We start from the raw sequence: 60948 nt of genomic DNA, 5'->3' as shown, positions 1-60948 counted from the left end.
TGTCTATGTTAGATTCTAGCTGCTTATCTGCTCTTCTTAGCAGAAATACTCTCCTAGCCTTCTCGACTGATTTATTAACTTTTGTAACTACAGTCGCTATAATGACACCGTTATTGCTAGTCCCCATTTCTATACTGGCACTGTCGATGAAGTCCGGCCTATTAGTTGCTACGAGATCTAAGATATTTCCATTGTGTGTGGGCTGCTCCCCAAGACACTTTTTGGAAAACGTGTTCAAAAGTACTTCGGAAGACTGTCTGTCTGCATCTCCCGCAATGAATCCACTGACGTCCCAGTCTAACTCGGTAGGTTAAAGTTACCTCCAGCAAGTACCGAGCAAGCCTGCGACAACATTCCGTCCGAGGCAATACGAGAGGAGCCTGTGACGACACACTGCCAGAAACAATACAAAAGGTACATCACTCTGTTCTGTTGTCACTGATAAGCATCAGTCATTGTGAGGATATACCACCTCAAGTTTCACCTTAATTTATGTAACACTAAAAAATTATCTTTTATATCAGCTTCAATTAAAGGCGTATTCATTTTCAAAGAGTGTATACACTGTTTTGCGACAGCCTTTGTACTTATTCTGTGGCATTAACCTGGATATGTGATTTTTCTTACATATGAATTCCACGTGGAAACTTTGTTAGAGAATACAGGGGACAATATGTTGACGATTTATTTGGGAGCTAAATTGGAAGCATGTCGAATTTTACTGACAGTTTGTCAGATTTATCTGCTGCTAAACATTTTCACTGTGTTACAATTGTACCAGTATTAGAAAGCAATATTTCACCTTTTTAATTAGCAAAGACTGAGAACAAGTAGATGTCACACTGGGGTGAGAGGTTGGGGGATAGGGGAGGAAAGGAAAATTATTGCTGGATAGAACACACCAACTTCATTCTTTCCCTTTCTGATACCATGGGTTCTGCAAAGACAGGACTTTTGTTAAAGAACTCTCCTCCACTACAGGTAGCATTCAGTGTTAACACTCTGACATTTCCCGAATAATATTTTGATTATTTCTGTTGTGGCTACACTGCAGAGAGAGTGACAAAGGCCTGTGATAACACTACACTGCTGCCTTCCCAGCTGAACGATGCCAGATAAGCATTTACAATTTTACACACCAATGTATTTACACTAGTTTAATGTCAACAAATCCGCACATCCTGATATTGCCGTATCATCTTCCTCAATCTGCAGCACTGGTAACCACAATGGAGTCTGCCGGCCAACACCTGAGAAAGAAAGAAAGAAAGAGAGAGAGAGAGAGAGAGAGAGAGAGAGAGAGAGAGGACGAGGGGGGGGGGGGGCAGCCACACTGTGCACAGCCTCATTCTGCTCCATTGTAATAATCAGAAACAAAAGAAATGTAAAAGCCCTGTAAATGTACTGTGGCATTTGTGTCAGTCATTCAGGTCTCGTCTGACTGTCAAAAGATAATACTGTCTGTAATAACAAACAGTCCATATATGAACACTGAAATCAATGAATTGTGACATTAGAATACCGTAACTGAAACAAATATTGTGAAACTGAGAGCTTTCTTATTCATTATTACAGTTATTATTATTATTATTATTATTATTATATTGATTAATACATACATAAATAAAACATTATGCTGTATTGTTGTTGTCTTCTGTCACGCCTCTCTGCTGAGGTTCGCTCTTCGTGTACACCTCAACATTCCATTATTTAGTCGATGTGGCATTTCCGAGAACGCTACGGTCTCCCACATTTATATCTGTCACGTGGTTTCCCAAAAAAAATTTTCTTTGATCTCTATTGATCTGGCATGGTCAGTAAATAAGCATACCACTTTAATGATTTTCTTCCAGTTCTACCACTGTTTCATCTGCGCTCATTCGAGCTCTAGACTCGTCATTACTTTTTTCCTCGAGTCTCAATATTCTGAAGGTCCTCCTCAAACAATCGGTTTCCACAGTTATTAGTCTTCTGCAAAGGTGAACATTTAAAATTCGTGGTTCCCATCCATAGCACGGGTCAGATTTGACCATTAGCCTACCCACCATTTTCTTATTGTCGTTAGAAATGTTCTTGGTCCACAAAAGAACTGATGCATCCAATTGCTTTTCTGCTTTGTTGTATTCTGTGTTTTACTTCGCTATTACCCAGTCCACTTTTGCTGATGTATGTCCCTAAGTATTTAAATTTCTCTACGTCTGCTGTAACTGCTTTGTCATTGGTGCAAGTGTACAAGAATGTTATTCTGTGAGAAATCTTCTGTTTTCTGCATTGTGACATAAATCTGAACCTGCAAAAAACAAAACAGAAATAAATCAAAGGAAAAACGAAGAAGAAGAAGAAGAAGAAGAAGAAGAAAGTAACACAAACATACTGTACTAAGTATGTAACACACACAGGGTGTTGCAATTATTTATATATTTTTATCCAAATGCATGTGCCCACGTGCCCCCCCCCCCCCCCCCCGCCCCAAATATAGTGTCAGAAGAAATGCCAACAGGTTCCTTAAACATAAAATAAGTAAAAAAGTCGAGTAAACATTGGCTCTAAAATGCATAGGCCTACTTTAAAGAGTTATGAGCCATCATTTATCTCTGCTACTGTGAAACATATCTCTTCTACTGAAGAAGTACTCATACCTCTTACTGTATGCATTTTACTGTGCATGCTTACTGGACTTTTTTCTTGTTTTGGTCCACACTATCTCCTTGCAAAATCTAAAAAGCGAAGAGCTCTTTAGAGTCCTAATTTACTAGACTTTCTCATTTTCGTTTAAGGAACATCTCCCATATATATATATATATATATATATATATATATACATATATATATATATACACACAAAATTCAAGCTTTCGCAACAAACTGTTGCCTCATCAGGAAAGAGGGAAGGAGAGGGGAAGACGAAAGGAAGTGGGTTTTAAGGGAGAGAGTAAGGAGTCATTCCAATCCCGGGAGCGGAAAGACTTACCTTAGGGGGAAAAAAGGACAGGTATACACTCGCACACACGCACATATCCATCCACACATAAAGGTGTCTGTATGTGTGGATGGATATGTGCGTGTGTGCGAGTGTATACCTGTCCTTTTTTCCCCCTAAGGTAAGTCTTTCCGCTCCCGGGATTGGAATGACTCCTTACTCTCTCCCTTAAAACCCACTTCCTTTCGTCTTCCCCTCTCCTTCCCTCTTTCCTGATGAGGCAACAGTTTGTTGCGAAAGCTTGAATTTTGTGTGTATGTTTGTGTTTGTTTGTGTGTGTATCGACCTGCCAACGCTTTTGTTCGGTAAGTCACCTCATCTTTGTTTTTATATATAATTTTTCCCACGTGGAATGTTTCCTTCCATTATATATATATATATATATATATATATATATATATATATATATATATATATATATATATATATATATATATATATATATATAAAAAAAACAAAGATGATGTGACTTACCAAATGAAAGTGGTGGCAGGTCAACAGACACACAAACGAACACAAACATACACACAAAATTCAAGCTTTCGCAACAAACTGTTGCCTCATCAGGAAAGAGGGAAGGAGAGGGAAAGACGAAAGGATGTGGGTTTTAAGGGAGAGGGCAAGGAGTCATTCCAATCCCGGGAGTGGAAAGACTTACCTTAGGGGGAAAAAAGGACAGGTATACACTCGCACACACACACATAGCCATCCACACATATACAGACACAAGCAGACATATTTAAAGACAAAGAGTTTGGGCAGAGATGTCAGTCGAGGCAGAAGTGCAGAGGCAAAGATGTTGTTGAATGACAGGTGAGGTATGAGTGGCGGCAACACCACATACAAAGTTTGCCAAGGTAATCCCATTCCTGATGTCCAGGCGGAGCTTCAAGGAATCCTCAGAACCTTACGCCCCCTACAAAACCTTTCACCTGACTCCATCAACCTCCTGACCCCACCGACACCCCGCACCCCTACCTTCTTCCTAAAATCCACAAACCCAATCATCCCGGCCGCCCCATTGTAGCTGGTTACCAAGCCCCCACAGAACGTATCTCTGCCTACGTAGATCAACACCTTCAACCCATTACGTGCAGTCTCCCATCCTTCATCAAAGACACCAACCACTTTCTCGAACACTTGGAATCCTTACCCAATCCGTTACCCCCAGAAACCATCCTTGTAACCATTGATGCCACTTCCTTATACACAAATATCCCGCACGTCCAGGGCCTCGCTGCGATGGAGCACTTCCTTTCACGCCGATCACCTGCCACCCTACCTAAAACCTCTTTCCTCATTACCTTAGCCAGCTTCATCCTGACCCACAACTTCACTTTTGAAGACCAGACATACCAACAATTAAAGGGAACAGCCACGGGTACCAGGATGGCCCCTTCGTACGCCAACCTATTCATGGGTCACTTAGAGAAAGCCTTCTTGGTTACCCAGGCCTGCCAACCCAAAGTTTGGTACAGATTTATTGATGACATCTTCATGATCTGGACTCACAGTGAAGAAGAACTCCAGAATTTCCTCTCCAACCTCAACTCCTTTGGTTCCATCAGATTCACTGGTCCTACGCCAAATCCCATGCCACTTTCCTTGACGTTGACATCCAGCTGTCCAATGGCCAGCTTCACATGTCCGTCCACATCAAACCCACCAGCAAGCAACAGTACCTCCATTACAACAGCTGCCACCCATTCCACATCAAACGGTCCCTTCCCTACAGCCTAGGTCTTCGTGGCAAACGAATCTGCTCCAGTCCGGAATCCCTGAACCATTACACCAACAACCTGACAACAGCTTCCGCATCACGCAACTACCCTCCCGACCTGGTACAGAAGCAAATAACCAGAGCCACTTCCTCATCTCCTCAAACCCAGAACCTCCCACAGAAGAACCACAAAAGTGCCTCACTTGTGACAGGATACTTTCCGGGACTGGATCAGATTCTGAATGTGGCTCTCCAGCAGGGATACGACTTCCTCAAATCCTGCCCTGAAATGAGATCCATCCTTCAGGAAATCCTCCCCACTCCACCAAGAGTGTCTTTCCGCCGTCCACCTAACCTTCGTAACCTGTTAGTTCATCACTATGAAACCCCCAAACCACCTTCCCTACCCTCTGGCTCCTATCCTTTAACTGCCCCCAGTGTAAAACCTGTCCCGTGCACCCTCCCACCACCACCTACTCCAGTCCTGTAACCCGGAAGGTGTTCACGATCAAAGGCAGAGCCACGTGTGAAAGCACCCACGTGATTTACCAACTGACCTGCCTACACTGTGAAGCTTTCTATGTGGGAATGACCAGCAACAAACTGTCCATTCGCATGAACGGACACAGGCAGACAGTGTTTGTCGGTAATGAGGATCACCCTGTGGCTAAACGTGCCTTGGTGCACGGCCAGCACATCTCGGCACAGTGTTACACCGTCCGGGTTATCTGGATACTTCCCACTAACACCAACCTATCCGAACTCCGGAGATGGGAACTTGCTCTTCAATACATCCTCTCTTCCCGTTATCCACCAGGCCTCAATCTCCGTTAATTTCAAGTTGCCGCCACTCATACCTCACCTGCCATTCAACAACATCCTTGCCTCTGCACTTCTGCCTCGACTGACATCTCTGCCCAAACTCTTTGTCTTTAAATGTGTCTGCTTGTGAGATGTCTGCTTGTGTCTGTATATGTGTGGATGGATATGTGTGTGAGTGTGCGAGTGTATACCCGTCCTTTTTCCCCCTAAGATAAGTCTTTCCGCTCCCGGGATTGGAATGACTCCTTACCCTCTCCCTTAAAACCCACATCCTTTCGTCTTTCCCTCTCCTTCCCTCTTTCCTGATGAGGCAACAGTTTGTTGCAAAAGTTTGAATTTTGTGTGTATGTTTGTGTTCGTTTGTGTGTCTGTCGACCTGCCAGCACTTTCATTTGGTAAGTCGCATCATCTTTGTTTTATATACACACACACACACACACACACACACACACACACACACACACACACACAAAGTGTGATTTTATTCAAAATTCATATTGCAGGTTTCTCAGGGAATTTAGTAAATGAAGTTTTGATATGAACCCGTGTTTGAAAATGTACTGTTTGGCTATGAAAGTTTGAATGCCAGATAATTTTCATATCTCCCACATCACAGTAAACACAAAAATTGAGAAGAGGGCACCACTGTCAGTTCACATCTAATTGCGATGTCACGTAACACCTCTGTCCCACAACTACAGAAATCGGTACATTCGAAACTGGGCCGGCCCAGACTTCGAAGGTTTGAACCCGTGTTTGAAAATGTACTGTTTGGCTATGAAAGTTTGAATGCCAGATAATTTTCATATCTCCCACATCACAGTAAACACAAAAATTGAGAAGAGGGCACCACTGTCAGTTCACATCTAATTGCGATGTCACGTAACACCTCTGTCCCACAACTACAGAAATCGGTACATTCGAAACTGGGCCGGCCCAGACTTCGAAGGGGACGTCCCTCATCATGCAGAAGAGAACCCGACCCGCCCGTGGCGTGCGCTCCTACAGCAAGCGAACCGGGCCCCGCCGGGTGCGCCGCGCACATACGATCGGGCGGGAGATTCTCTAACTGATTTTACATCTAAACGGTGCTTCTGGACACTTTGTTTACCAATTCCACTCTACAGTCCCTCGAAGCCCGTCACAGGAAATTTGAATCACCGATTTTACACACTTGCAGTACGACACATTCCGATACGGTCACTGTCGTTTTCTTTAGATACCGGATTGAAAAACTGACATTAAATTTCCAGATTCCAGTCAAAATATAAAAGGGACGACACACGGTGCTAGTGTAGCCCGTGCAAACCTCTCCATTTCTGCACAACTACTGCTACCCACGTCCACTCCGCCCCACTTACTGTAGTCAAACATTCGTCCGTCCGTTCGCGGCGTTCTGCAGATCCCGGGAAGGAGGAAACCCTCGACATATGTGGAACGAGTTCAGGTATACGTTAATACAGGACAGAGAGATTGTATAAACTTCATCTTTGTACTGTATTTCCAATAAACTATCACTATTCTGCTTAATGCTAGTCACACTCGTGTCATCTACCGCGGGTGAAGGAATAACTCGCAAATTCTGAAGTGCTACAGGCAGTCCGGCCTGCACAGTGACGGCACGTAGATAGTTAAAAAGGACAGGCACGACAGTCGAGCGACTCCTCCCGAACCGCACTCTTTTGTACCGTCGGTACTTTGCGACATCGGAGACGGCGTAAACGGCGACGCCACCAGACGTCGGACACCCGAAAACGAAAGGTGCAGAGTCGCACTCGCACTGCGCTCTCTGGCAATGCTGCAGAAAGTTTCGGGTCTCACAAATAGCCCCGAGAACTGACCGCCACTGTGTCCAGTACTGACATCGAAGTACAAAGGACGCGGTATTTCAGTACGGGGGTGTTTCTCGTAGCAAGAGTGCAATCCTCTTGTTGTGCTTAAGGAAACAGAAAATGGAGGAGGATACAAACACATTACACGACACTGTGTACCGTATACAGTAGACTAACAGTTCAGAGGTGACGACAGAGTCTGTCAGCGTGTCAGTGCACCCCGTCAAACCGGCGCTGTGAAATGACGATCTGCAGACGATAATGTTACGAAAATGGGCTCACTCGCCCAGACTTCCTGACCGAACCCGGAAACAGCTGCGGGACGAGTTACGACGTCAACTACATTCCAGATTCCCGCACCTGGCGTCTCCTCTCACTCTGGCTCTCGAGGAAGAATAAAAATTTAAAATTCCACATTCGGTCCTGACCGATCGCCGCGTCGTCCTCCGCCGGTCAGAACGGCTACCTCTCGGTCGAGAGGCCCCTCGGGTGGACACGTGTGGCCGAGTGCGGGACGTACCTGCCGCACTGCCGAGATTGCGACCGGGACCTCCGCACGACAGTCGGGCGGGCGCGCGGCTACGGAGGCGGACCTCAAGGAACGTGAAGTGTCGTGCCGTTCCTCCGTAAAGGTGGAGGGGTGCCACAGCCCGTATTAATATACACTGATGGGTGTCTAGACACTTTCGATCGAACAGAATACGTGTAGTTTTGTAGGTTCTGTAACCACAGATCAACTCCATACAGGGGTGGCACACACATCTTTGCTTAACACCGATTTTGTTGTGTGTGTGTGTGTGTGTGTGTGTGTGTGTGTTTTTTTTTCAAGCAACAAGTTCTTGGCCGATTTATTTCAAATTTTTGCACGGAACTCTTACAAATATTGGGACAGACATAAGCTGCAGTGCTTTTTGACATATGTGTTATACAAATACTATTTAAAATCTATACTACTACACAATGAGAAGTCGATGTTTAACATTAGTAACAAAAATCTTAAAAAGTTCTTAAGCAATTTACTTCAAATTTTCATACGACACTCTAATAAATGTTGAGACGGACACAGGTTACATATTTTTTAAATACATGCCGTATATAAATATGTGTATAATAATACGTGAAGAGAAAATATTGTTAGCAGAAATCTTGAAAGTTCTAGACCGATTTACTTCTAAATTTTACAAGATACCCGATAAACCTATGAACTGACAATGACTACGATTTTTTTAAAGATATGTGAAGTACATATAAATGGGGGAAATGTTTCCAGAAAAATTCTCAAAAAGACCCGGACTGATTTGCTTCAAATTATTAAACAGTACTCTACTATGCATTCACACAGACATATGTTACATATTAATACTCTAACATACATTCAGATGGATGAGCACTCCATACTTTTTTAAATAGCTACGTACATGTCTTCTGTTAAAATCTACTGTGAGAAACAAAATGCTGTGCTGTGAAAATGTGCAGTACCATTTTCCTTGTCACAGTCAACTACAATACCAGTGCATTTGAACAATTATATACACTCTTTGTCCCACATATATTCATACCGTGGCTTTTCACACTTTCCCATTGGATCTATCGCAAATACGCTTCTCGGGTTTGCCGCAGGCTAGTACCGTGTAATTTGCACAATATTTCATCGATGCAACTGCCTGACATCATCGGGTGGTGGTAACCGGTGCTGTCACTGCCGCAAGGCGCGACCGATGACGATCGTGCGGCAGCGGTGGCAGAATTTACTGTGCCGGGAGCAGGCAATAAGCGTGCACGAGAAGATGCTCGTAGTCGGAGGAAAGTGCGCTCGTGGTACTCCTGCTGGGAGCCGCAGAAAGGCCATCCGCACGTGCACTACGGGCAACGGTTGTGCTGCTGGACACTCCCGGGGTTAAAGTCTGAACGAAATCTCACGTGTGCGTCGCTTCACTCGACGAATCGGCAGTTCTCGTTTTGCCCGTTTTGATTTAATGGCAGCCAGTGCTCAATTCTAGGGAGGGCTCAGTTGAAAACCTGCATCCCTGTCGATAAGATTGTCTGCCATACAGGTGTGTACGACCCACTTAACAACAGTCCCAGAAAGATGACGCCGGGGATAAAATTTCTGTGTTTTCGTAAAGCGTACGATGTCACGTGTCCAGGCAATGCTCCGCTATTGCCGATTTAACAGGTTGCCCCAGGCCCGTATGACGACGGTGTTTGATGCAACGTTTTTGCACGGTTTGGAACGTCTGTCCGATATAAGATTTTCCACATTGGCACGGGATTTTATACACGCCACATTTCCTAAGGCCGAGGTCGTCTTTGACCGAGCACAATGAATTCCTCAATTTTGCTGGTGGCCGAAAAACTATTCATACTACTTATATGTAATTTTAGACACAAATAGTATACACAACTATGTGCTTTTTTGTTTTCTTCAATGCATCGGTTTCAACAGAAAACACGAAAGCTGTACGTACAGCTTATCACCTTACGATTAGAATACTACTACGGAATCTGTACTGTGCAAAACTTTGTAATCCCACCCATTTGCTGATTAAAACTATGCTAAATATTTTCACTGAAGATCGAGTGGCTGGAGAAGTCTCTCGTACCCCATATAGCAATAACAGTAACTGATTTACCCATTATTTTCAGCAACTTCAATTCTCATTAAAGTTTTCGTTGGCAATAACGATAAAACAGACTTGAGGTCAGCGTATGGGGAGAGGAGATGGAAAGGAGAGAGAGAGAGAGAAAGAGAGAGAGAGAGAGAGAGAGAGAGAGAGAGAGAGAATGTATATCCAGTTCTAGTAAATTTTGGCAATTGCAAAACTGCGTTGGGTTCACTAGTCGTTACATACAAGCAATAAATTATATAACAGCTATTTACAAAACAGCTACGTCATTTAATAGCTCGAATATACAAAGCTCTCTTCCAGCATTCAATACTTTGCAGATTGAGGAGAATTCACGTGGTAAAAGTTGGTGGCTTTGCACAGCAGGCCTACCACATTGAGAAAATTCTGGAAAGACAACTGCGCGAGAAAGTAGCTAAGGTAAAAAGTATCACTGATAGCACCAGGGTCACACAACCTGTCTTCTGGGCTCAGTACACCTACGGAGTGGCGGTGTTACCTAGTGGCGCGTGCCGACAAGCGGAGCGTCGGTCACGAATCCCTCGTCGGGTGATAGGTCTCCATTTCGTAGACTTTCTACAGGAGATCAAGAACTCTGAGAAGTTGTCGACAGTCGCGTTTGTGGGCACTACTGGCAGAACGGCATCAAAGACGTGTAAAATTTCTACGAAGGCTTGTGGTCTCGGATCCTGGGTATCAGTGTGATGTTTACGTACTTGTAAAATTTCTGCGTAGGTTCGTGGAATCTGAAAAGTTATCCACAACAGTTTTTTGAGCTCTGACCTCAAACCGCAATTTGGTGTGCCAGATTTAGCTCGTCCCCAACTGAGCTCGTGGATCAATCTGTCATTGCAGGTGACAAGAAATGGTGTCTTTACACTAATATAATAAAAAGAGAGGAACGGTCGAGCCCAAACAAAGCAGCAACTCCCCGAACAAAGACCTGCACGTCTCCACAAAACATAATGTTGTACATCCGGTGCAACAGCAACCGTGTGGTGTATTATAGAACACTAGCTCTTCTGAGGAACAGTCGCTCATTTCACTGACTGTAATCCACCTGCAACTTAGTCGAGTTGTACGAAGTTAACTTCACAGAACTTCTCGTCAATCCTTGCCGGACTAGCACTCCCGGAAGAAAGGATATTGCACAAAAGTGGCTTAGTCACAGTCTAGGAGTCTCTCTCTCTCTCTGGGTTCTCTATAATTCTGAGGCAGTGTCCTCTACTCCAGGGGTCGTTTCAACTTACGACTTTCAGTGCTCTGTCAAATTATTCTCACATTATTATCTATTCCATCACATCTTTGTCCATTCTTCTTCCCTTCCCATCATACGGTCTCCAGCTTCTTTCCTTTACAAAGCCCTTCTACATATTTCTTCCACCTTTCAGACTTCCCACTTAGCACTGGCTCGCCAACCGAGTCCCTGACATTTGTACAACTACTCTCTCTTCCCCAAAGGATTCTTCAAGTTCTCCCATAAGTGGCATCTAACTTTCCCCTATTCAAGTATGTGCTTTGCATTTTTCCTCTAACAGTACCTTCTTCACCATTTTACATTATCTGTCATTTTTATTCTTTAGACAGCCAGATTACTTTTTGCCTGCTACATCTTCTGCATTTTATACTTTTTCTCCTTTCCTCAATTAAATTTAATATATTGTGTATTATCCAAAGATTTCTACCGAGCTTTGTCCATTTGCTTGCTTTGCTATTTCATCTCTCGAAAATGCCCGTCCCCCATTTGTGGTATTTTTTTCATCTGTTTTAGTTACATATTCCGTAATGCTCCGCCTAAAACATCCGGCAACCTCCGGTTGGCATAAAGCCCAGATCCCTGATTTATGGGATTCTGCAATTTGATCAGTTGTAGTCTGCAGTTCGTAGCTAATCACTGTCCATATTCTCTAACTATTAGATTGGTGCATAAGTTCATAGCATTTTTGTTTTGTACATAGGTACTCTAGTTGCTATGGGTTCATTTATAGACTTTCAATTTTTATTTGTAATTCACTGTTGCTTTCTAAATTTACATACTGTCATTTCATCATTTGGAGAAAGTTAATGGAGCTGTCAGAGTTATAACATGGAGTGCCAAGAGGAGAAATCAGAATATTTTCGACATATTTTTCTGTTTGAGATCAATAGACGAATGACAGCAGAAGAGGCAGCCAGAAACTATTCACGTCACGTACGCCATCGGACAGAGCACGGCAAGAAAATGCCTTTCTCATTTCGAGGAGGATCGTTTTGACATTAGTGACTACCTATATCTAGGTTTCGTGATGATTGTTTAAATGCATTAGTTCACAATGATTCACTTAAGTGTACTTGACAACTGTGATCATTTCACCATTATGTGAAATCGGCACACTTTGGGGAAGGTTCAAAAATAAAGTGTACAGGTACCGCACGCTCTAAGCCAAAATCACACAAATTAATGGGTGGCCATATGTGCATCTCTGCTCACTCATTATTAACTGGCTCGTGAACAATACTGACCATTCCAATCTGGTGTCATTACAGGTGACAAGAAATGGTGTCTTTACACTAACATAACAAAAAGAGAGGAAACAAAGCAGCAACTCTCCGAACAAAGACCTGCATCTCTCCACAAGACATAATGTTATGCATCTGGTGCAACAGCAACCGTGTGGTGTACTACGAACTGCTTCACTGAGGTGCAACATTCACCGTCGACATTTACTGACAACAAATGAGCTGCCTTGCAGACGCAGTCTGGGAACAGAGACCGAGAAACTGTGACAGGTGGTTCTACTCCACAATAATGCCCAACCACATTCTGCTAGGCTGACAAAAAACATTACATAGGAGTCGGGCTAGGAAGTCGCTCTGCACCCACCTTGTTCACCTGATCTTGCACTCTCAGATTTCCACCTTTTCCGTTTTCCATCAAATGACCTTCAAGGAACTTTTTTTCTGGTTCAAAATGTGCTCCGAACATCACATTCTTCTCAAAACCACAAGATTTCTAATCGGGAAGTCGAAAAGCATTGGTAATTTGCTAATTTGCAGATAGTGAAAGAGAATATATTATTGATGACTTAACTCTCTGTTATGTGTATCTCTTTTGTTTACTAAACTTATGGAAAAATGCAACGAACTTTTGCACAAACCTAATTTTTCCTTTCTCTTCCCCATCCATTGCATTGGTGTACAAGGAACCCAATGCTAATTTAAAATATAACTTATTTCATGGTACACTTGTAAGAGAATTTGAAAACTGTTTCCCCAAGAAAGTAGTTAAATTTAATTATAAGAAACCATGCAAAAAATCTTGGCTTACTAAAGGAATAAAAATATCTTGTAACCACAAAAGGGAACTGTATCTAACAACAAGAAAGAGTAATGACCCAGAAACAGCCAAATATTATAAAAACTACTGTGCTATATTAAGAAAGGTTATTAAAAAGTCCAGAAGCATGTGCATCATGTCTGAGATTAATACCTCTGATAACAAAATCAAAACAATTTGGGATGTTATTACAAGGGAGACAGCAACCAAGAGTACAGTATGACGGCATCACCATCAAAGCGAATGGAAACTCGACAAACAACAAGCCAGAAGTTGAAAACATTTTGAATAATCATTTTTTAAATGTTGTAGAGAAAACAGGATCTAAATGTTCATTTGAAGAAGGAAGGCAGTTAATGGAAGAGGCCTTACCCACACAATTTGATACATTTGAAATTCCACCCACCTCTCATTCTGAAATTAGGAAGATAATAAACTCTCTCAAGAATAAAAGCTCACATGGAATTGATGGCATTTCCAGCAGGATAATAAAAGCTTGTTTCCAAGAAGTAAGTGGGATTCTTAGCCACATATGTAATAGCTCTCTGAAGCAGGGTATCTTCCCAGATAGACTAAAGTATGCCACTGTTAAACCACTGCATAAAAAAGGGGATACGTCTGATGTCAACAACTACTGCCCAACCTCTCTTCTGCCTGCCTTATCCAAAATTCTTGAAAAAGTAATGTATTGTAGAGTAGCTTCACACCTCTGTAAAAATAAAGTTTTAACAAAATGTCAGTTTGGTTTCCAGAAAGTATTTTCAACGGAAAATGCTATATATACTTTCACTAATGAAATATTAAATGCTCTGAGTAACCGGAAGTCACCTGTTGGGATTTTTTGTGATCTATCAAAGGCTTTTGATTGTGTAAATCATGGAATACTTCTCGATAAGCTCAAGTACTGTGGTATGAATGGTACAGTGCTCAAATGGTTTAAATAATACCCAACTGGAAGAGCGCAGAAAGTTGAAATAAACAGTTCACATAACATGCAAAAAACTGGTGATTTCTCAAACTGCGGAACAATGAAGAATGGGGTGCCGCAAGGTTCAGTCTTGGGTCCTCTGCTGTTCTTAATATATATTAATGACTTGCCACTCTATACTCACGAAGATGCAAAGCTGGTACTTTTTTCTGATGATACAAGTACAGCTATCACACCCGACAGACAAGAATTAACTGGTGAAATTGTAAACGATGTTTTTCAGAAAATCATTAAGTGGTTCTCTGCAAATGGGCTCTCATCAAACTTTGACAAAACACAGTATATTCAGTTCCACACAGTAAATGGAATGACACCATTAGTAAATATAGACGCCGAGTAAATATAGACGCCGATCAGAAATCGGTAGCTAAGGTAGAATATTCAAAATTTCTGGGTGTATGCAATGATGAGGGGTTGAACTGGAAAAAACACACTGAGGATTTGCTGAAACGTTTGAGTTCAGCTACTTATGCTATTAGGGTCATTGCAAATTTTGGCGATATACATCTGAGTAAATTAGCTTACCACGCCTATTTTCATTCTCTGCTATCGTATGGCATCATATTCTGGGGTAACTCATCACTGAGTAAAAGAGTGTTCATTGCACAAAATCGTGTAATCAGAATAATTGCTGGAGATCATCCAAGATCATCCTGCAGACACTTATTTAAAGAGCTAGAAATCTTCACTGTAGCCTCACAATATATATATTCACTTATGAAATTTGTTGTTAACAATCCGAACGAATTCAAAAGTAATAGCAGTGTATATGGCTACAACACTAGGAGAAAGGATGATCTTCACTACTCGAAGTTAAATCTAACTTTGGCTCAGAAGGGGGTAAATTATGCTGCCACAAAAATGTTTGGTCACTTACCTAATAGCATCAAAAGTCTGACAGACAGCCATATAGCATTTAAAAGGAAATTAAAAGAATTTCTTAATGGCAATTCCTTCTACTCATGAGATGAATTTTTGGATATAGTAAGTGGGTAATTCCCCAACCTCCAAAAAAGAAGAAGAAGAGTAGTGTGATGTAATATTTTGTCTAATGTAATATCTTGTATAGACACCTTTTATTAACCTGACACGTTCCACAATCTAATCTAATCTAATCCAACTATAAGTTTATAGGCTTCTGCCTCAATTATACCTTTTTTCACATTAACATTGGCACTACATCTTATTTAATAAAAATAAAGACCAGAGTAATTTTACTCGTGTTGTGAAGAATATTTCTTTGGGTTTTATTTAAAATCAGTGGGGACTATAAATTTAATCATAGGCACTGACTTATGTATTAAAGAACAACAATTTCAGCTCTTTCTGAAATAATTATGCCATCGCAATGAAAAAGAGCTGCTTCTCTTATGTCGAATGCTTTTCTTGTACAGATTGTCTTATGCCTGACAAAATGTTATTTGTCTCAGTTCACAGTCTCGTCAAATTTTTTGAGCGACAACATTTTGCCACAGACTGTACAATTTGTTACAATATGTGCACTTTCATTTTCAGCATTTAAGTAATTTTCAAGTGTCTAAACTGCAAGCAATAATAAATACAAAATTGGTCATTCCACAGGCAATAAGTACGTGTTTCACAGTACTTTCAAGAAATAATCTGGACTGATTGTGGACAAAAACTACCCACGTGTCCAAAATGCAGCAGTTGCAACGTTCGTAAAATCAGTAACTTACAGCCAATCCGAGGACTATATTAAAGGCTCGTGCACGCATCTTGGTATCGTAAGCAGATATACTCTTAGGAGTATCTGTCTTCACGAATAGACAGTGTTGTAATTAATATGCTAATTTATAGATCTCTGTCTCCTTTCCACATTTAATAAAGTGTTGCATTTCTCAGTTTTTTCCCGTTACTTTACGCATCACACTTAGGAGTATATTTGTTAACGCTACAAAAGATGGTTGTATCCAGATGGTTTTGGTTAAGAGTGCTTTATTAATCTGTCAGTTTCTTGAAACATTCTCATAACGAGGCACTGTATTTGATCCTTTATACAGACAGTGTACGTGACAAATGTTGACGAGATGTATAAGCTCACATGCTTTCCTTATTTTAGTTATGTTAACAACCGCTGTGTTTTCACACCAGACGAGTAATTTTTGTCAGTTACCAATTCAGATCGTCAGAGTTCTACGAAACACGTCTGCTTACTGCCTGCGGAATGTCTGACTTTAGTATTTATTATCAGTTGCAGCTCCGCGACTTGGAAATTTCTTAAATGTCAAAATTAAATAACTGAAAAGGTTTAGTCTTAGGTCCGCTACTGTTCTTCATACATCCGCTACTGTTCCTCATATATATAAATGATCACCTGCCTAATATACCACAAGCAGAATCAGTTCTTTTTGCAGATCACACCAGTATTGTAATCGATCCAAGCATTCACACAGTAATGAGAAGAAATTGTAAACAGTGTTCTTAAAAGTATCACAAACTGGCTTTCTGAAAATGGTCTCACACTCAATTTAAAAAAGACACAACATATTTAGTTCTGCAGGTCTGGAGGTAAGTGCAGCACATAGTGAAGAAATAATAAATAGGGTGGAAACTCAAAAATTCTTAGGTATCCATACTGATGAGAATTTGAACTGGAAAAAACACATTTTGGATCATCTAAAACAACTGCAACATCTGCACTTAGAATCACTGCAAGTCTCGGGAAGAAGCAAATCAGTAGGCTGACTTTTTTTCATATTTTCATTTGATAATGTCATATGGAACAGTGTTCTGGGGTAATCCACCTTTAAGAAAGAAAATCTTCATCGCTCAAAAATGTGCCGTAAGGATAATACGTGACGCTCACTCACAACTATCTCGTAGACATCTGTTTAAGAAGTTGCGCTTTCCGACTACTGCGTCACAGTATATTCGTTCCCTTGTGAAGTTTGTTGTAAGTAATCCACTAAAGCTCAAAAGGGACTGTGACATACATAACCATATTACCGAATGGAAAAATGACATTCACTACTCAATGTTAATGTTGTTGTTAGCAGCACAAGAAAGGATGCACAATCTGCAGCTATTATTACCTGCCCCGTGATATAAAATGTCCGAAAAAGTTTCTGCTTGACAACTCCTATTCCATAGAAGAATTTCTATTATTGTAATGTAAAAGGTGGTGAGATGAAATTACTAAATCATATCTGTATATTTGGATGAAGAAGAAGAAGGAAGAAAGAAAGGGGAAAAAAACAATAAAATGTTCAGTACATAGCCACATTTACAAATTAATCTGCAATGTTTGCCGCACCATTACGATTGTGCATATAATTTGTGGAAAATGAAGCTAAATAAGTAACTGTAATAAATAGTGCATCTGACAGCAGACGCGTGCCACATCATTACGACTCATTGTGTATACGATTTGTGTGCCCTGCAACGAGGAATGTCCCGTTCACTATCTTTCCCACCCCTCCTACAGTGGTATCCTGCCGTCCACCAAACCTACATAATGTACTCGTCCGTCCCTAAACGACCCCTGCTCCCAATCCCTTACCTCGTGGCTCGTACCCCTGTAACAGACCCAGATGCGAGGCCTCTCCCATACGTCCTCCCACCACCACCACCACCACCACCCACCACCACCACCACTTACTCCAGTCCGATCACAAACACTGTCTACCCCGTCAGAGGCAGGGCTACCTGTCAAACCAGATCTACGAGCTAAGCTGACACACTCTACGTGGGCACGACAACTGACGAGCTCCTCGTCCACACGAATGGCCGCAGACAGACTACGGCCGAGAAACTGGCGGAGCGCCCTGTTGCCGAGACGACTGTTTCGCAGCCCGTGCCGTACGGATCCTCCCCATCTACACCAGGTTTTCCGAATTGCGTAGGTGGGAACTTTACCTATAATATATGTTGTGTTCCTGTGACTAACCTTTGTTATTCATTGTCCTCACCCATTCTGCCTCCCTGTTCCCATTGCAACACTACACAGCCCTCACTCCAGCCTTCACTTCTCTCCTTTTCCAGTCCCCACTGCACACAGCTGCCCTACCCTCTCCACCTCGTCCCAGCAGCACTGCACTGTCCCCCACCACCCCCTCCTCCTCACCCCCACCGTGCACCGGTGCTGCTGCTCGCAGTGTGCCTACAGTTGTCTCGGGCTGCAGTCGTGTGTGTGTGTGAGAGTTGCACCCGTGTCCGTGTCTGTGTCTGTGTGCTCATGTGTGTGCTCGTGTGTGTGTATTTTTCGTGAAGGCCTTACGGGCCGAAAGCTTTATTTGTGCCTATCTGCGACTCGGCATCTCCACTATACGGTGAGTGGCGACTTTCCTTTTCGTAATATTGTCGCAGGAGAAGTCGAGTAGAACGGTCACTGCAGTGTAGTGGTAACGGTACTAGACTGTCGCGCGGAGGGTCGAGAGAGCGAAACTCGCCCGAACTGTAAAATTTTAATTTCTATATTCGGTTCGAGTACATTCTAGAAGTATCCACAAATGTCGAGAATCGTTGCACCAGAATGATCTGTAACTGTATATTTACCGTACGTGTTCTGGCCACAGGCAGATCGCTTCACACTCTCGCCGAATAGACCTTCGTCGAGTGAAGTCAGTGTTTGCCATTCGTCTAATTACACCTTCTTATATGTGACAATAATGTTACAATCCGTCCCGGATTTTCTATTGTTTGAGCGTTATACACAATTCTCTGAAAGTTAGATATGCAGATGTGACACAGGTGTAAATCCTCGACGAGGTACACGCGGTGCAAATCGTCCCTGATAATGACTGCCCACAGATAACTACTAGATATACTTAAATCTTTATGTACGTAAATGACTATTAATAACAGTTATATTAAATTGCTACAGAAGTGTAAATAATGAATGTGAAACATTTGCTTGAAAGAACATGTGTCTAGAGGCTCAAAGGACAAATTTTCTCGAGGCTGGCCGTACGTATTTTGAAATTTTAACATAACTATTTCGTATTGTAAAACTGAACATCAGCACATTTCTCAGTTTCGCAATAAACTGTCAATTTTTTGAACAGTGGGTCACAAAATGAAGGCAAGGATTGTAGATTATTCTAACATTGTTTGTACACACGTAAATAGTGTTACATTGAAACAGTGCTCACTGTTTCGATACATAATACGGATTCTGCAATGTGCGACATCGTGGAAAGTATTTGAGAACGAACGGCAGTCTCTTGCCCGCACCTCACTTCTGTCGGAGACTTCAGTCCGTCGCGAGTAGGTTCGGCGGCCGACGAGGTCGTCCGGATGGCGAAGCGGGTGCACCGGTTACGTACTTCGGCTCCTTTCGGGTGCCGAGCGTCGGACTCCGAATAATTTCGGCGAACGGAGGCTCGTACTTTAATGGCCCTCTCAGTACGTCGGCAGTTTTGCTGCAGTTAATATCGAGACCCGACTGTCGAGGACTCGTCTGCTCGTTTTCACACCGACTGTTAGTGGCAACAAGTGCTGCCGGCTTCCAGTGTTTCCTTAAGAATTTTGTGATTAATGCACTGCTAAACGAACTTTGCACACACGTGTTCAGCTTGTGTTGCTACTGTGCACTGTGTAAATTATAATTTACCTCCATTTCTATTCCAATCCTCAACCGCGTAACGCCACAATTCACATACGTGGCAATCGTCGCATAAACATTTATCAGATTTAAAAGATAATTGACCTGTTTTGACAATGCCACGGGATTTACATATGCAGTTTCTTTATACATAAATTACTTCACTAACCTGCCAACTGAGTTACTACAGTCTGAGGGTGAGTTCTTTAGTTAACGTACAGCCGACCTCTCCGACACTCGAGTGAGCCGGGCTGATCGCCTGGGACTTGTGTCACCCGTATTGGGAGTGGACTGTAAATCTACGGGTGCAGTTGTAAGTTTTGTTAATTAGTTTACTTCCGTCTGGTAATAAAATGGAAATTAAATTTATATTGATTTGTATTTTTACTGAGATGGCATTTACCACAAACTTTTATCCTTAGGGCTCATTTTCAACAAAAGAAAATGTCATTGCATTGTTACGAAGAGGCACCATTTGGAACTCTGTCAGTTCTTCCCACACACGTCAGAGTGTTCGGCAGTCGGACCGGTTGGGCCATTCTCTGGTGTATAATCACAGCCTTACACTTGATCGGGTCTAACTCGTATCCTGAAATAAACATAAATGGGCATGTGACTGTTGCAGGAAATAATTAAACATATGTTATGTCCAGTACTACTAAATAACTGTGCAGTTCAATTCTGAGAATGACATGCATTAAACAATACCTCTTTAGGAAGGGAAAGGGATATCTAAATGGAAACACGGTTTTAGCTTAGCACGTGCATTTTGTACCACACGTATTACCTGTTACACTTCTGCCCAAGAATTGTAAATAGATGCAAGAAGAGCAGCTCCCGACTGCATGCTGAAAATATTACTAATTACTGCAAACAGACATATGTACAGGAACACATGCACACACACACGCACACGTGCACCACCCCCCCCCCCCCCCCCACACACACACACTACTAAGCCGGTGCGATATAATTGTACGGATACGGGTGTGTAGGACGGGAGGCAGGGCTGGACGGGTGGCAACGGCTCTGTGATATGCGACATACTTGAGAATTCAATTTGCCTTCTCCATATGTTTCTACACCTGGAAACCACAAAACAAAAATACATTACATTCGCATATCGCAGTTTTGTAATTTAGTTGCATTCTGGGAAAAAGTGAGGAGACAGTAACACAATAATTTCCTTACCAGCTGTCTCATCTGGCACTACAGTCAAACTCGTCAGCAGAGGCGGCCGGCAAAGGTAGAGGCACGGGTAGGAGTCGGCGTACTGCCAGTTCCGGAGAACGAGTGTGTTACACGCGTACAGGTGTAACTGCCGGACCGTTCCTAGGCTCGCGTTTCGGGAGTCGGGAGCGGCAGAGAAAGTCGAGCCACTACCGGCAAGGTGACACTGTCGGTGGCAGGAGGGAAATCGGACAGGCGACATCAGACGGCACCGCGTCCGCGTTCCGGACTTCGCTTCCGGTGTCTACTCGAGGGGAAAGTTGGAAGTTCTTCCGACCCGTCTGCCGTGTACGCAGCGAGTCGAAGTACGATCTCATACCGCTCTGGTGGCCTCGTACCCGTGCCACTTACCGTAACCCGTTCACTGCAGTGTTCGTAGCAGCTTATCCGCATTCCTGTTCTCTTATTCGTTACCGGGGCTACTCCTAGATTAGCACTATCGGATTTCTCGTCGATAACCCCGTACTCACCCGACCACAAATCACGTCCTTCCCACCCCAGCACTTCACCGATTCCCACTATATCTAAATTCGACATAGCCGCATCCCGTTTCAAATTCTTTAACCTAAGTACCTGACTGAGGCGTCTAACGTACCACATTCTGACCTGTAGAATGCCAGTTTTGCTTATCCCGACAACACCTGGTGGTGGGAGGGTGCACGGGACAGGTTTTACACCACGGGTGGTTACAAGGGTAGGAGCCAGAACCCTTGTAACCGCCCCCGGCGTAAAACCTGTCCCGTGCCCCCTCCCACCAGCACCACCTACTCCAGTCCTGTAACCCTGAAGGTGTTCACGATCAAAGGCAGAGCCACGTGTGAAAGCACCCACGTGATTTACCAACTGACCTGCCTACACTGTGAAGCTTTCTATGTGGGAATGACCAGCAACAAACTGTCCATTCGCACGAACGGACACAGGCAGGCAGTGTTTGTCGGTAATGAGGATCACCCTGTGCCTAAACGTGCCTCAGTGCATGGCCAACACATCTTGGCACAGTGTTACACCGTCCGGGTTATCTGGATTATTCCCACTAACGCCAACCTGTCAGAACTCCGGAGATGGGAACTTGCCCTTCAGCATATCCTCTCTTCTCGTTACCCGCCAGGCCTCAACCTCCGCTAATTTCAAGCTGCCACCGCTCATACCTCACCTGTCATTCGACAACATCTTTGCCTCTGTACTTCCACCTCGACTTACATCTCTGCCCAAACTCTTTGTCTTTAAATATGTCTGCTTGTGTCTGTATATGTGTGGATGGCTATGTGTGTGTGTGTGCGCGAGTGTATACCTGTCCTTTTTCCCCCCTAAGGTAAGTCATTCCGCTCCTGGGATTGGAATGACTCCTTACCCTCTCCCTTAAAACCCACATCCTTTTGTCTTTCCCTCTCCTTCCCTCTTTCCTGATGAAGCAACCGTTGGTTGCGAAAGCTTGAATTTTGTGTGTCTATCGACATGCCAGCGCTTTCATTTGGTAAGTCACATAATCTTTGTTTTTAGATATATTTTTCCCACATGGAATGTTTCCCTCAATTATATTCATATAATTACATTATATTTTCAAAATCTTAACTAAGCCATTCCCCATTTCAATTCATTATTTGAGGCATTCTTTACAAAGTGCCAGTCACAATTAGGTGTCTATTTTTCCTGGAAACCTCAGTAATTGAGAGATACTAATAACTTAACTTTTACTACAGCACGACTGAGCTAATATGCATTTATGGATGTAATGACACCAGTACGTATGTCTAAGTTTTCTGTAACACATTAAAATTTCATTTACCCTAATTACCCGACGAAATTTTCCCTTGCAAATTTTGCTTCTGTGCATATTATATTCCGACCTTTGCCATTATATTTTTGCTGACCTGGGTTTTAAGCAAAAGAAGGCATACTTCACTAATCAATTAAGCCATCGATAGAGATTTTTGCACAATTTTCCACAGTTTTCAATACGGCCCTCGTAACAGTAAGGGTGGTATTCCAAATGCAGACACATAAAATGGTTTTCCAAACCGCCACATATTTCATAAGCCAAGTTACTGTTAATACCCTTAGTCCATCCTCAGGGGAAAAATCTGACCTAGTCATTTTTCAAATGACTCCGCAGTTTCTGAGATCACAATACGTTCGTATGCCAGTCTTTATTCAGCCGCACGTCACGCAAAATTTTCATTACACGACCAGCTAGCACTCGTACGACACGTGTGCAGGATCCCGAGTTGCTGCGGCTAGTCCAGGTCACACCAGAGTCAAGTCTCGAGTTTACGGCACATCTCTACGTGTTGGTTCTGTGTACAAAAGATGCAGCTCACCGTTACCTTGTCGACACCTGTACAAAGTGTCCGCGGAGTTCACTTCAACGTTTCTACGAAAATCTTTCGACCGTATACATCTAACCGGCTCGTAGGTGCAGTTTACACAGTGTACTTTTCTCGCACAGTGACTACCGATTCTTTCAAATTTACGAACGTACCACGTTACGCACTATACTTTTAATTGTCTCGGTGACTGTCTCAAAAACTCGAGTCTGTGGACCATTTACGTACTTTGCGGCCACCGTGTTCTGCAAATACAGAGTCTACAAAGGACTCTCAACTTCACAGTGATTACGTTGTTAATGCCATGTCTGTGTATAGTGAAATGGAGAGGTGGACGTATGTACTTGCATAAAAATGTCTGACGTGAAACTGAACACGATCATTGTAGTTTTTACAGTGGAAAAGTGCCACGTCATTTAGGTCGGTCGGTTTAAAAGAGGGGAGAAGGGACCAAACTGTGAGGTCATCGGTCCCCCTGTAGTGTTTCCTTTACTCGGGGTTCTGCCGTGAAAATATAAAATAGAAAATCTGATTGGGTTTTGAATTTTGGTGGTTTCAGTTATGGATAAGGCGGACTTCGTATTATTGATTGAGATCGTGCTGTAATTTGACCGTGCATGGCAGACCGGGTCGGCAACGCTACAAAAAGCGGCTGTATGGAAATAGCATCAGAAACTAATTGAAATTTACCTCATAATTCTGTTAGAAACGCAGTACTAATTACAATATAGTCTTCATGGCTGTCCTCCTAATTCCCTTGTAGGACGACCCGTCATTCACTTTTCTCCGTCTGTTGAAAACTTCTTCAAGTTGTCACTGTCATGATCAATTCACAAATTTGGCGATAACCACCTCGAATCACTATTGAAACAACCTCGCTTTGTAATATAATTTTAATTTCCACCCAAAAGCACATTCAACACAGCGCGGAAAAATACACGTCTTTCGTATCAAGACAAGAGAGAGAGAGTAATCCATTAGCTGTTAAAAACAAAACCCAAGAAAAATCAAAGTTATTTATAAAAATCGGTCGCTGGCGCAGTGCTCTTCCACAGGCGCGATCGTAAATTATATCTTTGTATTGGCGGAGGCGCGGTAGTCAAAGTACCATTACACCCCACGTCATTTAGAGATCTGTGTAGTGAATATCATTTGCACACTTCCTAGAACCCGCAGTTATTCTGCAAGACTTTTACCTCCAAGACAATGCAGGCTGGCTCTGTCACAGATCGACTGCAGTAAGCACGTTCGAGTGGACGCTGCGTGCACGACCTACGCAGTGATGGGGCAGTTTGGAGTGTGGCGAGCTGCATCAAACAACAACAACAACAACAACAACAACAACAACTATGATGATTTAGTTATGATGTGGAACTCAAACACTGTAGTTGGAAAAGGACGAGAAGAAAAATAGTAGGTGCGTACACAACTGTTAACTTGCACAGCTCCGGTCCCGTGTCGCTCGTGTTACGAGGAGTATTGCGAGAGAATTCACTGCCCTCCCCTTATTTCTACTACGAGATAATCAATCTACCGTGTCAGGCTGCGAGACAAGTGTCCGCACGCTGCGGCGTCCCAAGTTTATACGCCTCCCCGAACTGAGGGCGGGGTACACCCGACACGACTCGGGCAAGGAGCAGCTCGTACTGGACCGCAGCACTAGGCGCCAGCATGACTGCCAGAATCGGGCGACAATGTGGCAGTTGGAGGATACGGACCGTGATCAAGAAATGGGAGGAACGGCAACTTTATGCGAGGGAGAGACCGGGAGACCCGAGAAATTCTCAGGTTGGTTATACGGTGCTAAGACAGGTATTGAAACTGCATTTTAAAATGCAAAACATGGACGTGAAATTTGACTAATCCATTTGTAATAAACTACAAGCTAAAACTGAAGGAATTGCTAAAAGATAGGAAAATAAGGAGATGGGACCCGGATAGGTTCGTACGAATGGAGACTGTCGAAAGCTTCGGAGGGAATGTCGGGTGATGACTGACCGAAATAGGTTAAAGAAATACGAAACGAGATATACGGGGCACTTTGAGACGTGATAGAGAACAAAGTAGGGACGAAAAGTCCAAAAAGGTGGAACTCGATAGAAATCCTCAGATAACTGACGAGATATTAAATTCGACAGATGAGAGAAGAAAATATAAATGTGCAGTAGCCAAAAAGGTGTACAGATCTATAAAAAAAGTAGATCAACAGAAAGCACAAAATGTGTCAGGAACGGCTAGAAGAAAAAAAGAAAGCAAAGCTGTAGAAGACAGGTACCGGACAGAGCAAAATTAAAGAAACCTTCGGAGAAAAGCGAAGCAGCCATACGGACGAAGAGGGGTCAGACAGTGATACGGTGCTTCGTGACCAAGAGAAGACCGCGAGCTCGGGCGAGGGGGCGTACGCGGAAGGACTGACGTAAACAAAACTCGAAGGTAACAGCTCTGCTCGAGGAGCAGTTTTTGACTAACGGACACGAGTGCACGCAGACAAAAGAGGTGATCGAATGGCAGTTCTTCCAACACCTATCGTTTGGGGCCGAGCACCGAGTTGTTCTGGCCCCGTGTCAAACTGGTCGTGACAGTCGCAAACGGTCAGAAAGAGTGCGAGTAATTTCCTCGACCTGCAGCTCGTAATGTGTACAGAGCTGATAGTGTACAGACACTCACTATCGTGTCAGCCGAAAATAAATTGAGACTTCTGTGGCGAGGAGGTGCCGTGCGAAGTTTCGGCCGCTCGGTTGGAATGGACTGAAGTATTAAAATACTTGTTACATTGAGTTTTGTTTTCATTTCCTGATTGTATAACAGCATTATTAGCAGAGCAATCATTAAACATCTTGTGGAATGTTACAGGTGTCATTTTTATCAGTTTCCTAAAGAAATCTGACTTTGGTAAATGTCATTTTTTATACTTGTGCCCAACACTCATAACAAATAAATTGAAAGAAACTATCCTTTACCACTGAGGCTGTCATTTTATTTGAAACACAGCATTACGTACCACTCTCTCGGACAGTTCGTACATTCGAGCCAGTTTCAAGTGTACACGTACATTTAGCATTCTCTTATAATATCTGCTCAAAAGTTTGTTTTCATTCTTTCAATAGAGCATATAACAAAAGTCAGGCAACAGTGAAGCAGTTAAAAGTTTTAAAAAAGTGTTCATAAAATGTACGGAACACCCGAGGATCATATACTGACACAAATGTCCCCACGAATGGTGCCCTGTAAATTTACGATCTGAAATAGACTCGTCAATAATGTGAGATCTGCCACACAGGTACTGAAACATGTATGGTGAATGGAAACATTATGAACATTTTTTTAATAATATGTTTCAGCTTAAGGACACACAAGTGGTACCACTGCCAGTTTCAGTTTCTACACAAGATATCGTGAGATGACCTGAAAAGAGTAAGCAGTAAAATATTAGGAGACCAAGTAAAAACACAAACCAAGTTCTGCCACAACTACACGCACTTTAATACGTTAGAAAGTGACTCGTCAAAGTACGACTGACCGTCGCAGATGCGTGTAATGATTCTCAGAACTGGCAGCTACAGTTAGCTTTGTAATGGCAAAAGGTAGGTAACTTTCAAGTTGCAAATATAAGAGTACAATATCCCCAATACAAAACTAATTGTGAGATGTACGCTTCACTAAATGGAAACTAGTGCAAAGTTACAGAACTAGTGGTGCAGGTGAGCACCCACACACTAGGGACGGGCCAGGCGGCGCCCGCCTACACGTGTCATCCGCTACTTTAAACCTAATCACCAGCGGTGGCAAGTCTACGATATTCTCCCGATACGAGAGAACCGGTACACTGAGCTACTTGCTGAGAAGTTCGAGACTGCACAACGGTACCACGAAATGTGGTGTAGTTGACCACTGGGGTGAAGTCGACTAAGAAGGTCAAAAAACATTTTATATTACTTAACTACACAACGGTCATGAAAATATTTTTATACACTAGACTTTCACTGTTTGGTCCATTCCTTGCACATACGGGTGCTGGATTAACAGGTATGCTGCATTATTGAGTGTGTCTGAAATTTACTTAAACACATAGCAACTATACTTTTTTAAATCCAAAGATACTTTCATTTTAGCAGAAAACCTAAGTTCTCATATGTGCGCATACAAATAAAGTAATGTCAGTCAATATGAAACACATACCAAATTTTTAGACAGTGGCATTCTTTCCCGTGCAACAGCTATACCGGCACTACGCCAGTACTGCAGGTGTCTGGTTGCTGCAATACGTTCTCCGGGAAGAAGTCCGCAGCTCGGGCACCACCAGTGTGAGAAGCTCTGTGCTATCTCCTCCTGCACCCTCCTCTCTATCGCTTTCATCATTACTTTACTCCACACTTTTATTATATCTCTGTCTGTTAAAATTTGGTCTATCTCAGTTTTCCTCATTTATTCATTTGACAGCATCTCCTTCATCAATTTGTCCACGTCCTCGAAGATCGTGGGACATTTCAACGTACAAAACGTCAACAGCTGGCAATTTCAAATCGGCACAGCCTCCACTCGGCATTGACAAATCGCCACGGTTTTCTCTAGTCCTTTGTTACGGTAGCATTCTTCTCGTGTTCGGAAAACGACATAGAGTGAGTTAAATGCTTTCCACATCTTCGACATCACCTCGGTAGAATTGTTTTCACATCCACTCGGCAAGGAGATGAGAAATGCAAGTAGATAACAAAATTTAATCGATTCTAAACTTTCCCGAGTGACTGGCCAAATCGGGGTTGCTCCACTCGCTGAAAGAAGGAGTAGTCGTATACCGTCGGACTTTTGACTCACATCAGAAGAACGATTAAGAGCACTGTCAGTTATAAGGAAGCTTTTCCTTGTTCAGCTATATTCAGTTCAAATGTTTCATCAAACCACCGAGACAATATACCTCTGTCTACTCACACTTTCTTCAGAGAGCAATATTACACCGATAGCGTACTTCTGTCACTGTCGATAGTGACGTGGATGTAGGAATTTCCCAGTCACCACGCGTAATAGTTTATTACTCACATTTGCGTTACGGCATGCCATTAATGTTATGCTCTGTTTCCATTCTTTGTACTTATGAACTTCCTTTTTGGTCTCCGCAGCAAATGTTTTTGCCGGTAGCGGCTAGTAAAAGAGGCACATTACACTTGCATTGTAAAAATGCAGTTAAATATTCTTCCACCATTATCATCTGTATCTTCTTTACAAACTCTTCTGGACCTTTTTTTGTCATCCAAGTGATTTTTCCCGGTGACTATAAGCTGATATAGGCCGTGTCATTTTTTTCCAATTCAATAACCGACTTTCACTTTATGCAGACAAGTTACTGCCACAAAGTCGTTCGTTAAACGTAGCTGCTTTTACCTTTACTATCGGGCCACTGATTGGAATTGCTCTAATGCACAGTCCTACGAAGCATCTGTAAAGGGTACTTCTCATTCCTCTGTGTAATCTCCCGTTCTCCTGACTCACTCTCAGTTCGGGTTTCGTACTGTCAAACAATGTATTTCTTTCCACTGCCGTAGATAGTCGCCCATCCGACACCGTACTCGGCAGTACCATCTCGCTGTGAAGAACCTCGGTTCGACTTGACTAAAATTTCAAGTTTCTGCTCTAGATCTAGTGTAACGTGTTTCCTTTTAAAAACTGTGGTACCAAACCGTAAATAAAGCCACAATTTCACACCGGCATAACATAGTTTAACATCGTAAATAAGTAATGGCACTGTCGTGCACAGTAACTTATTGTCGTGCGCATCATTTCTGTTCGAGTAACTGGAGGCCGGGTGTAGATAGGATTACCGAGGGCCAGCTTAGAGAGAGTTTACCGTGTTAGTTCTTAACTTACTGTTCGGAAGTTCTTCATTTGTGACAATGGCTAAATGTACGATATATCGAACCTCATCTGAATATTAATCGTACCCAAAACGGACTACCTTTTCTACAATTATTTTTTTTTTTTTTTTTTTGTGAGCTAAATATTTTTATTTGTAAGGCTGGCATAAAACAACTCGTGCATCTGAGTCTCAAGTATTACACGCACTGACCCCTCACAGTGATAACTATAGCAACAACAAAAGTTAATTTATTACATGTTGTCATTTATTGACATACAAATAAAACTTTGAGCTCTCGATATATTCAGGGGGAAGTCGACTGTCTTTTCTCGAGCGGTTTGTCTGTAACCAGACATTTCTGAACGAGGCGAGTATTTGGCCTAGTGAATGCACAAACTGTGTGACGCAGTGTATGTGGTACCTGTCATCTATAACGGTCTAGTGGTGGAGTGAGAAAATCGTTGCGGTGATTATCTGCAACACTTATAAATTTATCACATATTTCACAGTCCTGTTTGCTGCATCTTACAGCTGAGATTGCAAGAATTATCAGTGTCAAAATGCACATGAATATAAATGTAAACCCCCCCCCATGAACCATGGACCTTGCCGTTGGTGGGGAGGCTTGCATGCCTCAACGACACAGATAGCCGTACCGTAGGTGCAACCACAACGGAGGGGTATCTGTTGAGAGGCCAGACAAACGTGTGGTTCCTGAAGAGGGGCAGCAGCCTTTTCAGTAGTTGCAAGGGCAACAGTCTGGATGATTGACTGATCTGGCCTTGTAACATTAACCAAAACGGCCTTGCTGTGCTGGTACTGCAAACAGCTGAAAGCATGGGGAAATGACAGCCGTAATTTTTCCTGAGGGCATGCAGCTTTACCGTAAGGTTAAATGATGATGGCGTGCTCTTGGGTACAATATTCCGGAGGTAAAATAGTCCCCCATTCAGATCTCCGGGTGGGGGCTACGCAGGACAATGACATTATCAGGAGAAAGAAAACTGGTGTTCTATGGATTGGAGCGTGGAATGTCAGATCACTTAATCGGGCAGGCAGGTTAGACAATTTAAAAAGGGAAATGGATAGGTTAAAGTTAGATATAGTGGGAATTAGTGAAGTTCGGTTGCAGGAGGAACAAGACTTTAGGTCAGGTGAATACAGGGTTATAAATACAAAATGAAATAGGGGTAATGCAGGAGTAGGTTTAATAATGAATAAAAAAATAGGAGTGTGGGTAAGCTACTACAAACAGCATAGTGAACGCATTATTGTGGCCAAGATAGACATGAAGCCCACGCTTACTACACTAGCACAAGTTTATATGCCAACTAGCTCTGAGGATGATGAAGAGATTGATGAAATGTATGATGAGATAAAAGAAATTATTTAGATAGGGAAGGGAGATGAAAATTTAGCAGTCATGGGTGACTGGAATTTGATAGTAGGAGAAGGGAGAGAAGGAAACACAGTAGGTGAATACTGAATGGGGGGTAAGAAATGAAAGAGGAAGTCGCCTGGTAGAATTTTGCACAGAGCATAACTTAATCGTAGCTAACAATTGGTTCAAGAATCATGAAAGAAGGTTGTATACATCGAACAGGCCTGGAGATACTGGAAGGTTTCAGATAGATTATATAATGGTAAGACATTTCCAGGGGCAGATGTGGACTCGGACCACAATCTATTGGTTATGAACTGTATATTAAAACCGAAGAAACTGCAAAAAGCTGGGAATTTAAGGAGATGGGACCTGGATAAACTGACAGAACCGGAGGTTATAGAGAGTTTCAGGAAGAGCATAAGGAAATGATTGACAGGAATGGGCTAAAGAAATACAGTATAAGAAGAATGGGTAGCTTTGAGGGATGAAATAGTGAAAGCAGCAGAGAATCAAGTAGGTAAAAAGAAGAGGGCTGGTAGAAATCCTTGGGTAACAGAAGAAATATTGAATTTAATTGACGAAAGGAGAAAATATAAAAAAAGCAGTAAATGAAGTAGGCACAAAGGAATACAAACATCTCAAAATGAGATTGACAGGAAGTGCAAAATGGCTAAGCAGGGATGGCTAGACGACAAATGTAAGGATGTAGAGGCATATATCACTAGGGCTAAGATAGATACTGCCTACAGGAAAATTAAAGATGCTTTTGGAGAAAAGAGGACCATTTGCCTGAATATCAAGAGCTCAGATGGAAACCCAGTTCTAAGCAAAGAAGGAAAAGCAGAAATGTGGAAAGAGTATATAGAGGGTCTATACAAGGGTGATATACTTGAAGACAATATTATGGAAATGGAAGAAAATTTAGATGAAGATGAAATGGGAGATACGATTCTGTGTGAAGAGTTTGACAGAGCACTGAAAGACCTAAGTTAAAACAAAGCCCCAGGAGTAGACAACATTCCATTAGAACTACTGAAAGCCTTGGGAGAGCCACCCCTGACAAAACTCTACCATCTGGTGAGCAAGATGTACGAGACAGGCCAAATACCCTCCGATTTCAAAGAATACAATAATTTCAATCCCGAAGAAAGCAGGTGTTGACAGATGTGAAAATTACCGAACTATCAGTTTAATAAGTCACGGCTGCAAAATACTAACGCGAATTCTTTACAGACGAATGGAAAAGGTGGTAGAAGAAGACTTAGGGGAAGATCAGTTTGGATTCCGTAGAAATATTGGAATACATGAGGCAATACTGACCCTACAACTTATCTTAGAAGATTGATTACAGAAAAGTGAACCTACATTTCTGGCATTTGTAGACTTAGAGAAAGCTTTTGACAATGTTGACTGAAATACTCTCTTTCAAATTCTGAAGGTGGCAGGGGTAAAATACAGGGAGCGAAAGGCTATTTACAATTTGAATAGAAAGCAGATGGCAGTTATAAAGAGTCAAGGGGCATGAAAGAGAAGCACTGGTTGGGAAGGGAGTGAGACAGGGTTGTAGCCTATCCCCGATGTTATTCAATCTGTATATTGAGCAAGCAGTGAAGGAAACAAAAGAAAAATTCGGAGTAAGTATTAAAATCCATGGAGAAGAAATAAAAAGTTTGAGGTTCGCTGATGATATTGTAATTCTGTCAGAGACAGCAAAGGACTTGGAAGAGCAGCTGAACGGAATGGACAGTGTCTTGAAAGGAGGATATAAGATGAACATCAACAAAAGCAAAACGAGGATAATGCAATGTAGTCGAATTAAGTCGGGTGATGCTGATGGGATTAGATTAGGAAATGAGGAACTTAAAGTAGTAAAGGAATTTTGCTATTTGGGGAGTAAAATAACTGATGATGGTCGAAGTAGAGAGGATATAAAATGTAGACTGACAATGGCAAGGAAAGCGTTTCTGAAGAAGAGAAATTTGTTAACATTGAGCATACATTTAAGAGTCAGGAAGTCGTTTCTGAAAGTATTTGTATGGAGTGTAGCTATGTACGGAGGTGAAACATGGACGATAAATAGTTTAGACAAGAAGAGAATAGAAGTTTTCGAAATGTGGTGCTACAGAAGAATGCTGAAGATTAGATGGGTAGATCACATAACTAATGAGTAGGTATTGAATGGAATTGGGGAGAAGAGAAATGTGTGGCACAACTTGACTAGAAGAAGGAATCGGTTGGTAGGACATGTTCTGAGGCATCAAGGGATCACCAATTTAGTACTGGAGGGCAGCGTGGAGGGTAAAAATCGTAGAGGGAGACCAAGCAGATTCAGATGGATGGAGGCTGCAGTAGGTACCGGGAGATGAAGCAGCTTGCACGGAAAAGAGTAGGATAGAGAGCTGCATCAAACCAGTCTCAGGACTGAGGACCATAACAACAACAACAATAAATGTAAACTGGGTGAATTGTTGAAGAAATATAGCCTGGATATTTAAGAACTGACTGTTGTAGATATTTTTTATCGGAAAGATAAGCATTAATGAGGTTAGCCGAGAAAATAAAATTCCAAGAGGAGGGCCAAAAACAGGATTTGTAGTCATCACGGTAAAACACGAGGTTGTCAGACAGTTTTTAGTGGTGGTTTTTCTTCGAAATTTCATAATGTAAATTTCTGCTCATACTATTTTGTCTTAAAACTTTCTTTGTAAGTTACTGTGAAATTAGTATTAAAATTTAATTACTATACCAGATCCAGAACAATTAAAGTCATCCTAGAGTGATAAACAATCTACAACTATCACATAACAGAGAATCGGTCAACTTCATCGTGAGGTTGGGTGAAGTTTGTCAATGTATTTTTATTTTCCTTAATATCCTGATCTGTTACAGTGAAAGATTATAAATATCATAAAGTTTATTACTACAGTTTAATACTCACACTGTGGAACAAAAAACACTACATTAACTTTATCGATTTCAAACAACAGAAACTAGTTTGGAATGTCAAGATTATAAGGAAAAGAATAGACTGCTACTCACCGTAAAAATGACACGCCGAGTTGGAGACTGGCGCGACGAAAAGCGACTTACGTATCAGCTTTCGGCCACAGTCTTCTTCGGAAAAGGAAACACAGACACATTCGTTCCCACGAGCGAGTACACCTCCCGCGCACACGACCACTGCCTGTGGCAGCTCAGACCGGAATGCGGCTGTCACGCAGAATGGAAGCAGCCATCGGCAGTGGGCAGGGGAGGGACGGCAGGATACGAGTAGATGGTGTGGGTGCAGGGGAGGAGAGCAGAGTGGGCAGAGCTCCGCATCGCTGACAGCCACAGCAGTCCCGCCCCCTCCGGACTGCCGCTTCTGTCCTACACGACAGTCCGAGCTGCCACAGGTGGCGGTCAGGTGCGTGTGGGGTGTACTCGCTCGTGGGAACGAACGTGTCCGTGTTTCCTTTTCCGAAGGAGGCGCCGGTCGAAAGCTGACGCAAAAGTGTCTTTTTGTAGCACCCGTCTGCAAGTCGACGTGCCACCTTTACGGCGAGTATCGATCTGTCTTTTGCTTTTACTAATTTCAGAAATAATTAAGTCGAAGTTTGTAAAACAGTTAACTTCGACACATCTGACAGTACCTCAATTTCGTACCGGACGCCCAGTGTAGGTCGGTGACCAGTTCGCAATCCGCGGATTTCGCGTGTAGACAGGTGCCGTCTGATGCACTTCTAGTGTACGTCTGGCTCACCTCCCATAGTAGTTCTGTTAGTTTTTAACTCTGAGATGGCCGTATCTCACAATCGACTTTAAGCTGTGAGGATTTAACCTTATATTTGTGATACGAAAGTTAGCTACTTTCTAATCCACAGCTGAGTAGTCGGTGCGGCAGATTGCCGTACGAGGGGCCCGGATTTTATTCCGGGCCGGGTCGGAGATTTTCTCCACTCGGGGACCGGGTGTCGTGCCGTCTCTATTACTCTACCGTCCTCGTCGACACGTGTTTTGCGGGAGGGGCGTCAACTAAAAAGACCTGCTCCGGGTGACCAGTCTACCCGACACGAGGCCCTCACCACACGACACTTCATTTCACTATTATGTAGTCGACACCAACCTTCAGTTCCGACAATCGGCAAGCTGACGCGTGTAAAACCTCGGCACCCCTCCCGACCGTTCGGTTTCAATTTGACATATTACTGTGTAATGTATTCGAGTGTGGGTAGCTGTGCGTGCGGAAGTTTGTTTTCGTAATTTGGTTTCCCAGTATTTTACTGACCCCTCCCCTCTGCTTTCTTCTCAAACAGATCAAATGGTGACAATTTACTAAGAAACTGAAACTGCTAAATATACCATTTCTGCGGCCTAACGATGCTATATACTGTAAAATTTTATTCTGGGGAGGCTGTCAGTTTATTTCAAACAAAATGTCGTACTGCGCGCTACTGACCGAGTTCGATCACACAGGCACTTTCGAGTTCACGTCACGCGCGAGGGCTCGCACGAGCATTAGTACTCGATATTATAGTTTTTAGGGTGCTTTTAAAAATTTCAATTCTCTCGGAATACTCTAGTACATTTCAGGGATCGGCAAAGCATTTGAGATGGAAATTGAAATACGACAGAATTGACCAATTCCGCTACAATCTGCAGGTTATTCTACTCACTGCTAGAATCACAATCGAGAACTGAAAAATGGCGTACCTGTTTCAAATCTAGATCTCGATGAGGAAGCTGCATCATTTCTTGATCAGCTATTACAGCTGGCATTCTATCTTCCTTACACTTTCGGTTAAAAGTGAAGTTCACAGACCTGAAACATAAAAAATTAATACGATGTTATGTTACAGTAATTTCCAATAACCATTTATAAACGGTTGCCACATATTTGAGTTGTACTGAAAAAATGGAAAATATCTGTACTTCTTGTATTGTGGTTTTTGAAATACACCTACCCTCTCCTCCACAGTACAATCAAAAAACTATGAACTTTCAGATGAACAGACTTTTAAAAACAAAGAAGCCGTTCCTCATATACCACATAATGTTAAACCCAATAATCACATAGAAGAGCACCCCAATATAACAGAAAAATGACGCTCAGTGGAATACGATATCCACAGATTATGTAGTGAATGAATACAAACACGGTTTAACTGAGGCTCAGATTAATAGCAGCTTATGTTAACATAATGTTGTGAATTTCAAAAATAAATACTAGATTTCAAACAACTTAAAAGTACTGCTCACTGAATAAACATAATTTAAGTATAGTTACATTAGTGAAGTTGTTAGTGTTGGGATAATTATAGTAAAATCATGTAACAAGTGTATTATTTCTTCTTGTGCTAACAGATGTATTTCTAAGTTTAATTTCATATGTGGGAAATATCTGTAAATCATACAGTTTTGTATTTCACTACCTACTGTTTTTATTTAAATTTAATCTACTGTTTCAATTTTCCCAAGGAAGGTTAGACGTATGTGTCAAGTACGGACATTAATAATGGGTGTGTTAAGTTGAGAGTGCTTTAATGTGGTTTTGTTTCAGTGGTTACAGTCAGGTAGACACTGGGCTGTACAATAAGACTCTTCCACAGAACTGTAGATTATTCCAGGGAGGTCAAACAGGAGGAGCAGTTTTTGTACCACACAGGTAGAACACAAAACCGCTGAATTATGACAGTCAAGAATGGGGGGATGAGAAGGGCTTCCGGGAAGAAATGAAAAAGAAAAAAAAATTGTTAGCAACTTTGAGATTTAGCATAACTAATAGATTTCACTTGCTACTGCAAGGAGAGAAGGAATATCTTCATAAATATGTAGAGAAATTTAAGGTGCAGCAAAGCAATGCTGAGAACCTTACACGTATATAGGGAGAATAACAGAATACGAAAAGAAGAGTTCTGCTGCTGGATTTGTGACAATTGCCCTGGGGTATTTTCATGTGTAATCACCCAGTGGCCACTGCCCTTATGCCACAGATTTTTCTGAAAATTTTGTGTAAGAATGTACATAATGATATATAAAAACAAAGATGAGGTGACTTACCGGACAAAAGCGCTGGCAGGTCGATAGACACACAAACAAACACAAACATACACACAAAATTCAAGCTTTCGCAACAAACTGTTGCCTCATCAGGAAAGAGGGAAGGAGAGGGGAAGACGAAAGGAAGTGGGTTTTAAGGGAGAGGGTAAGGAGTCATTCCAATCCCGGGAGCGGAAAGACTTACCTTAGGGGGAAAAAGGGACAGGTATACACTCGCACACACGCACATATCCATCCATGGATATGTGCGTGTGTGCGAGTGTTTGTTTGTGTGTCTATCGACCTGCCAGTGCCTTTGTTCGGTAAGTCACCTCATCTTTGTTTTTATATATAATTTTTCCACGTGGAATGTTTCCTTCCATTATAATGTACATAATGATATATATAAAAAAACAAAGATGATGTGACTTACCGAATGAAAGTGCTGGCAGGTCGACAGACACACAAACAAACACAAACATACACACGAAATTCAAGCTTTCGCAACAAACGGTTGCTTCATCAGGAAAGAGGGAAGGAGAGGGAAAGACAAAAGGATGTGGGTTTTAAGGGAGACCGTGTCTAACCCTTACCCTTACCCTCTCCCTTAAAACCCACATCCTTTCGTCTTTCCCTCTCCTTCCCTCTTTCCTGATGAAGCAACTGTTTGTTGCGAAAGCTAGAATTTCGTGTGTATGTTTGTGTTTGTTTGTGTGTCTATCGACCTGCCAGCACTTTCATTCGGTAAGTCACATCATCTTTGTTTTTTATATATATATTTTTCCCACGTGGAATGTTTCCCTCTATTATATTCATAATATACATAATGAGCTTCAGTTAAAATATTTTTTCAGGAATTTTTTGACAAAAATTGTAATTAGGAGACTATTTTGAAATATGGTCCCCTTCTACCACCTAGCGTTGAGAAACGAAGTACCTTGTAAGTTTGTTACAACTATAACTTTTATTTATGAATCAATTTATTCAATTTGATGTCATTGGAAAGTAAAAGAATAGAGCTATAATATAAAAATTATTTACGTGCTGTGTCTAAGCAACAAATGTTTGACAATTTGTAATTAATGTAATTTCTAACCAATTTTTTTTGCAAATTTCAGGAATTTTTTTTCAGCAGAATCAGGTTTCAACATTTCAATTTTTGTTTCAAATAATTCCTACTGCCATACTTTCCAAAATAAAAAAAATCAGAAGGGTGTTTGTCCTCTACTGTTAGATCTTAAACTTTTTCAATAATGCTGTAACAATTAATTGCTTCAAATAGCTAATCAACAATATATGAAACAACAATGAAAAATTCAGTCTAGCAGCAACACTCACACGCAACACAGGCTGTATGTGTCACGTTTTTGTGTGTGTGTGCACTTTATGTATCTGAAGGACTTTTTTGTCTTGATTTTGTGCTTCTTACATAAGCAGCCATTCTGTCTGGTAATTTATTTGAAAGTACAGTTGAACCCCTCAATATGATAACGTTCCGGAAATAGAGGCCCTCAATATGAGATAGTAAAAAGGAATGACTGAAATTAAAAAGAGAAAGAACTCGTCCAATCCATGCATAGTTGCGCAGAAACGTATAACCGGGAACACTTAATTTAACTTCCGTAAGCGAAATGGGTTGCATTTTTTCAACGTATTACAGTGCTCTCTGATGTTGTATAATTTTTATGAAGTGACGCTAGACCACCCTGTTACATTATAACCCACAAACGGTTGTTGAAGTATATGCTTTGTTTAACTGTGGCTTGTTATCAGTTGTTTTAGTGAATTTTATTCGTCAAATATTATGAGTGAAAAAAGATCACAAATTTTATTTAAAGTTTTTTCACGTGTTTTTTATATCAATTATCATTAGAAATAATGACATATTAATATAAATATTATTTTTATTTATTAATAATAAATAATTTTGTTTCATACAAAATTATATTATGATTTACGATAATTCACATTTAAAAATACATTACATTAAAATTTTGTTATATTTATAACTCCATTTTGAAGGTTTTTTATAATTAGTTATTACACTTTAAATTATTATTTATTCACTATATGATACAATCCACTTAATTATAAATTTTAAAAAAAAAGAATCAAGATTTACATATTTATTTATTAAATGTAATTTATATACTTGAAATATATATTACCTTCAAACCAATCATTAATCCACTCAATTTCAACAATTATAACCAATTAATAAATAAATAATTATTAAGAACCATGGACCTTGCCATTGGTGGGGAGGCTTGCGTGCCTCAGCGATACAGATAGCCGTACCGTAGGTGCAACCACAACAGAGAGGTATCTGTTGGGAGGCCAGACAAACGCATGGTTCTTGAAGAGGGGCAGCAGCCTTTTCAGTAGTTGTAGGGGCAACAGTCTGGATGATTGACTGATCTGGCCTTGTAACACTAACCAAAACAGCCTTGCTGTGCTGGTACTGCGAATGGCTGAAACCAAGGGGAAACTACGGCCGTAATTTTTCGCGAGGGCACGCAGCTTTACTGTATGGTTAAATGATGGTGGCGTCCTCTTGGGTAAAATATTCCGGAGCTAAAATAGTCCCCCATTCGGACCTCGGGGCAGGGACTACTCAGGAGGACGTCGTTATCAGGAGAAAGAAAACTGGCGTTCTACGGATTGGAGCGTGGAATGTCAGATCCCTTAATCGAGCAGGTAGGTTAGAAAATTTAAAAAGGGAAATGGATAGGTTAAAGTTAGATATAGCAGGAATTAGTGAAGTTTGCTGGCAGGAGGAACAAGACTTTTGGTCAGGGGAATACAGGGTTATAAATACAAAAGCAAATAGGGGTAATGAAGGAGTAGGTTTAATAATGAATAAAAAGATAGGAGTGCGGGTAAGCTACTACAAGCAGCATAATGAACGCATTATTGTGGCCAAGATAGACACGAATTAAAGAGACCTTTGGAGAAAAGAGAACCACTTGTACGAATATCAAAAGCTTTGATAGAAACCCAGTTCTAAGCAAAGAAGGGAAAGCAGAAAGGTGAAGGGAGTATATAGAGGGTCTATACAAGGGCAATGTACTTGAGGACAATATTATGGAAATGGAAGAGGATGTAGATGAAGATGAAATGGGAGATACGATACTGCGTGAAGAGTTTGATGGAGCACTGGAAGACCTGAGCCGAAACAAGGCCCCGGGAGTAGACAACATTCCATTAGAACTACTGACAGCCTTGGGAGACCCAGTCCTGACAAAACTCTACCATCTGGTGAGCAATATGTATGAGACAGGCGAAATACCCTCAGACTTCAAGAAGAATGTAATAATTCCAATGCCAAAGAAAGCAGGTGCTGACAGACATGAAAATTACCGAACTATCAGTTTAATAAGTCACGGATGCAAAATACTAACGCGTATTCTCTGCAGACGAATGGAAAAACTGGTAGAAGCTCACCTCGGGGAAGATCAGTTTGGATTCCGTAGAAATGTTGGGACACGTGAGGCAATACTGACCCTACGACTTATCTTAGAAAATGGAATAAGGAAAGGCAAACCTACATTTCTAGCATTTGTGGACTTAGAGAAAGCTTTTGACAATGTTGACTGGAATGCTTTCTTTCAAATTCTAAAGGTGGCAGGGGTAAAATACAGGGAGCGAAAGGCTATTTACAATTTGTACAGAAACCAGATGGCAGTTATAAAGAGTCAAGGGGCATGAAAGAGAAGCACTGGTTGGGAAGGGAGTGAGACAGGGTTGTAGCCTATCCCTGATGTTATTCAATCTGTATATTGAGCAAGCAGTGAAGGAAACAAAAAAAAAATTCAGAGTAAGTATTAAAATCCATGAAGAAGAAATAAAAACTTTGAGGTTCGCTGATGACATTGTAATTCTGTCAGAGACAGCAAAGGACTTGGAAGAGCAGCTGAACGGAATGGACAGTGTCTTGAAAGGAGGATATAAGAAGAGCATCAACAAAAGCAAAACGAGGATAATGGAATGTAGTCAAATTAAATCGGGTGATGCTGAGGGAATTAGATTAGGAAATGGGACACTTAAAGTAGTAAAGGAGTTTTGCTATTTAGGGAGTAAAACAACTAATGATAGTCGAAGTAGAGAGGATATAAAATGCAGACTGGCAATGGGAAGGAAAGCGTTTCTGAAGAAGAGAAATTTGTTAACATCGAGTATAGATTTAAGTGTCAGGAAGTCGTTTCTGAAAGTATTTGTATGGAGTGTAGCCATGTATGGAAGTGAAACATGGGCAATAAATAGTTTGGACAAGAAGAGAATAGAAGTTTTCGAAATGTGGTGCTACAGAAGAACGCTGAAGATTAGATGTGTAGATCATATAACTAATGAGGAGGTATTGAGTAGGATTGGAGAGAAGAGGAGTTTGTGGCACAGCTTGACTAGAAGAAGGGATTGGTTGGTAGGACATGTTCTGAGGCATCAAGGGATCACCAATCTAGTATTGGAGGGCGGCGTGGAGGGTAAAAATCGTAGAGGGAGACCAAGAGATGAATACACTAAGCAGATTTAGAAGGATGTTAGGTTGCAGTAGGTACTGGGAGATGAAGAAGCTTGCACAGGATAGAGTAGCATGGAGAGCTGCATCAAACCAGTCTCAGGACTGAAGACCACAACAACAACAACAATTATTTTTGTAATTGCTTTTGTTATTGACAGTTGAAAGTTAATTTTTAAGGTATTTCATTTTAAAGGGTGTTAAGTATTGATAAATACTACATTTTTAGGGTTATAAGTATTTTACATATTTTCACAGAATTTAAACAAAAAATATTTTCTTTATTTATGTAAAATGTATTACTTATATACACTAATTCAAATAAAATAAATAAAACCACTTACAATAAACATAATTCAATTCCACAACAGGAGGTTTTATGTATTATGAATCTTACTACACTCCTATAGTAGCATCTGATTGTCGTAAAATATGTCACACTATCAAGTTGAGGGTTTTTAGAATATTATATTGAGTGGTTTTACATACTGAAGGGTCCGACTGTAATACAAAGTTGTTCCATAATGTGAATATCAGAGATCACTTAATGAAGTGGTCATTAACTCTTTCTTTTCCCCCTTACAGATTGTTCATAGTATATTCTTGACTAATTATAGAACAAGAAAAAGTTTCAAACCATCCAGTTCAGTAGTAAAGAGCTTGATTTAATAGATATGTCAAGCCTGAATCAAGCTGATATTGAATTATTGAAGCTAAGATGCACCTAAAATATTGCAAGTGTTTTTTCTTCTCACAAAAGCTCCATTTGGGAACATTTAAAGACAGACAAAGCATTTGCGGTGACCCTTTTAAGAAGCTAGACTGCTAAGAAATCTTTGAAACCCATTTCTTTAACCAAGGCAAGGAAATATAAAACCCTTGGACTTATCCCAGGTACCAAGCTGTGCATAACATCCCATAAGGACATTTTATCTCCTATGGGGGATAACCTTCCAGGTATGGATGAATGTGAAGTTGAAGATCAAGAATATACACCAGATCCATCTACAGCTTTTCAGAAACTTAATGAAAGTTGTGAATTACATGAGATTTCACCATTTAAGATTACCAAGAGAGCACAAGACAGATATACAGAATACATTCGATCCAAGTCTCGTCACTTAGCTTTGAAATTCCAGCAAACAGCATCAGAAGTGCTACAAGTTCCAGTGAAAAATGTGTCTGAAGAAACTGGCAGTGCTGAATGTACAGACTGAGCTGTTTATTTATTCCAGAATGAGATTTTCACTCTGCAGCGGAGTGTGCGCTGATATGAAACTTCCTGGCAGATTAAAACTGTGCGCCCGACCGAATCTGAATCAATACTGTACATGACATGCACATGTTGATGCACATGCATACATTTGATGTTGGACCTTATGATAATTTGCTGGCATGAAGTAATATGCCAAAAGTTTACACAAACATATTTTCTGAGAAGTTATGAACACACAAATTTATGAAAACACAAATTACATACTCATTTACACATTTGTATTTAAGTGCTGTATTCCTCTAATACATACACACAACAGTACGAGGTTGGATATTCTTTCTGCACTTAATCTGCTTAGTAGCAGATGATACAGATGCAAGATTTTTGCACATACTTCCATTAATGTTTTACTCTTTACAAAACTCTTTGCTGCAATTTGTTTCATGTTTCTTTCCACCCATGTGGAGTAGAAATTCGCTTGCACTGTAGAAGCAATGATGAAGTAGGAATGATTTTAAATTTTTATTAAATACAGTCAGGGACTTACTGTTTTTTATTTCTGATGGCAGGCTATTGTATATTTTAATGCCTTTGTTGAAGGGAGATTTTTTTTAAAGGCAGAGATGCGCATTTCTTTAACATGGAGTTTCATTTTCTGTCTACTACCATAGTCATGGACATTTACATTTTTATTAAATTTTCTAATATTACTTTTTACAAATCTGCATAGTTCTAGTATATATAGGCTGCCAAGGGGTAGAATGAGCAACTTTTGGAAGAGAGGTCTGCAGTTATCAGTCGGCTTTGTCTTGTTCATCATTCTTATAGAGCTCTCTTTTGGGGGAGGAGAATGTTTGGACTATGTGTAGAGTCTCCCCAGAATATAATACGATACTGCATTACACTGGGGAATTGTGCACAGTAGGCTGCGTGAACAGTTTCTGGGCTTGTGCAGTATGCGAGGATTCGTAGGGCATAGCACACTTGGTTTAGCTTACTATTAGTTTTACTAATGTGTGTTTGCCATTTTAGATAATCCTGAATCCATAGGCCTAGAAATCTTGTTTCTGTATTTGGGGATATTTGGGAACCGTGTAATTTCATATCAGGCATAATTTTATTTGATCTTAGGTGGAAGTTTAGGTAAGTGGTTTTCTTTGTGTTAACTATGAGCTTGTTTTTCTCAAACCAATCACCAAGTAGTAACCAATGATCTTCATTAGAATAAAACAAAACTGTTTCATTGTTATTGAAAAGTATATCATTTTGGTAGTGAAAATTAAACTATTGTATGTATGGATTCCAGGTGCCTTCATTTGCAGATACTATGTGTGACAGCTCCTAATCATTTGTCATTTTCAATCCACTCAAAATAGCAAATGTCTACTGGTTATTTTTTTCTATGTGCAAATTAAACTGCAGTGTAATAACTGTAATATTTTAATGCAAAAACTTAAAGAGAAATTCAGCAGAAGTTTTGTTAAAGAAAAACTACAAATAATTACCTTAGCACCAGCTTCACGGAGTAAAAAAAATTCAAATGTTTTTTAACACTAGCGAATAAATGGTAAAGAAATCGAGGGTATTGCTAAAAGAAGATCACATTTCGTCGAAAGGGAGTTATAAAGTGGGAAACAGAATAGGTAAGGATGTGGAAAAACATGTCCAGAATTTTCACTGTGAAGATGATATAAGTCGCATTTCTGCTAATAAAAAAGACTGCCTGTCTGTCCCTTAAGAAAATGGCAAGAGAGTGTATAAGACAAAAAGACTAATTTTACATAATCTGAAAGATGTATACTTAGCTTTCAGAGAAAAATATCCTGAAGATAAAATTGGTTTTACTAAATTTTGTGAACTTAGACCAAAAGAATGTGTTACTGTATACCGTCGTGGAATGCAGAACATATGTGTATGCACCTATCACCAAAAGGTAAAACTGTTAATGCATGCTGCACATGTGGAAGAACCGTACACTGTACTTCTACAGAATCTTGTGTGCAGTTCTCGGTGGCCTGACGAATATGGACAGTGAGCTGGAGTCCTTACAAGATTGTGGAAATGTTGTATTCAAACAACGGGTGCAAACTGATCGACCTACAATGGAGACACTAATGAAGACGACTGACGAATTTGTTGAGTATATCGTGCAAAAACTTCAAAACTTAACAAAACATCGTTATGTATCAAAATCTCAGAGTCACTACTTCAAATCGAGCAAAGTAACCCTCCCTGATACTACATGCATCATTGTAGTGGATTTTGCAGAGAACTATACCTGTTTACTTCAGGATGCTACACAAGGATTTCACTGGCAGAACATTCAAGTCACCCTTCATCCTTTTGTGGTGTACTTAAAAACAGATGACTGCATTAAGTGTTGTATAAGTGACTGTTTGCAGCATGATACAAACACATTCTATGTTTTCCAGAAAACTGCTCTCACATATGTATTGGAACAATTACCACCTATCCAGCATGTTATGTACTTCAGTGATGGCAGTTCTGCACAATACAAAAACATTAAGAACTTTTTTTTAATTTGTGCCATCACAAACAAGATCATGGAGTAACTGCAGAATGAAATTTTTTTGCCACTAGTCATGGCAAAAATGCATGTGATGGAGTTGGTGGTACTATTAAACGTTTAGCAACAAGAGCAAGTTTACAGCGTCCACATGACAGTCACATTTTGTTACAACAGAGGAGATAAAGTTCACAAACATGTTACAAAAATGATGTGAGACTGGTTCTACCATTCCTGGGACAAGAATGAATCATGTTTTCAAACCACTGAATGAAAACAAGTTGCTGATAAAGCATGTTTCATCATCTACATCTACATCCATACTCCGCAAGCCACCTGACGGTGTGTGGCGGAAGGTACTTTGTGTACCTCTATCGGTTCTCCCTTCTATTCCAGTCTCGTATTGTTCGTGGAAAGACAGATTGTCAGTATGCCTCTGTGTGAACTCTAATCTCTCTGATTTTATCCTCGTCGTCTCTTCACGAGATATACGTAGGAGGGAGCAATATACTGCTTGACTCCTCACCTACTAAATTCATTGAAGTTCCTCTTGGAATTCAAAACACTGCCTCTAACACTATTAAAGAAGAAACATTTGTCGCAGCTATCTACGACAACCAGTGGTGGCTTGGAAAATTTCTAGAGATAAGTGAAGAATACACTAATGGTAAAGTCAAGATCATGAGTCCAAGTGGCCCTTCCTCAAGTTATTCATGGCCACTTCACACTGATGTTTGCTGGATACCTTATGAAAACATTATAATGACGTTGCCTGCTCCTAGTGCAAGCACAAGTACTGGTCGTTTATATACTTTTGAATCAGACATAATATTGTCCATTGAAAACTTGTTTGAAAGAATGAATGCTTTTTAAAATTTTATGAATGTGATCATCATTTGTGGCCACTAGGTAAGAGTCACAAAATGAAATGTGTATATTATTATTTATCTTCTTTCTGTTTTAAATGATTAAACAGAACAAACACCCTTCTGATTTTTCTTATGTTGAAATGTATGACAATAGGAATTCTTTGAGGCAAAATTTAAAATGGCGACACTTGTAATTTTGACAAAAGAACTTAATGATGTTTGTAAAAAAAATTGAAAAATGATTTTAATTACAGATTTGCACATATTTATATGCACAGTTGCAGCATTTTTATAGTTTAGTGATATAGTTGGTCCTTTCATCTTTCTAATGACACCAATTTGAATAAAACTAATTTATAAATAAGGGAGTTATAGTAGTTAAAAACTTTCAACCTACCTTTTGTACTGATGCCAGATGGAGAAAATGCTAGACATTTCAAAATGGCCCACTTACTACAATTTTGATCTATAAAATCTGAAAAAATTATTTATCACTTTCTATTTATGTACTTCCTTACACCAAATTTTCACAAATATCTGGATCATTCCATGTCAATTCAACCAGGGGCTCCAGCTCATAGTCTCAGATTTGACTGAAATTCAGTACACTAATTCTACCATGTACAAAGTATTAGTTTCCCCTGCCAATTAGTTCCAGAATTATGACTTGTGAAAGAAGGTGGTGTGACCCGGAAATTGCAACCTGCATCTGGCAATCTATCTTCAGATCCAACTTCAGGTCTTAATAACTTTGGAACTATTCCGCACAGTCCAGTGAAAATTTTACAACCCAGTAACATCCATTTAGAGAACACACTCCATGAATCAAAACACCAACAACATATTTCTGAGGGAAAATAAAAATTCCAAAATGTGATTAAAAAATGAAATACATTAAAACGTACATATTGTAGGTGCTCTCTATGCCAAATATAATTCACTCAAAAAGGGTATAAATTTTTTGTGGTAAGCTTATAATGTGGCCTAAACGCATACAGATCTCATAATGCCCATATCAGTCACAAAAACTGAGTTACATGCACACGAAAATACAAAAATTTGAAAAATTACCTGAAAAACATGGATTTTCGAAGTGTGGTGCACAAAAGAGACAAGTGGTATCCAAGCCAAATTTCACACACTTCATAAGTAGACCATAATGATATATATCTCCAAATTTCAGCATGTTATCGCAAGACATTTGTGTACAATGGAAGCTGACAGGTGTTATTTGTTGATGTGGCCATTGTTCCACAACGCAATTTTGTAAAAACATACCGTAAACTGTTCTGCATCTTCTTATCCTCTCCCACAACTGTTTAATCACTAAGCAACATTATATAGACAGATTAACACAACCTATCATTAATGTTCACTGCATCTTAACTGGTAAAAACCAGTCGATTATGCTTTGAACAGAAATTCTCCCACACTTTAGCTACTGTACTCTGTACATTGAGTGGCAAATTGTACTGTCTTCCTGACACTGTGGTAGGAACTGGAACTGTCTTAAGAATATGTTCAATAGGAATTCAACACCTGTCTGCCAAACATGGCCAATGGAATAATCTTGCTGGTGCCACGAAGTTCACAAATACATCACCTTCTGCTTCACAGCACTCAGCAACACATCTTAAGTACCATTTGTCATCATAAACAGCAATAACATAGCAACCTGGTTGTAAGTTGTTGCTTTTGCTTCTGAAACCTGAGTCAGACACACGGTGAAGACACATGTTGTGCATGAACCTATAGTTATAACCGGACAGTCTGCTCATGTGCACATTTCAGAGTCCGCTGGAGAGAAGTGATGCAACAGTTTTAATGTGTTCTAGTCTGCTTTTTAGCAACTCTTCAACTGATTTCAACTCATCTTTTGAAACATAGAATGCCAGAGATATATTTTTCTGTACCCAGGTAAATAATTGAAGAGGTGTTAGAATGTGACCTTCTGTAGAGTGCTGCAAACTAGCTCGTGGTGCCACGCACTTAATGGTAGCACCAATACCATGACTTGTTGCATAAAATTTCCATTCTGCGTGAATCTGAAAATCATGGTAATGCATGAATAAATTTTTGATTTTTTGTACTGACTAGCTGCTCCATCACTGAAGTATTTTGCAAAATGTATGTGAGGCAGCTTGTTTTTCACATATGCCATGACAGTGCGAATGTGGGCATGAACTGCAATGGCATCACAAATTAAACAGTCACTAAAAACGAACAGGTTCATGACAGACACATCACCTGATTCACCTCTATAATAAATCGCAAATAGCTGGAGAGTTGCTTGACTTTTCTCCCAATGATATCCTTGGATGGCATCTTGAACTATAAATGCATAATTTTCAGAGAAGTCTAGTATTACCAAATTTCATCTCGTTTCAAATTATCCTTACAAAACTGGAGATAAGCCGATTGTGCTGTTGCTGTGAAGCTGTGTGTGGTCAGTATGTCCATTTTTTGACAACACATTTCAACAAAATCTTCCACTGTACTCTGCTTTGTTTCAAGACTTGTGTGATGCATGTGTGTCCATTGTTTATAAGAAACTCAATTGCTTACCCTGAGCCTGCTGAAGTTGTGGAAGCACTCCTTGGGTTGCTTTTATTTTCCTAGCTCGCTTTACCATATATGTAGAAACATTGAATTCCTTTGCTGTGAAGTCAATAGACCAGCTGGAAGGTGCAAGGGTAAGAATAGCAACTCTTTTCTGGCATGTGGATATGGCACATTTTTCTTTCAAATCATGCACAATTTTGTCCAAATCAGAGCGTTTCTGGCACGATTTCTGTTCCTTTGGAGCAGATAGTTCTTCCTCTTCCACCACTAGTGTGTCAGCTATTTTGTGTTTTAATTCCATTTGAGCTTCTTGTAGTTTTCTTCTACCATAGCTGGGCCCGTCTCTTTTCCCAACTTTGTGTCTCTTCATGGGAGACAAACTGAGAGCAGTCACTGAAGTATTTAACTGCTCATCCACTGTGGTGGTAGGTGGCTGATACTCTTCGTCACTCTAATGTGAATTTTCAGAATATTCTTCATTTTTTAGCAGTGTAACACACCTGGAACATAACTTTTGTCCTGGTTTCATGTTAAGTCCCAGGCACTGATTCACTTTCAATACTGATTTTATATCAATTTCTCTGAGGCTACACTTCACTGTCTTCTTATGAATCCGAAATGGATCAAAACAACTTCTTCGTAGGAAAGAATACTTACCAGAAAAACTTTCATATGATGATAAACACTAAAGTTTCCTGGAACTGTACTTCTTGTGCCCACAGGATGTGTTCTGGATCTCTATAGCAACAAATCTTGCACAACAGTACTGACCAGTCTGAACTAGAATCTTAAAAATATGAGTAACCTGTAATTGTTGCTCGTTTCCTTTGTTGTTCCTGCCTAACAATGACTCATTCTGTCCCTGAAAACTACCATTGTTTAACTTTCTGTTGCCTAATGGTTCCCAACAATTGCTGCAGCTTTATCTGAAACAAGCTGTCTCCATCATCACTATTACTTGCTAAATCGTGTTAAAAGAAACGTAACCAAAAAAATCTCTGTCAGCTTTTGTTGTACATAAATTCCTTGCAATAACAAGTTGAAATTTTGCCACATATTATATTATGGTCTACTTATGCAGTGTTTGAAATTTGGCTTGGATATCATTTGTCCCTTCTGTGCTATCACACTTAGAAAATCCATGTTTTTCAGGTAATTTTTCAAATTTTTATATTTTCGTGTGCTTGTAACTCTGTTTGTGTGACTGGTATGGGCAAGATGAGTGCTGTGTGTGTTTAGGCCACATTAAGCTCACCAAAAAAATACCCTTTTTGAGTGATTTATATTTGGCACAGAGGGCACCTAGAATATGTACCTTTTAACATATTACATTTTTTAATTATATTTTGGAATTTTTTATTTTCCCTCAGAAATATGTTGTTAGTGTTTTGATTCATAGAGTGTGTTCTCTAAGTGGATGCTAGTGGGTTGTAAAAATTTCACTGGACTGTGCGGAATAGTTCCAAAGTTATTAAGACCTGAAGTTGGGTCTGAAGATAGATTGCCAGATGCAGGTTGCAATTTCCGGGTCATGCCACCTTCTTTCACGAGCCATAATTCTGGAACTAATTAGCAGGGGAACTTAAAATTTTGGACACGAGTGTTCCACACTTGGTAGCATTGGTGTGCTACATTTCAGCCAAATCTGAGACTGTCAGCTGGAACATTTTCTTAAATTGGTTTAACTGACATGGAATGGCCCATCTGTGATATGATGGCAATGAGATTTCTTTATTTTGGGTGGTTTTAAATGAAATAAACCCTTGAGCAGTAGAGATAGTGGGTGATTATCTGCATTGTCTGAAATGATTCTCAGCCCGAGGATTTCTATATCAATGTTCTTCCAAGAACCTTGCTGCTTTGTATTTTATTTTAACTTTTTCCAAGCCCGAAATCTCAGCGGTGCCAGCTGACTGAATCCAAACAAAGGTTAAGCCCACGATACCTGCTGGAAGCGTCTGTTTAGACCATTAATCACTTATTCTAATAAAAAGATGTCTAAATAGAAGAGGTCGTGCAAGTGAGACTACAGGTAACACCATCCAAGTGATTGCTTTGTGCAGCCTTTTTATTTTATTGTCAGAAATAATTCGTGTACAACTTGCTTACTACAAAAATGCAAATCACGTTCATTATTTCAGGTAGCTTTTATTACTTAACTACCATAACAGTTTCACTATAGGATTAATAAATAGGTAAATCAACTTTAAAAACCTAAATACCGCTGTTTGGTTTTTGAAGAAAAGTACTGATTTCTAACTAAAATCAGTATTTCTTTTATATAATACAATAACCTTAACAGTATAGTTTAAGACTCTGTTCTCTTCCCATCAGGACATTTAAACTACTGCCTGAAAACACATTTATGAAAAATATTACACCTTTTAAGCAAAAGGGGCATTTAATTACTTTCTGAAATGTATATATTTTTTTAAATTTTACTAAAATCAAGCAAATGTTACAGCATTAACTGTTCTACATATTACATTAAAGCTTAAACCAAGACCTTTACAATGTCACCTGTTTAGCATCAGATCTTTTGAAGTTACCAATTTCATTTCACACTACTCAGAAAAATGAGTAGTTTTTATTTTCTGGATGTTTGAAAGCCCAATGATGGCTGTATCGAAGAATACCACATTTTGTCTACCAACTCTTTAGGTAGACCTACATTCAATGAATGAAAAATCAAATATTTAAGACTATGAGGTGCAAATATTAAGTTGATTTGAAGTGGATGGCTCCAATGCTAAGGTTGATGCGGAAGGATGCAGTTAACATTTCTTTCAGATTTTCATTTGCTGATGATGTTCTACAGGATGACTCGTGGGGTGACTCCTCACTTAGGAAAAGATCTGTGTAAGCAACTGGAAATATTAACCATTGCCTCATGGCGGATTTGCTCACTGTTCAAACCTGATATCAATAATTCACTGTAATTTAAGAGTAATTCATGCACACAATACTACAAGGAACAATAAGCTACCATTTCCACCAGCAAACCTACCTTCAGCAGAGAAAAATGTGAAATAAAGAACATATAAGTCTCCTATACAAAGATATAAAAAAGTCTAAAGGAAACCAGAAGCAAATTCAAATGTCGAGTGAAATTGTTTCTGATCAATGGCTCCAATATCTTAACAAGATTCTGGAATGCAGACAGGTAAACACGAGCACCAAGTAGCCCAATATTGAGGACAATTAGGTTTCAATCTTTGATTTATTTGACACATTCCATACCTCGACGCATATCAAGAATATGATATACAGAAGATGGTTCTGATTAACTAAAGATATCTACCAGAAAAGAAAAACCCTGACAGGATAATAAGTGTACGATGTATTCGAAAACATTTTTTTAGTCCCTGTGTTTTTGAAGTGATGTACCATAAAATAGCAAGACGGCAATCTTTCCTAAAATAATGCTGATATTTCACAGTTACTTCTTGTACTCACAACATAACATGGCATATTTGTTACATTTTGCAGTGCAGCAAATGATGCTAAATCAATAATGTAAATGGAAGGGTAAACTCCAGAATACTTACCACAAAGTTACAAATAGTCTTCACTCGAATGTCACGAGGATAAACTGACAGTGCAAATGAGCAAAGGGCCATCACACAAAATGCCTCCATACAGACAAAGTTTCAAAATGACCATTTCTAAAGTGTTTTGCCAGATACGTCACACCTGGCAGATGAACCGAAAATAAAGGAACATTACACCAAAACCTTGTCCTAATCCTCTAACTCCGCATCACAAAAGTCCTTAAACGAGGTGGGATACCAAAAATCCTCGCGTACCACACGTTTCCTGTGCCTCGTAGGCCTCTCCTTTGGCTGCACTGTAACGTTCACTGCAGCTTCTACTGGTGAGGATGGACCTGCTGCTGACAGCGAAGGTTCTTCTTTTACTGCTACTGGTGTCAGCTCTTCGAATTCATCTGGTGACAGTGAAGGCTCTCGCTTTACTGCTGCTGGCGATGCGTCTCCAGCTGCTAATGGAGAGGATAGAACAGTTGCTGACAGCGAAGGTTCTCGCTTTACTGCTACAGGTATTAGCACTCCAGCTGCTGGCTTAGAGTGTTCTGCTACACGCCTAGAGTCCTGCAGTGCCGGTGTAGGGTCCTCTACACACGGTACGTAAAGCGTTCCCACACCTCGCATGAAAGAATGAAACACACACCCCTGTCCAAACACGCTCTCCCTCCAAACATATTCGTCCAAATGGCCCTGCAAACTACCGAGCCTTCTCTTCCCTCTCCCCACAACTCTCTGTATGCCCTCCCAATGTTGCTCCATAGTACCAATCAATTTATTGCGAAACTGATAATTGTGATCAGCTGCAAAAGTCTCAAGATTCACTTCCCCTTCATCCTCATAACTCTTCCACTTATCTGAACATATAACAGTCCCGTCCTCGATATGTTCTTCGAGAAGACATTGCAAAGTCCTCGCATTTCTCTTCTCAACCATTTTCAAAACCAGCTGCCCATGTTCTTTCCCACAAACGACCGCTCCCCAAACCCAGACTTCTGCCATCCACTTTCCCAAATCATATTTAACACGCCTAAAAGGCAATTCGTCCATCTCAACCACAACACCTGGGCCTCCTATCTTTCCTCTTCTCTTCAGTAACGCTGAACAAATTTCCCTACACGACAGAAACCAGTCGAGGGCACTTCTGTCGCTCAATCCTGCAATGCGACTTGTCGACAACACAGACTTACGCATACAGAAACAGTACGTCATCAAAACTATAGCTCTCATGGTAAGCCTCGCACTTTCAAACCATGTCCCTTTGCGGACGGACCTCCACACGTTGTGTTTTCGGCATCGCCACATAAGCTGATCCCTACTTCTTTTTGGTGGAACCTTAGTACAGGACATTGGCTTTCGGCATGTAGCACATATGTACTTATCAGCAAGAACACCAAAACTTCTTAGAAATTCAAACGTACGTGAATTATCGTCTAAAATCGAATTAAGAGTCCCTTTAGTTATCTCAACTCCTTGGTCCCTACGGTCATTATCCTCGTTGAGTTCACTGGATGACGAAGAATCCGTGTAACAGCAATTGCCATCGCTAGAACCAACTTCACATTTAACATCCATTGCAATCATAACCAAGCCACCAGAAAATAACAATACAGAAACGTTACGTGCAGGGCTAACGTCAAAGATTCTAGGCTATACATCTATGGACAGAGAAAATTCAATATTTATTTATTAATTTATTGTCGGATTTGGCCTGAAGCCGTACAGCCAGCTCTCAGTGTTCTGGTGATTTTACACACTAAGGTTCCATTTATGAATGAATTTTATAATTTGTTTTAAAACTGCGATATTGTTTTGCCAAAGGAGAGTAGATAAACGGTTTATTATCTCCCCGTCCCCATTCTTAAATGTGTCATAAAAACGCGTTTAAGCGCATAATATTGCTGTTGTTGTGGACGCGAGAATTACTTTCGTGTCTCTGAATGATCTTCTTGATATGTTTAGGTTAGAAATATCTGCTGGTGTGGTTATGCTTGCGCGAAGTGTACCGCGTTGTCAAGTGGACCAGTTTTATGTTACCAGTAGTTAGTTAGTAATTATATGTAGTTAGTTAGTTTTGCACGATAGATCGAAATGTTTTGGAATAGTCGTTTTACATTAACATCGCAAATTAACTTGTACATATGGTTGCATTCTGAACATTTATAAGCCTACATTTACATCTGCACTTTGCGAACCACCATGAGATGCATGGCAGATGGTATGGGTCCCACATAATTCAGCCATATTCTAGGATGGGTTGCATGAGTGATACGTAAGCAATCTCTTTAGTAGACTGATTGCCCTCACCCAGTAGTCTACCAATAAATCGGAGCCTACTACATGCTTTAACTACAACTGAACCTATGTGATCATTCCATTTCATATCCCTACAAAGTGTTACACCCAGGTAGTTGTATGAGTTGGACGATTCCAACAGTGACTCATTGATATTATAGTCATAAAAAACTACGTTCTTTCGTTTTGTGAACTGCAAAATTTTACATTTCTGAACACAAGTTACCAATCTCTGCACCATGTTGAAAGCTTATCAAGATCTAAATGAATATTTATGCAGTTTCTCTCAGATACTACTTCATTACAGATAATTGCGTCATCTGCAAAAAGCCTGACTTTACTATAAATATTGACTGCGAGGTCATTAATACACAACATGAACAGCAAGGGGCCCAACACACTCCGCTGGGGCACAGCTGAAGTTACTCCTACGTCTAACATTATTGATGTTTTCGGAATTCACCCTGGTTGCCATGGATGACGTCATTCCGTTCAAGATACCTCATTATACTTGAGTTCAGAATATGTTGTAAGATTATACAACAAATCGATGTCAAGGATATTGGACGTTAGTTTTGTGGATAGCTTCTACCACCCTTCTTATAGACAAGTGTGATCTGTGCTTTCTTCCATCTACTGGGCATGTTTTTTGTTTGATGGATGTACAATAGCTTATAGTTAGAAGTGGGGGCTAACTCGGCCATAGTTTTGCTATGGAATCTAGTATGGATTCCTTGGGCCCCTGCAGCTGTGTTCAGTTTAAACGGCTTCAGCTATTTCTCAACACCATTGACACTAATACTTATTTCATTCATCTTTTCAGTGGTGCGAGGATTAAATATGGGGCCGGCCAGAGTGGCCGTGCGGTACTAGGTGCTACAGTCTGGAGCCGAGCGACCGCTACGGTCGCAGGTTCGAATCCTGCCTCGGGCATGAATGTGTGTGATGTCCTTAGGTTGGTTAGGTTTCTTTGTAAAGGAACAATTGAAAACGAAGTTAGGAATTTCAGCTTTTGCTTTGCTACCCTCTCATTCGCCAGGGACTGGACACAGACTTCGGTGCCACTAACAGCCCATACATATGACCACAATTTCTTTGGATTGTGTGAAAGATCGTGTGACAATATTCTGCTACAATAGTCACTGTAGACATCATGCATTACGCTCTTTTATTTTTAATATACATTACAAAAAGGAAAAAAAGTTATAGATATATGAGTTTGTAATTCCTATCTGCCACCTTTTACATAATACAGTAATAGAAATTCTTCCACGGAGTAAAAGGAGCTGTCAAGGAGAAACTTTTTCAGTGTGTTTTCAAATTTTACTTTGCTCGTTGTCAGACATTTTATGTCATTGCTCAGGTGATCAAAAATTTTTGTTGGAGAACTGTGCTCTCTGTTTATGCTAAAGACAGTGTTCATGTGGAATAATGAATGTCCTTCTGGTGACTGTGTTTGAGATCTTTGCTATGTGAGTGCAGGTTCGTCGCCATCCGTGTCTGCTACCACCAATTTAACCAGTATATTCCTGAAAGCTTAATGTACTTATAATAAATAATAATAATAAGTATGATCAATTCCCTCACCATAACAGTTGATGATGCATGTTTATTGGAATTTAATGAACTAACTGCAGTACTTTAACAATGTATGTTCTGTACAGTACAGATTCTTTCTCCCAAATAACACATCAGAATTTCTCATAGATATACTTTACAAATTCCTGCGGAATTTCCCTATGTTAAACCATAACAACTGAATGTAAAGAGCATAATAGATTTCACAGTGCATAAAATGGTGTACGACTTGTGGGCTGCAAGGAATTGCTTCATGACGTCATCAGAAAGTTCGGAATCGGGAAAAATTCTAGTGTCCGATTGAGAAATGACGTCATATGTAGGGTGACTTTGAATTTCGCCGCGCTACACTCGTTCCCTCAGATATAAATTATACCGTCACAGCTGTATGAGCGCACGACGGCAGAGAAAATATATATGAAAATGAAGATGCTAAAATTGTAACTCTTTCTGTTTTCTATCCGTCTTTTGTCTCTCGAGAGCGGAAGCTTAATGCAGACGTAAAAACTTGTTAGCTAGTCTTGGACTGATTAAGACGAAAAACAACTCATTGATGTGCAGATGTATTGTGGAAATTTGTATGAAATTCAGAGGATGGAAGCAGCAACATAAAATACATTGCATTTAATCTCAAGACGATTTTGATTTGTATAAATTAGTGATTCCTTGACGATTGCAAGATTTCGGAGCAGCTACTACTTTTCACACAGAAACGAAGTAGAAGATTTTTGAAGACCTGGACGCTGCACGAAAGAAGACATGTTAACATGGTAAAGGATGAACTCTTATCTACACCATTTCCCCCTGTTAATCACGCTTTATTATTCTCTGTTTTTTTTTTCAAATAATTTTTGTAGTGGAAATTGGTTTGACTTTTGCTCAAAAACGCCACAAGGACCACCCCAACAATAGCTTTTCCGAATCACGAAGTCCGATAACTTTTCTGTAATACGAAGTCCGATTTGCATTTAATTCTTTCCCTTTTTCACGGTCATTAACGATTTTAAAACCCTATTCCTTTTTATTCACCATTTCTTCCCACATTTTCAACCTTTTTTCTTCTCTTCTCTTTTTTCCTTTTTATTAACCACTACACATGCCTATAGACAAAATGGTATGTATAGGCAATCTATGAAAGCAAGAGATCATACTCGTAAACAAACGATGTAATTTATGATAATATCACAATCACGTTCACGTAGTTCTATACTTAATCATGAATTATATCGAAACGAACTGAAGACAACGAAAATAATTAACACGAATTTAAATTTTTTTATGTCTGGTTAGATGTATTCTAATAATCAATGCGACTAGGAAAGCACAGAGAACCTTTATAGCAGCGCAGTAAAGTGCTTGGTGAAGTCATACTGTTATAAAATAGCGTTAATCTTATATTACTTATTGAATCTAACGGGAGAAGCGCAGAAAAGTGGGGGTTTTGGGTGGGGAGAAAGTAAAATGTATCAGAAAAACGGGAAAATTAAATGAATGACAGCAAATACGAAACAGTAGCATAACATGTGGAGAAACCGAGATACTAAATTCTTAAAGAAAACCAGCACATGACAAACAAATATTTACAAAAAGTAAAGAATATTGGGAATGATAACTACAATTAACCTATGTAGGTTAATTTCAGATACAGATTCCAACCGCTCCAAGACTCATATGTAAATTATTTTTGCAGTTGTGTGCACTGAAACGTAATTGTGCCGGCGTAACGATAAGTTCCGACACGAAGATGAAGAACGCAAGAGCAGAGAAGGCTTGTAAGAGGACATCAGCCACTAGCACTCTGACTAGGATCACACCACGGCAGGAGCGGCCTCTACCCGAAGCGGATATAAGTGGCGCTCCAAGTAGACCCAGACCAGAAACCACGCACTAGAAGAGAGGCACTAGAAGGGCCGTGATCCGTATGATCTTGTGTGAATTACTTGTATGGACATTGTATATAGAGAAGGACACTGATTATTTGCATGTCGCCAATTGCTTGCGTCGCAAAGTTAAGTATTGCCAAACCACTTTATTGCAATAAAAACCATTAATGTGATTGACTTGAGCTGTTGTATAGCAGAAGCGTCTCGGGGGCCCCGAGGAATCATGACGTCACATCATGACATGACGTCGTCTCTCACGCTAGCCAATACCGCTGGTAGTTTTCGAAACGCGGATATTCTTTGAACATGACATGCTAATGCATTGTGGGTGTGTGTGTATAATGGCGGGTTTTGTGATTTGTGTGCGTTAAAGCTTTTCAATCACGGAAAAAAATTGATAATACTTGCTGCAAAAGCAGATGTTTGCAGAGGAGAAAGGACAGTTTATATTCCAGATAATGGACGGTAAGTAACTTCCGTTAGTAATCTTATAATGCCCAAGAAAAGTAAAGTGTATGGTAAATCTACAGAAATTTCATTCTTTGTACCTATAGTATTCTTATGCATTATGTTACCCAGTAAAGTTTCTTTCAATGCATCTATGTGGATTATTTGTGGTAATGGCGTATTCTCCTAACAAATGGCTTCGGTATTTAAGTTGCAATCATCGTAACTTTTTCCTGATCAAAAAGTGTGTAGTAACTGTATTCTAACGTCAGTAACCTGCACATTTGAAAACTTTTGAATGTTCAAAATTACATCATTCATCATAGTCAGTATTTTTTTACAGTAAAATAGGTATGAATTGCAATGACTGAATCCAGATTTGTGAGTGATGTACTCTGTTTTTGTAATGGATGTTTCAGTTTCTGAAGTGAAAATCCAAAGAAGAGAAGACAGTGAGAAGTAGCTTTTTGTCTGTTTCATGGTTTATAGGCCTATTGGGGAAATTCGCCATGTAAAGACACGAGTAACGCATCAATCTTGGTACCTCTATGGTGATGTGGAAATCCGAGCGTTGTTAATAAAGAAATTAATTCAGTGTGTGTGTGTGTGTGTGTGTGTGTGTGTGTGTGTGTGTGTGTGTGTGTGTGTGTTTCTTTTGATTCCTTTATCATGTTGCTTATAGTAGACCAAGTTTAATTAAAATACCCAGGTGATAATTTCTACATAAATTGTACTATGTGCATAGCTGTTTCTAATGGCTTTGCTGCTTGTCAGAGGCAAAGTATGAATATTTACCATCCTCTGGCACGTGCGTTCACTAGTCATTTATGGCAAAAGAAATCACTGACTGAAAGCATAATTTGCTTGGTAGACATATTTGGAAATGACCTTTTTAGTTATAATTTTACGTTTTTAGATTATAGTACTCCCTGAGAGAGTATCTTCTGCATTTCTTGACCCTGACATGACTAGTAATGGAAGTTTCACCACCAGGTTAGGCATACAGCATTAAGTGTCCTGCTCTGCTGTGAGCAGCATGGTAGTCAATGTGTTAAGCAGGCATTTAGGAGCTTTGAGTGTGAAGTATATGCATCTGTACAGTCGTGGCTAAAAAGAACAGCTAGAATGCTAATTACTGTTTCAGGAATTATCCTTTACACAGTTAAATATGTATCTAAAAATGAATTCATGAATAACTTTGTAGTCATTTAATCGTTTGGTTTTGTAAGACATTAAATAAAAATACTGCAGACCCAAAAGTAGTCTGGAAATGGCAAGGAATATCAAATATAAGTAAAAAGTTTTCCTCAGTAAGATTAAAGTGTAAAATTGCTGATACCTGGTTGTTACCATATCACTGCTGGCCCCAGCAGAGCAGTCTGCTGTGACCACCGGCACCTTCATGCCAGCCAATGGGTTAATACACAAAATAGGGCAGTGCAATATTTGGTCCGTAATTATCATTGGTTGAAGCAACTAAAATCAAATTTCTCAGGTGGGCTGGAACTGTGTTATTGGTATATTCCCCAGCATGACTTAAAATTTTTGCATTGAAATGGCACTGACAGTGCGTAATATATTTTGCAACTGAGAATAGATACTAAAAAATTTATGTGGGAATATATTTCAAGAAACCCTTTCATACCGAACCTGACAATTATATTGACACACAAGTAAACCCACCTGAATGGCACACTGGGTTACACAAGCATTAGCTGTAGGTGTAGAATAGGTAATTTACATGGAAAACTTTTCATACAAGTGTTATTGTAAAGCACACTAAAGTTAAGGGAAAGGTGCAATGTCTAGATGAGATAAACTTGGACACACAAAAAGTGGTTTTGATCAGATATATGGAAAATTAACTGTAGTATTATATGACATACAACACATCTGAGGTGCAGATTTGTGGAGAGGAGAGATTGCATTGAACCTGTTGTGTATGGTGCATATTTTGTTGCAGTGCTAGGATGATGTCATCCAGATTTCAAAATTAGTGGTCTAGTAATGAAACTCTCATCAGTTTTAATATTTAAAAATAAACATGCCTGAAAAAGGAATCTGAATTAGGACTTTCAATTAAATTGCGAAAATGTTCTTGTTTTGCACATTCACTGCGGATGACACTTAAAAGCACGGTGTTAGTAGCTCTTATTTACCTTTTTGTCAGCCACAGTGAACATGTTGAAGGCTTTAAAGTAACAAAGTAGTTGTTGACATTCAGGTATTAATGGATGACAGCAGCAAACAGCAATGAAATAATCTGAATTACTTAAACCAGGAATTAAACAAGTCTACATAGCTTTGAACACAGTCAAAAAATGGTTGGTTCAAATGGCTCTGAGCACTATGGGATTTAACTTCTGAGGTCATCAGTCCCCTAGAACTTAGAACTACGTAAACCTAACTAATCTAAGGACATCACACACATCCATGCCCAAGGCGGGATTCGTACATGCGACCGTAGTGGTCACGTGGTTCCAGACTGTAGCGGCCGGCGAACACAGTCATTTCAAACTTGTTATTCACTGCATATTTGTATGCTATAACTAATACAGCAACCTTTTATTTTTCTCATCTTTGATCTGGGACACATGTCACATCTTACTTGTTTTCCTAGAGCAACTCTAGGTTTACAAGATCCACATTTCAGAATTCTGGTAATTGTAGTCCTACTTCATGCTGAAAGTGTGGGTTGATAGCTGTCTCTTCAGATATGATCTCATCAACTGCCATTTCAGAAACTTGAAGCAAAAATGTGATTATTCAATTTTCTGTCAGTGATGAATATATCATCGATGATAGGTATATTCATGATGGTATAGAACAGTGTAGGGACATCTTCTGGAACACCTGCT

At 40.3% G+C, this 60948-nt stretch overlaps 1 protein-coding gene across 4 annotated transcripts; it reads right to left on the bottom strand.

The window, feature by feature from the left end:
• Nucleotides 1-1430: 1430 nt before the first annotated feature.
• LOC124719947 lies at nucleotides 1431-53503 on the bottom strand. 4 transcript variants are annotated; one of them, XM_047245148.1, is made up of 4 exons: nucleotides 51894-53503; nucleotides 35330-35438; nucleotides 20321-20437; nucleotides 1431-2290 (listed from the first exon to the last, which is right to left on the bottom strand). In XM_047245148.1, exon 1 carries the CDS (start codon nucleotides 53469-53471, stop codon nucleotides 52086-52088), a length of 1386 nt encoding a protein of 461 aa, XP_047101104.1. In that variant the 5' UTR covers nucleotides 53472-53503; the 3' UTR covers nucleotides 1431-2290; nucleotides 20321-20437; nucleotides 35330-35438; nucleotides 51894-52085. The 4 variants fall into 4 exon arrangements, with proteins under 4 accessions (XP_047101104.1, XP_047101103.1, XP_047101105.1 ...); XM_047245147.1 differs by having other exon boundaries at nucleotides 1432-2290; nucleotides 20252-20437; XM_047245149.1 differs by lacking the exon at nucleotides 20321-20437 and having other exon boundaries at nucleotides 1433-2290.
• Between the last annotated feature and the right edge of the window lie 7445 nt (nucleotides 53504-60948).

The sequence above is a fragment of the Schistocerca piceifrons genome, chromosome 11 (assembly GCF_021461385.2).
Source record: "Schistocerca piceifrons isolate TAMUIC-IGC-003096 chromosome 11, iqSchPice1.1, whole genome shotgun sequence".
Taxonomy (NCBI): domain Eukaryota; kingdom Metazoa; phylum Arthropoda; class Insecta; order Orthoptera; family Acrididae; genus Schistocerca; species Schistocerca piceifrons.
The sequence above is the reverse complement of the archived record's forward strand: the minus strand, read 5'-3'. Positions and strand labels throughout refer to the sequence as shown.

Coding starts and splice junctions, on each gene's coding strand:
- LOC124719947 (XM_047245148.1), bottom strand. CDS start 53,471: ATGATTGCAATGGATGTTAAATGTGAAGTTGGTTCTAGCGATGGCAAT.